General features: G+C 32.8%; 1 protein-coding gene across 2 annotated transcripts; it reads left to right on the top strand.

The window, feature by feature from the left end:
* Nucleotides 1–941: 941 nt before the first annotated feature.
* On the top strand, nt 942–32,461 carry LOC148620984 (uncharacterized). Of its 2 annotated transcripts, XM_088574940.1 has the most exons (12): nt 944–1,134; nt 1,245–1,378; nt 12,363–12,512; nt 13,180–13,306; nt 17,941–17,999; nt 19,032–19,148; nt 20,401–20,458; nt 21,395–21,499; nt 22,705–22,891; nt 28,166–28,357; nt 30,225–30,373; nt 31,034–32,461. In XM_088574940.1, exons 2-12 carry the CDS (start codon nt 1,343–1,345, stop codon nt 31,081–31,083), a joined length of 1,230 nt encoding a protein of 409 aa, XP_088431066.1. In that variant the 5' UTR covers nt 944–1,134; nt 1,245–1,342; the 3' UTR covers nt 31,084–32,461. The 2 variants fall into 2 exon arrangements, with proteins under 2 accessions (XP_088431065.1, XP_088431066.1); XM_088574939.1 differs by lacking the exon at nt 1,245–1,378 and having other exon boundaries at nt 942–1,134.
* Nucleotides 32,462–61,611: the final 29,150 nt, after the last annotated feature.

Here is a 61,611-nt window from a genome sequence, read left to right as displayed (position 1 = left end):
TTTGGAGTTGCATTTCATCTGCATACCATGTGAGTAGAACCACTCGGGCCAATCATGCCTGAAGAAGACCCTCTCCAGCCAGACTAACCTTAACAAGAAGCTGAGCCTCCTCAACCAGAACGAATGCAGGTCGACGACCCATTAAATGCCACTTTGGTGTTAACTACAGAGTGGCATATGACCCTGAGCTACCGCAGGACACGTGAGTGAACTTTGAGATATTATATAAGTTTAACTCAGCAGATTTTTAAATAATTAAATAATAAATTCACTACGTGTGTGAATTGTTTTGATGATAATGTGTATCTCAATTATAGATAAATAAGAGACAAAATGATTAATATATGTTCATTTCTTTTGTAATTTTTTAAATATGTATCTCTCCTGTTTTCAGAATGCCAACAAGAACTCAATATTATGGACCTACAGCGTACGTTTGAAGAAAATTAGGTGCCACGTTTCAGTAAGTCAACGTGATGACAACTTTATACCTGGTATCCAGAACCACATCCATCCTGCAGATCTAGGTTTAAGACTGCCCATCAAAGCGGAGGTTTCAGCAAAGGTAATTTAGGTTCAAGTAATTTGTGCGTAAACAATATTATTCCAGCAAATTAACTTGTTATTCATTTTTCCAGAAGAAGCCAAAATTTAGAAAATTCTACAGTTTGTTTTATTTCTATATAAAAAATGGGTAGAGCTACATCCTCATCATTTGTAGCGAAACCATTTTGGTACGAATCGGGTTGGAACGATCGAAATAACCCTGATTCTCAAGTTAGTGTCTTAGTGCTCGAAATCAAGGAAGTGGTCAAACCGACAAACCCCTTTAAAAATAATCTATCAGTTGCAGTATCACGTGAATACGATATGATAAACTGTATAAAATCGCTATTCGACTTGTAGGTCTTTGTAGTTTTTTGATGGACCTAATTGTGTATGGGCCGAAGTTGTCTTGTATTTGACAACAAAATGGCAACGCTACATACGATGGTAAATAAAAACGATTCTGTTTGTTTACGAAAGATAAATAAACCCGTGATTAGTACCGACATTATGGGCAACAGAAATGTAGAAGTTCGTGCTGTTGGTGCTTGGGTGCAACCTGCAAATACTCGACCTTCAGAAGCCGTGGTAAGTCTATTTTTTACCGACCAAGGCCAAAACAGTTCTAAAGCACTAATCATATTTATGTTTATCTTTTACTTTTATATCGAAATCTGATATTTTCTTTTTTGCTTTAGCGAAAGAGTGGTATTTTGGACATTAATTAAAGAGAGCGTGAAAGTTTCAAATAGAAACTTGAAACTTCAAAGATAAACGCCAAAAAACAGGTTAAGTCATGTCAAGACTGTGGACCTTACATGTAGATCTCCATGTATGTATTACCTACAAATGTATACTTGTAAACAAGTTTTTTTTGAAAACTCCTTTGATATTTGATATTTGAATGTGTTTTCGATCAGCATGTGAAATCAACCACAAATAGAAATCAAATTACACATGTACTGAATCAATTTATGTATTAATGTTTAAATTTTTATGCCCCAAATGATCGTCAAATTGTAAAAATATGGGATAAAAGGAAAATACAGGGATCAAATCCAAATGTATCTAAAACATGCTTATTGTTGTTAATGGTAGATATTGAAAATACATCGCAGCAGTGTGCCAGTTTGATGTCAATTTACATTGAATATCTAGATGAATGAACACAAAACTTTCTGACATACTGTGTAATTTAACTACAAACTACTTGTTGGTTTTTCTCAGTTCAATTTATCAACCTCGAGGTCAAAACTGTCTGTCAAATCATTCCAACTTCAGCCACAATAATTCTAATGAATCATGTTGTAAGATACATGTACATGTCCCTCTAAGCTAGTTACATTCTTCAGTTGATAAGCTACATACATGTAGCTTAAGTGCTACAATTATCGCTTAGACACCTACATGTACACTTCTTTAAACATTCACGTTTCCCATTTCAGCATTCGTGCAGTGTTTATCATGTGTTTACGCATCGTTTTGCTTTCGTTTAAATGCATGATAGAAGCATTCATTTAAAGCATGCTGGGATCGTTTGTTTAAACACACGATATGAGCGTTTGTTGAAACACATGATAGAAGTGTGCATTTTTTTTTTGTATATTGATTATTTCCTTGATTCAACTGTTATTTTCTGCATTTACCTGTATTAAGCCAATCATTCAATATGTTATATGGGCTTCTAATGTCATGAGGCAGTAACTGTAATGAATATACATGGTACAGTGGGTGATATATCACAGTGATTTAGCTAGTGCTCGCCATTTTCGCCATTGACGAATGATTATTCGAAAGTGGTGAATTTTTCTCGTGCACGATTCGTCATTTGATATTTCGCTCCCCCCCCCAAAAATATCGGTAAAAAAGCCTCTAATGTTCCCATGACCCCATAATTGACAACTTTATTCCCAAGACAATTAGGGTTTTACAATAAACAATCATGACCAATGTTTTGATTGCATCACCTTTGATCACACCTTGCTTGATCACCTGGTTGAGGCTAATTATCCCGACAAACAAATTAAAAGTAATGATTTGTTTGTTGAGCGCTGTGACACGTTCTCAAAGTGTCATTGTATGTATTTAAAATGGAAAGATGTTTGGATTTTTCAATCACAGTTCGAATCGCAACTATGTTCGCATTACGAACTATTTTAGTTCGTCGTCACATGACAACGTACCTAAAGGTCAAAAGTCTAAAAATAAGTCGACTGCTACAAAGAGTCGCAGTGATCGACTATTAAAGTCAAAATTTAAACCAGAGTGGTCAAAGATATTTCCATGCATATACTACAAAGATGGGGCGATGTACTGCCGTGACTGCCAAGATGCTGGACTTACCAATACATTTTCTATCAGAAGCAACGCATTCCTAAAAGATAATATACAGAAGCACATCAACACTGCTGATCATAAACGGGCAGTCCAGACCAAATCCATGAAGCCAGAATTTGAGCAAGGAGTGACTTTTAAGTGATTTTAAGAGGGCTTTCACTTTGTGGTGCATGGCTAAGGACACGAGGTTTATGCATTACTGATCAAGTAAACAGTGCTTTACATTCTTAGACACATGCCAACAATAGTAGCTGTTGTATACAATTTTTAGATTTTTACACACATGATATGTATGACACAGTAACAAAGTATTTTTTTGCATTTTTTATTCATGAATAGTTGCTAATGTAGAAATTGTATGTTGTTATTATTTTTTATTAATATGAATTATCTGTTATTTATATATCAGTGCTGAAATAGAAATAAACATGTTACTATTTATAATATAGTTGTTATAAGTATATGTATATACATGTATGCTGATAAATTTGCGACGTGAAAAGAAAAAACAGTATTGAGATTTAGTTATACGCAAAATGACTAATGGGTTGAAAATCCTGGCTAAATCCCTGTATCAGTATGATTTTGGGTGTTAATGTATATTTACATGTATGCTACCTTTTTGTGAAAAGTTTGGCAAAAAATGAGTGGCAATAATAGCCGAAAAGGGAGTGAAATCCCTGCCGCGAACCTCTTTCTTTATATCATGTTTTTTATCTGAGCCACTGTGCCCTTTTTGTAAATATAAAGATCCCTTGGGGCCTGCATGAATTACAATGTACATATGTACCTGTACCATACATGTGTACATGTATCTGAAAACAGCTCTTCCAATTGATACTTAGCATTTCTCTTTATTTTTCATTTCTTTGATTGATGGCTATTTATAATCTTGCTGTGTTTTCATTTCTAGCTAAACATCAAATGATTTATTATGTGTGACATCTAAGAATAAAGCATTTGTAGTCAACTTGAATATATCAATATATTAAATATAATATATTGAATGATTGGCTTGATACAGGTAAATGCATAGTAATAAACAGGTACTGATAAGAAGTTTGAGGTCCACTATTTTTGCTTGGATCGTTGATTAATCAGCATAATTAGTTTGCATCGAATTAAATGTGATTTATTAGAAATGCCTAAATGTTGAGTTACATGAAATGTAACTACATTGTATCTGCATTTGAACCTTAATGGGGTACATATGTATGCCAATGGGACTGTTTTACTCCGGAAGTGAAAGATAATTGCAGATGCTAACAGGCTTCACAGATCTGAAGGCTCTGGGGACTGCTATATCAATTCTGATCTTCAATCTAAATTGATAAAAAAAAAAACGTGCATATACAAAATGTACATATACAAATGTATCAGTTCATGCTGAATTACTTCTGCTAATTAGTGTTAGTTTGAAAACATCAAAGTGCAGCAGAGTTCCTTTATATCCAAGGCAGAGAAAATTTTAGAATAAAACATGTAAAAAGTTTATTTTTATCCTCCCTACATATATGTGTTTTTATCTCTATTTACAATGTACATGTACTTATTCCTCATTTTTTTGTAAAGTTTGTGATCGCTTAATATGATTTTAATGGACTTAGGTAATGCCCAGAGGTACATTTGTACATGTAAATGGTGGCATAAAATCATGTGACCATTCTGACCAGTGAACTATGTTCAACAAGGATCTAAAGGAGTAGGATTTAGATGAACACATGTATTTAATTTGTTTTTGCTATTATATATCTAAGTTCAATTTTCGATTTTCATCAGATTTTTTACTTAAGTTTAATACTCAAGTTTAAAATAAAAATCGCTTTATCCTCATCTCAATTCCTAACAATTTGACAAACATTATTAGTGTTGTGCAATCGGTTGAAAACACCAACCGATTATCTATTACTATTGGTTGGCCTCAATCAACCGATTATCTCTCTCTATCGGTTAAATTGTTAGTCATAATAGAAAACTAGGTTTGTACACATTTGCTGGCTGTTATTGTGTATTTCTTTTGTTTAAAGTCACAGTAGTTTTTAAACTGTCTTTCAAATTTCAATAAACCCCCAAAAATATAATTTTAACATGCACATAGAAGTATTTACTTAAAGAAGACTTAAGCAAAATTTGATTAAATCTCAGTTTTAATGCAGAATGCACTTAAAAATAATAAAAAAAATACTGTGTCTTTATAAAGTTTTTTTGCATGCCCTGTTTGGTTGCATGTTACTACTAACTCTGTTACACTTCTTTTATTTGGTTGACTCTAGGTAATGGTGCATTTCTAACTGATGAGTTCTGAATGCACTGCATGGGTCATTAACACAGAGGACGAAACATGTCCAATAGGCCTCTTTATGGCTTGGCCTTTTTTTTTTTATAAAAAAACAAAACAAAACTACGTACTTAAGTCTATAAAGCTAACTGTATGAAACAGATTGTAAAGCTATTGCCTATTGGATATGTCTTAGAGCACTGTTTTACACTTTAAATTTACCAAGTTACCCAAATACACTAAGTAAATACAGAGGTTGATAAAGATCATTGCAAAAAAAATATGAACACCTTGACACTTGTTTTGACTTCTGGAGAAAGTCACCTGATTCATCAGTGGCACTTCGCCCAACAGTTGGCAAGATCAAAATTTAATTCGCAGGTGCACTATGGAATTATGTAATAAAGATTCCCTGAAAGTTTCATTAAATTCCATTCAGTGGTTTAGGAGTAATTGCGGATGGCATACTGGTATCCCCTATCACAATGAATGGCAAAGTCCATGTTTTGGTATGGGTAACCCCAACTATTAGTGAGATCAAAATCTAAAATAGGAAGTGAACAACAGCATTATAAAATAAAGATTCTCTAAAAGTTTCATCAAATTCCATTCAGTAGTTTAGGAGGAGTTGTGGATGGCATACTGTTACTCCCTATCACAATGAATGGCAATGTCCATGTTTTGCCATTGGAAACCCCAAAAATTGGTCAGATGAAATTCTAAAATAGGAGGTGCCCAATGACATCATGGGGATTCTCTGAAAGTTTCATCAAATTCAATTCAGTAGGTTAGGAGGAGTTGTGGATACAAATGTAGGTCAAACAGACAAACGGACGACACAATGAACACTTAAAATTTGAGTGAACAAGCCAGAAGAATAGTCAGTTCCTGGTTGTTGTAACACCACTTATGCAGTATTGCAGTTGGTAGTCAATAGTCAATACATGTTTGCAAGTAATACATAATACTGTTAATATGTTTAATAACAACCCTCATAAATGTCATTTTCTCTTTAGCATGACAATAAACAAAATAAAATTAATTAACATAAACATATAGAATGACTAGAATGTTATCACTTTTCTGCAAAATTTCCTTTCACTTCCAATATCTCTCCATGTTTTTCCTCAGAAAAATTAGCATGTCTGCATTTGATGAGTGCATTCTTGCTCTCTTTTTGCTTACAACCTGCCCAGCTAAGCTAAATACCCTTTCACTAGATACAGATGAGGCCGGTATGCAAAGATATTTTTTCTAAATCTGGATCAGTTTCCATCGAAACTTCAATATCGTTATTATCTTTCTCATTTTCATCCACGTTGTTGTTGTCGTCAGCCATGTTTTTACTAATTTTAAACGCGGTTACGGATAGGGAGTGGAACTAACGGAAATCCGGAAATTTGTGACGGCAATCGATTGAGCAACTTTCCAATCGATTATCGACATCGCTGACCTAAACCAACTGATTTGCGACTTAAACCGATCATCAGAACACCACTAAACATTATTGTACAAAAATACAGAAAATTCAGGAAAAAAAATACATACATGTATGTACATGTATAAAATAAATTTTTGTACATGTAGCATAAACCAATTTAAAGACAACTTACATGTACATGTATCATAAATAATGTAAATACATTGTATCTTGATATTTACAGGACAACACACATTTTGTACATGCACTGTACATCAAAAATATTGATGGGCGGAATCACAATCACAGTAGAAATTTTAGTATCATAATTTACCAAAAACCAATTATAACAGAGATAAGAAAAAAGATGCTATTTGGTGTAAATGTTTCTTGAACACAAATACATTTTCTGCAAGTTTCATGGAAATATTTCAATGAATTTCTGAACAATACCATGTATACAGGTTTTCATCTTTAGAGTGACAGGGGCTATCTTCATAAAAACACAATTTCAAGTACTTTTTATTAACAAACTGTTATTTCTGAATTTCAAATTAAACTAACATTGATTTTCAAAAATGATGTATTATCTATGAAATATGTAAAATCATTTTTGATCTGTCAAAAAACATGGCCACTGTTACTAAGTAGAACATAGGGGTCAGACCAAAGTTTTTTGCATATTTTGTTTATCAAAATTCTGATAGAGTTAAAGTGTTCAATATGGTGAGATCTATCTGTTGTAAAATTTTCATGTAAATCTGTTGAGCCATGTTGGAATTATTGACTTTTTACGATGTGTCTTTGTTTTTTTTAATGTTGACACTACATATGTAAATAATGTTTAAAAATTCTCCTCAAATACTACTGGACCAAATTCAGTGAAAATTGATTTGGTCGTGTCTTAAGTTTTTCTGTCATTAGAAATTTTTATCTAAGAAAAAAACATGGCCTCTTTTACAAAGAATAGAATGTTACTTATCAAGTCAGATGAGGGATTCAGGCTCTTTAGAGCTTCTTGTTTATTTGAAATAAATATACCATATTTTTTAATTGAGAAATTTGGAATACTTTTAAAATCATAGCAAACCTTGAATTTGTAGTTCAAATTATTAGTTTTGCAGAGTAACAAATGTCCAAGAAATGACAAGTTGTAAACATTTAATCAAAACAGCACACCCAACTTTTGGACTACCAATTTGTCTTTTTAAGATTATAATTTAGCCATTTTTTGGACAAATTTACCGCCTTATTTTGAAGCTTATTTTAGGCAATCTATACTTGTAAATTTTAAAGCCAACACTCCACAGTTTTGTAGAACTGCTTAATTTAGCCTTGTAAGTTTGGTTTATTTGCTATAACATGAGTAAAACTTATCCAATCTTTTTGAAATTTGAACAAGTTGTTCTTAGGAACATGGTGGAGTGCCCTACAGTTTTTGGAGTTTTTTTACCCCTTCCTTTTTAGCTCACCTGCCCAATGGTCATGTGAGCTATTGCCATCACTTGGCATCCGTCGTCATCATTGTCGTCCGTTGTTAACAATAACACAAAAACTTCTTCTCTGAAACTATTTGACAAATTAGAACCAATCTTGGTATGAATGTTCCTTGGGGTATCCTGCATAGAACTGATGTGGGCATTTTTGATCTGTCGAAAAACATGGCCGCCCTTACTAAAAATAGAACCTAGTGGTTAGACAATAGTTTTTCACATATATCTCCAAAACCATCAGGTTTAGCTAAATTCTGACATAATGGTCATAGTGTTCAGCATGATGAGATCTATCTGTAGTCAAATTTTCATTCTAATCTGTTAAGCCATGTCAGAGTTATGGCCCTTTTCAACGTCTTTTGCCATTTTGAATGTTATTTCTTTCAAAAATCTCCTCCTCTGACACTACTTGACCAATTGAAACCAAACTTGTTATGAATGTTCCTTGGGGTATCCTGCATAGAACTGAAGTGAGGATTATTGATCCGTCAAAAAACATTGATGCTGTTACTTTTTCGCATATTTTATCTTTAAAACCTTTAGGTTTAGCCAAATTCTTTCAATTATTTCTATTGCTGAAATGATCCCTATTGTAAGGCCTAAAAATGTCTCCAGAGATAAAAGTTGTCAGAAAATCCTTGTAAGAGTTATTGCCCTTGAATGGTGAAAAATTACTAAGCGATTCAGGCTTCTGGGAGCCTCTTGCTGAAAATCAATTTTTATGATTCAAATGTCAATCTGTTACATAGTTTATCTTTAACTGTTTTTGGTGTTTAAAGGGGTACAAAATTTGACCATGCTGAAAAAAATCTTTATTATATTTGATCCAATTTTGAAGTGTTTTTATTGGATTCCTTATGAAATTCCCTGCCTGCGTATTTCAGTTACAACAATTTATCTCTTACATTTTCAAGGTATAAGGGGTCAGTTGGAACACAATCCCAAAAAAACTGACTTTTATTTTTTATCCAATATTGAAAATGTTTGGCTCACCTGGCCAAAGGCCAAGTGAGTTTTTGCCATCACTTGGCATCTGTCGTCATCGTGGAAAAATTTTCAAAAATCTTTTCCTCTGAAACTACTTGACGGACAGGTTGAAACCTTGGCATGATTGTTTCTTAGGGTGTTTTGCACAAAATAACCATTGGGATCCATGAAAAAACATGACCACCGTTACTTAAAATAGAACATAGGGGTCTGAAGGCAGTTTTTTTGCCAATAACTCAAAAAACTTTAGCAAATTTCTGAGATGGGTAATATTGTCCAGCACCATTAGATGGACCTGTGCTGAAATTTTCAAAACGAATCGTCAACTGAAGTAGGAGTTACAGCCCCTGGAACAGTTTGTTTGGCATTTTCGCATGTGCAACTTTGAAAATCTTCTTCTCAAAATTCATTACACAGAATTTAGTAAAGGTGTTTGCACATTTGTACTTTAGGGTATCCCACACAAAATGACTGTTTGGATTTTTGATTCATGAAAAAACACGGCTACCATTACTAAAAATAGAACATAGGGGTCTAAAGGCAGTTTTTTGCAAATATCTCAAAAACCATTGCCTTTAGCAAATTTCTGGCATGGGTTATATTGTTCAACATCATGAGACAGACCTTTGCCTTAGAAATTTTCTAAACAATTCTTCAACTGATGTAGGAGTTATGGCCCCTGAAACTTTTTTGTTTTTTGTTTTTTTTTTGATATTTTTCACATGTGCAACTTTGAAAATCTTCTTTTCAAAAACCATTGCACAGAACTGAATGAAAGTTTGCATATTTATTTTTTAGGCTATCCCACACAAAATGACTGTTGGGATTTTTGATTCATTAAAAACATGGTCACTGTTACTCAAAAGAGGACATAGGGGTCACTGTTACTAAAAATAGGACGTAGGGTTCAGAAAGCAGTTTTATAGCTCACCTGGCCAAAGGCCAGGTGAGCTATTGCCATCACTTGGCATCTGTCGTCGTCTGTCGTCATTAACAATTTTTCAGAACTCTTCTTCTCTGAAACTACTTGACCAATTGGAACCAAACTTGGTATGAATGTTCCTTGGGGTATCCTGCATAGAACTGATTTGATCCATCGAAAAACATGGCCGCTGTTACTAAAAATAGAACATAGGGGTCAGACAGTAGTTTTTTGCATGTATCTCCAAAAGGTTTAGCCAAATTCTGACTCGGTTGTTCAGCATGATGAGATCTATCTGCGGTCAAATTTTCATTTTAATTTTAAGGTCTCACTAACCACTTCTAACGTTTCCATTATTTTACATGTTAAAAAAGTAATTTTCACAGTTTCACTGTGGATTCCCAGGACAAATGACATCTTAAAGTTGCATACCATTGTGAAGCTTGGAAAATAAGGCTTCCAAAATTATTATGCTAATGGTATGATGATTGTAGAAATTCTTCACAAAATTTACTTAATAAATAATACTGAAAATCCACATTTTTACCTTTTCTGCTAACTGACAGCATGGAGGCAAATTACTCACACATGTAAACAAGATTCATACACTTTTGTAGTTAATTACATATATGATTTTAAAGTACACATTTTAAGCTTTATTTTGACTACTTTCAACCATAATACACACAAATAATACACTTACAATACATATGTCTAGGTTCAGTGTGTTTTTGGTACTACATAGGGGGGTGGCCATTTGACCTGGAAGTGGTTAGTGAGACCTAAGCCATGTTTGGAGTTATTGCCCTTTTTCAATGTTTTTTTGCTATTTTGAATGTTATTTCTTTAAAAAATCTTCTCCTCTGACACCACCTGACCAATTGGAACCAAACTTGGTATGAATGTTTCTTGGGGTATCGTGCATAGAACTGGAGTGAGGATTTTTGATCCGTTATAAAGCATGGCCGCTGCTACTAAAAATAGAACATTGGGGTCAGACAGCAGATTTTTGCATATATCTCCAAAACGGTTAGATTTAACCAAAATCAAGAGATCTATCTGTGGTCAAATTTTTGTGAAAATTTGTTGACCCATGTTGGAGTTACTGGCCTATTTGGGCATATCTTTGCTGTTTTTGATGTTATTACTTTAAAAAATTTGCTCCTCAGAAACTATTCTGCAAAAATCAACGAAAGTTGGCATTTTTGTTTTATAGGGTATCCTTAACGAAATGACCGATTTTTGATTGCTGAAAAAACATGGCTGCCGTTTCTAAAAATAGAACAATGGGGTCAGACAGCAGATTTTTGCATACATCTCCAAATCTGTTAGGTTTAGCCAATAGCTTTCAATTGCTGAAATGGTCCTTATTATAAGGCTTACAGGTGTGTCCAATGAATCAAATGACGTCAAAATTGTCTGACAACTCCTTGTTAGAGTTATTGCCCTTAAAGGGCAAACAATTAACCAGGTGAGCGATTCAGGCTTCTGGGAGCCTCTTGTTGCAAATAACTCAAAAAACCATTGCCTTTAGCAATTTCTGGCTGGGTGATATTTTTTAGCATTATAAGACAGACGTATGCCAAATTTTTCAAAACCATTCATTGACTGATGTAGGAGTTATGGTCCCTGAAACAGTTTTCCCACATATACAACTTTGATAACCTTCTTCTCTAAAAACCATTTAAGATCATTTAATGAATTTAAAGTAAGCATATTAGTTCTTTAGAGTATTGTGTTCAAAATGACTGTTGTGATTTTTAATCTGTGAATATATACATGTATTGCTGCCTATACTAAAAAATGGAATATACATTATGTAGGGGTTGGAAGACAGGTTTTTGATAATAATTCAAAAATTGTTGCCTTTAGCAAAATTCTGGTTCAGGTCATGGTAGTGCAATTAAAAGCATTTCCTACATTTGACAATTCAGTTGATTTTAACTTAGCCTGTCTCATTCCTCAAGTTTTTCAAATAATAAATAAATAAAATAATGAATTTAATGGTTAACCAGGTGAGCGATTCATGCTCTCTTCAGCCACTAGTTAAGTAGCAGTCTTCATAAAAATCAGACAGGAGGTGATACATGCATGTCAAAAACTCACTGAATTCAGTTTAAACTTATGTTCAGAAACAGTTGCAAACCACAATGAGATCAGGTGAGCGATTCAGGCTCTCTGGAGCCTCTGGTTTATTTTTCAGTTTTGCAGTTGCAAAGAGTACAAATATTCCTTACTGTGAACTGATATTGTACAAATATTGTTCAGAAATTGAGATTAATTATTATAGGAGTGCTGTCAGAAAAAGTTGGTAATTTTCTTTTCACTGTGGTGATGAAATGTATTTGAGTCCACACATATTTTGGTTTTTAATTTCAGCAAGCTGCTAATGAAGAACAGGAACGCTTACTTAAGATGCAAGAAGAAAAAAGTGCCAGATTGAAACAATTTAGAGAAGATGTTAGGCATAGAGTTAACATGCTTGAAAAAGCTAGAAAGAAACAACAACAAGCAACAACTATTAATGCAGTAAGATTGTTTATAGAAATGATTAAATACATGTACAAATGTACATGTAATACAATTATGAGATATGAACACCAATTGTGAGAGCTAAAAAAGGACCGGAAAATGATATCAAATTCAATGATAACATAACCCTGAGAAATTTAGGATTATTATCAAGCCTGAACGAAAATCATTTTGATTCATATTGAGAAATGCATATGCTCACACTCTTTTGTGAGAAAGATTTGTTAATGTGAAGGGGTATAAATCAGTATTGGACAAGAAAGTCATCTTTTGATTTTGGGGTCAGTAAGTCACCGGTTACTAAGGATAGGAATCCTCTGAGTTTTTTTTTTTTTTGTCTTAAAGTTTACTACAGTTATGGTTCTCTCACAGTAACTAGATTTTAAATCTATAACAGGTAAACCATTCAAAATGAAAATTATGCTTTCTATTCCAAGACAGCTTGTAACTCCTTATTTTAACACATGGTTTCATCCAACATTTGGACTCTTTAGAATGTCACTGGATGTGTGCAACTGAGTGTGTTAATCTTGACAATAGCATTGTTTTAGTACAGCAACTAGTGCTTGCAATTGAGTGAAGAATCAGGCAAGAACTGTGAATTTTCATGATTGTACACCTACATCATGCATGTGTATAATTATCACTCTGAATATTATTGTAGGTCCAGCATGAACACAATGTTATCAGACAAAGTGCTTTCAGTGAAGGTGTCGCACCAAGAAAAGATAACTGCCTTGTTAGGAAGGAAACCTCATCACTGGAAATTAGACCGAAATCATCTTCTGCAGGTTACCTTTCATTATATTTATACCCCCACAATGTTTGGAGGGTATATAGGAATCACTATCACTGTCTGTCCCTCAGTCTTTTCATCTGTTCACATATCTTTTAAGTACATATCCTCCTAAACTGCTAAATGAATTGATAAAATTTTGGGCAACATACTTGTCTGTACAATGTATGTAGATGTGCATTTTATATATTTTATTATCAAGTGTGGACACAGACTGGCATTGTCCAACGGGCAAGTATGGACGCAGACTGGTATTGTCTGAAAAGCAAATTTGAACATACAATGTACATACGATTTGTCTTGAATGTGTTTGCATTGTCTAGAAAACTTCTCCATTTATTGATATCAATAATTGAATTATGCACATGTTGACAAGTATCCATTAAGATGTGTTACCTACCATCTAAATAGGGAATAAATTCCACTATGGATTGCCATAAGAAAAGTCATATACATACATTGTATTACAATGCTTCTTCCTTGAAGGTGTACTTGCATAGATGTGTTGAACTTGCTATGTCATGTTAAGGATTGGCCATTTCACTTTATACAGGTTAGCTTGATAAAATTACGGACTCTGTTTGTTTGTGGGGTTTCACGTCCGAGCAGCAATATTTCAGCTATATTCAGACAATGAACATGAAATGGATGATAAAATGAACATGAAATGAAAAAAAAGGATGGGACACAAGGATAATAGGGTCGACAAATTTTGATTGCCACTGGAAAAAGGGGGGATGGGTAAGGTCGGGCAATTTAGCCTCCTGTGGCGGAGCGCAAAGGTTCCTACTCCTATCGAATACCACAGCAGGGTCCTTTAACGTGCGAGGAATGTGGCATGTTTCCCAACACGGTGCACCACTATGGTTTGCGATCAGGTTTTCCGTATTATAGCCTGACAACCCCAGCATGTAACATGCCAGGGGTACCCCATTCAACCACCTGGGGCACACATCCCAGTTGCTCTGTGGGCAGAGCACCTAGCCCCCGGCTAGGTTTCTGAGCACTATTTAGTCGCCTTATACGACAAGCTTAGCGCTGCTGCAGGCCTATTCTTTTAACACCCGGACCTGCACAGGGTTATGGACTCTCAGTTTTTTTAGATTAACAAAAACCTACAGTGTGGTATCTGTCAGTTACATAGATGGCCTTTATTTTAAAATGGTAGTAGCCATAAACTCAAAATCAAATAAGAGCATTTCTTTAGTAGTTGGTAAAATCATATCAAAATTTCATAACAATTGACCAAGCATAACTATAAAGTCATCGCACAAAAACCATGTGAATATGGACGATGATACAGATGCCATTGACGGTGACGCCACTGTCAGCACCATAACAATATACATTGTTTTGCGGTGACACTATTATATAGGCTAATTTGGGGTTTGGGAATGCTACATTTTCAATTACCTAAAAAACCTGTCAATTACTCTTCGTTAGGACCAACTTGGCAGCATGTGGTTTTCTAAGAATTTACATCTATAAGGTCTTTTACATGAGTCCTAGTTAAACAGTTCTCTAGCAAAAGAGAATAAAACTGCATAATGGAAAAAAAATGCCCACTTACAGTCATGTACTCAACAGATAACATTCGAAATTCTCATGAAACCAAATTACAATACTAGTATATGAAGGACATTAAGGCTAAATCCATCGATACTGGCTCACAGTTAACACTTTAAAATCAATATTTCTAAATCTTTTATCAAACAATTTTAATCATTTTCTAAATAGTTATATACATTTGTAGCTGAAAAATGTTTCCTTGGACAAAAACTGTATACTATAGTACTTGTTGTGCAGCTGTATAAAATATATCCAAAAGGCACTGCCAGTATTGTTTGGTTTCAGAACCAACTTAACATGTACATGTACAATGTATGTACATTCAGCATTTCAAAACACTGTCATTGACTTTTCTTTAGAATCTCTTATTTCATTAAATCCTGTAAATCTCCACAATTTAATAAAACTTAGTTATTTTTATGTGTGTAGTATTCATGTCTTGATACTAAACAAAACGTTTAACCCTTTGAACAGAAAAGCGATTCATCCATATTTGTCTATCTGCAAATATAAGAAAAGAAAAAGAGTTGACATTAATTTTTAATACTTAACAAAATAATCAAAAAATGTTGTTTTTTTAACATACATGTAGTTGTATATCAATGCCTGCTTTTGTTGACTGAGTGCATCTACATCTATAATCATATACAGTAAATCTAACTGTGCAATTCAAAATCAATGTCTATGGAATATTCTAAGGAAAACATCATCTGACATCACTATGGCTATAAAACATTTTTAAAGAACATTGCATATGCAGTGTATTTTATCTTGCATGCACATGTGTACATGTGCATAATAAAATGAGCTCAGACCACCGCTATCAAAACAAAAAAATATCTCAAACGCCAAATCCCAAAAGAGATTTGGCCATGGACTAAATGTAAAATTATTACAATGTATTTGTTTAGTCTGCATATTTGGTTTTCATTGTAGTCTGAGTTTGGTGTCACTATAATGACTTATTTCATTTCAAAAGTTTTAAATAAAAATAAAGTCCTACCTACCGACCCTACAAAATTCAGAATGGTGGTCAGAAACATAACTCTATTTTTTTTGGCCTCAGAGATTTCTCATCAATTGACTGGCATGCACAAATAAGTTGACTTACCTATCTGTCTTGCATGCACTTGAAACTGTTGATTTTATCCCGAAAAGTATTTTGCTGGGTCAAAGATTCAGCAAATGCTGTAGGCTATACGATATAAGCATGCAAATCTCAAATTGGATCACTAGGTCACGGATCGACATTAAATCACCTGGTAATGCATTTAATGAATTGAATGAATGAACATGGTCACATGACTGCTATAATTGCCCTGAACACACCATGACCCACATTTATGGGTATGACTATGCTGGGGGACTGTGTAAATGCTTCAATGCTTTATACCATCCGTGAGAGACCCCAAATGATAGCCAAAGGCATTAAGAAACCCCTCAGTTGGTCATGAATAACAAATACCACATATGAGTGCAAACCGGGTCCAACAGTATTGAGTATATATGGTAGCGCGAAAACAAAAATTAAACCAAGTATAGGAATAGTCAGCTGATGGTCAGCATCTCTCATATCATGCAAATGATTGGCTGAAACTGTGTTATGAAAGATTTCTGGGGATTTTAGTGGTTTATATCAACAAAGACAGTCGAATTACATGTATCAGCTCAGTTATCTGCTAGAAGTAACGATGTCCTACCTTTATAATACACAAAATGAAGGGTGTAATGGACATACGGAAACTGCTAGCATTTTCAACTTTATTGTTATAGTGTTATTAAACTACTTGGAAAGGGAGATAATTCAACTTAAAATTGTACATTTTAAGACTCCTCTTTAATGTAACAATTACAACAAAAAAAATTGCAGTAGTATAGAGGAATCATGCTGTCATTGTCAGTGTAGTCACTCTTAGACAATTCATATCCATGCAAGAGCTTGTCTTATAATAGAATTGATCTCTTTTGAATTGGGCCACATGATGCAAAATGAAAGCTGTGGTTGATCCTTAGGTTTGTGACTGGAACCATTTAAGAACATGGGGCAACTTTGATTCTAGTCAAATTCTAATCCTTTTTCAAATATATACTGTGAAAGTATTATTGTTCAGTAGGTACCAAGCAGAAAGCAACATTTACAATTTTTTTTGCTGTCAGATAATGGTATATGGTGCTGTCATTCATGTTGTTGTCAATGCCTGTCATCATTATCCATGTTGTTGTCAATGCCTGTCATCGTCATCGCCTGTAGACACTTGGTTTTTGTGCGATAACTTGAACTTTAGTTTGTTGATCTTTAAATTTTTATTGCAAAGTTCCAAACCACGAAAGGAAGTTGCTATTAATTTTGGTGGTTATTGCTCCTGCCATTTTCGAATTAGGGGCCAATGGCCAAGCATGCATTTCATAGAATTTAACCATAAGCATGTACATGTAATTCAAGTAAAAGCGTAGGAAAGTCTATGATATTGTCCTACAATATTCTATACCACAATAGCCAGACTGGTTTTGATCATTTTGGGGGGTGTTGTGACTTGAGCTAAGTAAAAATGGGGCCACAAAGGAGCCAGAAACAAGTACAGTATTTTCTTCTTATTTCTGGATAACTTAAATTGAAGCAAATGGATGGCACTGAAATGGTACCACAAGATGACATACCCGCAGTGGAAGGTTGGGAAGATTTTGGAGGTGTTGACTGGAACCATTTAGGAATAAAGGGCCAAAAGAGGGACCACTTTGATTCTGATCAAATTCTTAAAAGTATAAAATTGTAGTCACAATATAGCTGTATTAAGTTTGAATGGTGTGTTAAGATAATGTTTGTAATGTCTGATCTCCTCACTTCCTGCTTAAAAAGAATGGTTGGTTGAGAGGTCTAAAAGACAAAATTCAGGTAAGTAACCTAAACATCATAAGTATTTGATTCCAACTTTGCTGATATTAGAGGAACTTGTCAAAACATGTGTACAGCATACATGTAAATACTGACATTTTCAATATTTATGATGTACATTGTAGTTAAGTTTTGAACCCAGTGTAATATAATTTGATTTATTTCAGGTATTAAGACTGGTGGTGATATAACAGACTTCAGAGCCTTTTGTGATCAAACTAATGAGGTAAGACTGTTATATTGTTCAATGTTCTTCAAAAACTTTTAACTTCTTTAATTACATTGTACTTGATATTGTTTTAAGAGTGTAATAGAAAATTATACTATACAGAGATATTAATTGAAAATTTATACCTTTGTTTTTATACCCAAAGTTTGAGGGGTATTTAGTGATAGGGGTGTTCTTTCATCTATCTTCCCGTTCCATCTTCATACTTCCTTCCATTGCACAGGGGGCCCATTTCTTATTCATTTTACTGTATGGAATTGATTGAAACTTTCACAGAATCTTTATTTAATGTATCCATTGGTGCACCGCCTATTTTAGAATTTCATCCATATAAATTTGGGGGTTTCACATAGCAAAACATGGACTAAATCCTTTTTTTTTATTTTGGCAAATGGGGGAGACCCATCTCCAATCATTACTCCACCTATACTACTGAATGAAATTGAATGAAACTTCCGCAGAATCTTTATTACATGTATCCATTGTGCACCTAATAGAATTTGATCCAAAAAAAATTGGGGGTTTCACAATAGCAATACATGGACTTTGTCATTTGTTAATGGGGGGACCTATCTCTTATCCTTTACTCCTCCTGTATACTACTGAATGGAATTTAATGAAACTTTCACAGAATTTTTATTACATGTTCCCATTGTGCACCTCATTGTGCACTACCTATGTGAATTTGAATTTTGATCAGAATCAATTTAAGGGTTTCACATATCAAAACATGTGTTATTTGTGTCACGTGCCATGGTTGATGAACTTAGACTTTGAGCTTTGATGTGTTGTGTACTATGATTGGTGACTTCTAACCTAAAACTTTAACCTTAAGGCCAAATTAGTTATTTTTGTGTACAAATTTGTGTCCAGGCTATAACTTTGTTGTATTTGGTGTAGGCTTTTGATATTTGGCATTAGGGTAGACTTGCTCAAGACAATTTCTTGTGTACCATGTTTGGTGAATTTTGATCTTGATTTCTGTAACAAGAGTGACTTACTGTTAAATCTTGTTTACTTTTGTTTAAGGTCCACAAACTGACAAATCAAGCTAGGAGACAGTTAGCCAAGAAGCAGATTGTTGCAGATACATTTGTTTCTGATGACCTGCCAGGTGGTGTGTGGAAAGTTTCCAGAACAAGAGATGTATAATCTCCATCTAATTGTTTTATTCTGTTTATTTCCTGTGTGAAAGTAGGGGTTTCATTCAAGCCTGATGCGTGTATCTACACTAATTTGTGAAATATTTTCTATTAATAGGATATTATTTGAACCTTAAAAAATCTTCTAGCCTTATGAAGTTCCAAATTTATTTAAAGAATTATAAAAGAATTTGGTATTTTTTTTTGAAATCTTTTAAGCATAATACATTTTGGTGTAAAGACATATGTTGAAACATCTGCTTTGAGTCAAGGTAGACCTAATATTTCTATTTTACAGATTTTCCTAGTTTGTTCTCAAAGATGATCTTTAATGAACTTAAGAATTTTAATGAAAAAAAAAATAGGTCACTGAACTTCATTTCAAGGTAACTGTGATAAAGGCAATTTTTTTACAAATTTTATATGGATTCTGTAGAGAATTTTCACAATTTCGCAAGCTATTAAAAAACTGGTAGATAAAATTTCTTATGAGTTTATGTAAAGGTCACTTAACTGACATTCATTTGCATTTCAAAAAGACAGTTGGGGTCACCACTCTTTTTCTTGTAATATAAAAAAAAAACCCTAAAATTCCAATTACATTTCTATATAACACTAATGAGGCAAACTTCCTATCAACTGGTTATTTTGTTACCAGATCAAATAAAAAATCACAAATTGTGACATTGGCAAAGCCCAAAGAGCCAACCCTTTTAAAAATATGGGGGTAAATTGGTGGTGTCATTAAAGATTCATGGGAAAACTTTGTTGTTGATCCAGTTTTGATGATTCAGATGTCAATGTGTTGCTTTTGAAATTATGTTTTAAATTATTATTCAATATTTTCCCCCATTACTTAAAAATGTAGATTTTCAAATGAATGTTTTAACTCTGGCTGCTGCTGAAAAGTATTAATTATTTTTTTTGTTTGCTCAACATAAATTTCCAGGCACCCCCTGAAGAAGAAAATGGTCTGTGCCTTATTTTGAGCTGCTTCTTGTAACTATTAGAAATCATCCATAAAATTATTACGTAGGTTTTCTGATCATTACAGGAGTAGCTAACATGAATACATGAAAAAAATATTCTGTTACGTTTGACATTAATTACATTCTATGTCTTTGGTCATGTATCAACCTAAGAGACTTATAAAGTTCTATTTATGTGTATATATCATGTCAATATACCCTTGAAATATAAGGGATTTTATGATGTCACAAACAGTATCATAGGATATATTTTTTTTTCTTTTTAAGCACCCTGCTTCAAGAAGTACACTTGATTCTGATGTATTCAATATTGAAGATCTACATGGTAAAATTATCTGTTCATTTTATTATGTTACTTAGTCACATTCTGTATCATGCATGGAATCCTATTTAATAATACATGTTATTTGTCATATAACTATTGGTGATGATTTAAGTATTGTATAACGAGAATAGGTATGGTGTATATGTCAGGCCACCCATTGGTCTTCAATGAATGATGAGGAAATGCTCATACAGTGACAGGGCAGGCTGCAGCCGGCCCCAAAACATCATTATACACAGTTGTAGCGAAAGAGTTGCCTCTTTAAAATCACAAAATTTGAAAATCAAAATTCAATATATTGAAAATAATACATTGTATTAAGCTCAAATTTTATACATTTCATTTTTATTATAGAAAGAAATGCAAATTGAATTGGAAAAAAATTCTCTGAAAATTTAACTTATGATGTAAATTCAGATTTTCAGAAAGTGAAAGATTTTTATTATTATATACTTTGGTTACATGTATTATGTAAATGTGATATCTGGTTACATGTATTGTGTAAATGTGATATCCTGAATTACAATGAATAGTGCTTATGAAAATTAGTTTTGACAGTCATTTTCAAAATGGCTGCTGTTTAGTTTTGTTTTTGTTTTGTTTTCCTTTTTTTTTTATTGACCAATAACCATGTCCAATACCATTTGTCAAAAAGAATAATGTGCTCAACATTATCTACCACACTGGGTAGGGTATATAGGGTGGCATCTTCGTCTTTTATAATTGACTGTATTCCATAAAAAAATTTCACATCATATGATCTATCTGTATTTGTATCCAGAAAATATGCAATCCAAATTACTGTTGTTTTCTAAGAATGGAAAATGCAGTGGGGCCTTTCTGATTTCGCCAGTATTCTAGCTTTATTTACAAAAGAAAGAATTATCAAGGACATGCTTTTTATAGTTAGGTTTTGTTTTGCTTTAAATATTGCAGAGGGAGAAAAAGAAAATGTAGAAACCCAAATTGTGAAGATAGTACATTTTGATAAAGAACTGAGCCAAAAAGAAACAAGAGAAGAAAGAATCAACAGAAAAAATGGTATATAAATGTACATCTGGCAGGGAGTAAAATTGTTAAGCACAATGAGATGACCCTATGCAGAGACTTTCAGAAAGATCCCCTGATGGATGTATGAGTTATGGGTCTGGAAATTAATTTTTCCTAGAATATTTTACATTTCCAACCTTGAAAATCTTCTCCTCTAAAACTGCTGGATGAATGGTAACCAATTTTTGCATAAATGTTCCTTAGGACATCTCTGATATTCTATGTATGGGAGTTATTGATCTGGCAAAAAACAGGCTGCCATAACTGAAATAGACCATTTGGGTCAAATTGCAGAATTTTGCAAATAACTGAAATGGATTGAAACCAAAATATTTAAAGAAATATTTGTAAGAATATCCCAAATTGGTGTATGGAGATTTTTGATCTGTTGAAAAACATGACCACTGTTGGCTACCAATGAAAATAAATATGTTTCCATGTAATATTGGATGTATTTTGTTCTTTAGTTTTTTTATACTTTAATGGGTGTATACATGTAGCTTACATGTTATGTGGTTTGTGTAACACAAAGTATATATATTCATATCCTGTCTCTTAAGAAGAGGGCATTTGATGCCTGAAAGTCCATTGATTATGACACTTTCTGCCAGTTATTACAGGACATGTATGAAAGAGATAGTTTGATTAAGTCTTTTTATACTGTGGTCATGTCTGTTTGTTCTTTTTTTTTGTTTCTTGGATCTTGAAAACAAGTTTAGTCACAGTTTTCTCAGTTTCTGAAGGGCAGAATGTTTCATATTTGGTTCACAGATTTGAGTTGTATGTTGTCTTTAATGTTAGATTTCAACCAATTTTTGTAGATTTTAGGCTTCTTAATTCTGTCTGATCCTTATAGTTTGAAAGGCACTACAAGAATACAAACTCCTTACCTGTATTTTATAGGAAATAAATTTTGTAAGATTTATCTTAGCTTCTTCTTTACAAAATACTGATTGAGGGATATACAAATATAGTAATACAAAGGTTTGACACGATTTATAAAATGTCTATTTTTTTTTTCTTCATTTTGCTAGAATCTAATCCAGTTTGATGAACACAAAAATAATTGGATGATGAAGTGGGATATCCTTAATATGATATCACTAGTATGCTTGTATTGTAAATGTCTATATTATAAAAACTAATGCCTCCTCTACTTATATATCCAGCAAACATCAGATACATTACTTTTTTAGCATCCACTTGCAAAGGGACTCAGTTGTTAAGACCTGTTCCAAATATTTATACTGGTGTTCAAACAGAAGAAGAAAAACAAAGACAGAAGATTGAACATGCCACTTATAGAAGGTTGTTTATGGATATAGAAAGAGAACAAGTCAAAGAAAATATAAGACGTCAGGAGCATAGGAAAAAAATCATGAAGTAAGATCATTACTATTTGCTCCCCTTACCGCCACCACTACCAGTCCCCAGCACCACAAAAATTAAAGAATGCTTAAGTTTGGGAATATACTTTATTTCCATAGCAACCAATCAAAGCCGTTGATGTTGATGATGTCACAAACAGTTGAGAATTTTCCCAGACTTTTTCAATTTTTCAAATTTTTTGGCACTTGGTCCAGGTATTTAGCAGATAATGTAGTGTGTTTTACTCAACTTTGAAGATACATGGTATGTGCACATAAACATACAGTAGCATTACTGGGATTTCGTATTTTAAGAAAGAAATACTATGCCCTATTCTGATATTATAATTATGATCAAAAGACCACTGAATTGAATTTGGTATACTTATGTTATGTGTAAATTAGATTTTTGTTGTTGTTTTTGGATTAGTCTATCAAACTTTTCTGTTGACAGAAAGCATTAACATCAATCATCCTGAAGACTTCAAACATCATGAGTGACAAAAATACCATATGAATAACATATTTGTATTTCATAAAAAGAATGCTGGGTCAGAATGGACAAAATCGTTATTATTTCAGGTTGTCAATTAACCTTTTTATGCATACATGAAAAAAAAATTTTTAAAACGTTTTGTCCACCATTACAAGCAATAGAAGTCCTTTATAGAATAAATACAGCAGCTGAACCCATCCGTGAAACTATAATTGTGATCCGTCTCTGATCAGTTTTTGATCAGTCATTGATCCATCAATCCAGTCCAATAAACCGGTGATTGCATTACCTTACAACCGAACAGTGAAGATATTTTACAGATTTCCGTTGTTTAGTTTATCAATTTTTACACATATTTACTAAATAAAATACATTTAGATTTAAGCATCAATTAATAACTTTTATTTTATATTTGTCTTATTTTTATCAACATTCAATTTGTGGATTTAATGTCTTAGATTTAAGATAAATTTTATATTGTATTATATTGAAATCGTTCCAATAGAAATTCAAAAATTTACAGGAACTGATCATCTGTCATTTTACACAACAAAACTGTGTTCAGATTGGTCACAGGTTATCAGTTATTGATCTGTCAAATAGTTACATGTACCGGTTCAGTGTACTATAGGATAGTAGTACAGTATGCTTTGAGAAAATCAAGGAAATAAATTAAAATCTATGATCTCTGAACACTACTGTCTACCTTTGTAAAATTGAAGGTAATACTGAAGGTATTTCTCTGTAGTCCCTTTAGAATGATACATAAGAAGTTTGTATTGCTTTGCCAATTGATATTGTTACATTATCACAATATTATCAAATTTGTTTTGGTATGCTTATGTCCAAGTTTGCAAGTAGCAACCTTGTCAAATGGACCATTCGTCTTTTAAATGTATGATTTTCCAAAAGTCATAAAAGTAGAATGTACGACAAAAATGCTGATACGAGTCTATATATAGGTAATGAGGAACTTTCTAGCACTTGAAGTGTCCTGAAGTTTGAGTAAGGTAAAATTTAAAGGAGCGTTCAATACCATTTTCAATTTAATTAGTCCATGGTTGTTATTGAAGCCTATAGTGTTTTAAGGGAGAATTGCTTGTATTTTTAATCTTATTTTTTATGTAAACAATATTTTAGCTAAATCAATGTTACACTCAATCTTGTGCAACACTGGGACCTCTTAAAGACACCCATTTTACTTTACTTCACAGCTACAGTTGGTTTCAAATGAATGAAATCATGAAAAACCTTTATGTGTGGCTTCTTGTACATTATGATTGAACATGTGATTGACTTATTTCACATTATTTTCACACAAAGTAGTTAATGCGTCCAGGTAGTACTATTTAGTTACAAGTATTTCTCCTTACAGTTAGTATGTTGTTGCCTATATAAACAAACATAGCATGCATCTTTACTAATTTTGAGTGGTGCAGTATCAAAACTTAAAAGATATGTAATGGTACTCGATGTAATCCAAAAAACATAAACTGTAACTGCAGGTAACAAAACGGAAGATACAGATATTGAAAGTTGTATTGCATGCATCATGAAATATGTCTGATATGTTTTATTTTAGGCTTAGATATAACATAATTAAACTTCTAAGATGTTTGTATAGAAAGCTATGATCTATTGACAATATCTATAATTTGTAAGTACATGTATGCCCTTAACATACTTGAAGGTCACAATATCTACTATGCAGCTGACTAATTGTTTTGTTCTCTGGCACATATATTTTACTTTTATTAAAACTTTATTAAATATAATTAAAAGAGTAACCTGGACCATTTTGTAATCATTAAATTTTAAGTCAGAAAAAATGTTGCTTTTTATAAATTTGATATCATGAATTTTTACCTTTTGATAAAGTAAGATGAATCATGGAGTGTATTCTGTATTTGAAAGATGAGATAGAAACTGCAATATGCAAGTTCAACAAAGTCACGTGTTGTTCATGGACTTAAATAAAAATTAAGTTCTTTGAGACCAGGCTGGCGTTGCTCTTGATTATGTATAGTCCATTAATCAATCAAATCTAGACCTCTGTAGCATTGATCATTCTTTGCTAACCATAACAGCAGTGTATAGAGTGACACACAAGAAAAAAATTGTGGTCTTATTATACTTTTAATTGGTGTTTGCAAATTGTACAGGTACTATAGTTTCTGTTGCTAATACAGAAGCGCTGTCCACAGCTGCTCTATAGCTAAGCTAGTCAAGAAATATTTTCATGTAAAAGAGTACTTGTCCTTCTTAAAGTGACTGACAGTTGTATTCTGCCACTGGATGTAGGAAAAAATGAAAGTAAAATTAAGCAAAGTTTTTATGTGATTGCATGTAGACTCATATCTTATCTGTAGAATTTCAAGATGGTCGCATGTTTACAGTATCAACAAAAAAATCTACATGATTCAAAACATTTCAGCAAAACACAAAAAAAGCACCTCCTTGTAGTGGCCAACACATTTTCGCGTTGCTGTTGGCACTCGGCAATCATTTCTAACCATCGCAATTCAGCATGATCTTAAACGCACTATGGCTTTCTACCATTGTGGTTCTGAGTTTACATATTTTCTCTTGCTCTTACAACTTTAAAATTTAAGACTAGTTTTTTCTTTATTTTTATTACCTTCTCTGACAAGGCAGCAAGCCTCCTCTATTTCAACTGTAGTTATGCCCCTTTCCATACAATAACAAACATTTGCAGTTGTATAATAGTATATATAGCACTGCTATCATTGGCTTTGTCCATGTCATTGTCTGTAGATACCTGGTTTTCCTGCTGTAGCATGAATAATATTTCAGTAATCTTTATAAAAAATTTTTTATATGGTTCAAAACTACAAAAGGAAGGTGGGTATCAATTTTGGAGTTATATCCCAAGCTGTTTTGTAATTAGGGGCCAAATACATGCATTTCATAGAATTTTACTTTATAACTCCAGTAATAGCATATGGGTATCTATGATATTGCTCCACAATATTCTGTACAACAAAGGCCAGGCTGGGATTGATTTTTGGGGGTTAAGACTTGAACGGGCTAGAAACAAGCAGTTTCCTGATGTACAAACAATAACTTAACTAAAGATCTCCTTTAAATTGTACTCCAAGGTGCCATATCTCAAAAGGAGACCGGTACAGATTTTTTGGGTTGTGCCTTCAGCCAATTAAAAATAAGGGACCTTTGTTACAAAGAGGTCAGGAACAAGCTGTTTTCTGATTTATGGAGGATTACTTTAGTAAAAGGGGATAGATCTCTTTGAAATTCCACCACAAAGTATCATACCCAAAAGGAATGTAGGGATTGCTTTTTGACGCGTCACTGAGGAAATGCAAATGCCGAGCGTCTGTCCTTTTATCAGTATTGTCCACACTTTTTTTTCGTTTTTTGTAATGCTCCTACCAAATAACTTTGTTCTTGGCATGTAGCCTTGTTATGAAGAGTTACAGATTAAGTTTGACTTTGGTTACAGTTGAATGATTTTTACAGGAGTTATGGCCCTTGGACATAGAAAATTATTTCAGTAAATTCAGTTTTCCACGCCTTCTTTTTGTAGTGCATTTATCAATTGATTTTATATTTTGTATGTAGTCTTATTATGAGAAGTTACAAATTAAGTTTGACTTTGGTTACAATTGAATGATTTTTATGGGAGTTACAGCCCTTGGATTCAAAATTTCTGTGATTTACAATTTTCCGTTCCTTTTTTTTTTGTAATGCTTTTACCAATTGATTTTATCTTTTGTATATAGCTTACTACCAGAAGTTACAGACTAAGTTCGACTTTAGTTATGGTTGAATGATTTTTACAGAATTTAAGGCCCTTGGACTTAAAAACTTTCAGTGAATTAATTAATTAATAATAGTTTTCCACACTTTGTTTTTTTTCATGGGGAACATTAGAATTGTGTTCTTTTATTGATGTTGTGACTGAAACCATTTAGGTATTAGAGACAAAATATGACTTAATTCTTATACAGTGTCAAATGTCTTATCACAAGTCAAGTTTGAATGGTTTGCCCATACTTGTCCCAACTGTTCAGGGTTCAACCCCTGCAGTTGTATCAAGCTGGAGCATAGTTTGACATTTTACAAGAAAAAATGCCAGTAAATGTTCCACTGATACTTTTCTATGTGAGCATACCAAAATAGTGTATATACATGTTGCAAGTGTTTGCTCTAATTTGCCCCTTAAAACAAAAATTACATGTACCAGCCTTTGACTTAGAAAATGTCATAAAATTCTTCACATCCCCTACAAAGTTTAGGGGTATAATTTGGGAATCATGTGTCTTATCTGTCTTCCACTCCCCAGTCTACATATCTTGTTAGTCTTAGAAACAGTTAGTTTATGAACAGTTTGGCAATATTCATCTTGGAGAAAGTCTATATTGATGAAAATTGTTGTCATGATCTCGTACATGAAATTTACATTGATTTATCTTGGGGTTAGTATATATAAGATTGTTGTAAAGCATTTAGGTTATGTAGCTACAAGTCATCACTACAGAAGTTGTTTGCTCGTCATCATGAACTCATGGATTGTTATAGTGTATCTATCTGCACCATGAAAACTGATTTGTTCAAAGTGTCATAGTTTTCCTCTCCTCTTTCATCTACCCTGGACTTGACTTTTTATGAGCAACTGGACATGTGTTTCTAGAAGAGCAGATGATGCTTACTCTACTGGTGCACCTGGTCCATGCTCTCATTCTTTAGTGGAGTCGGGGTTGCTCATTTACTTTTGTTACTTGATTACTCGTTTACCATTCTTGTTTTTTTTAGACTTAAGAAAGATAAAGAAGAAGAAAGAAAACAACAGGAAAATGTTGCAAAGGAGTTGATTGAACCAAGAGACCCCCTAACAGGAGAGTCGTCATTAGAGGTTTTGTCAAGAGAAATTGAAAAGCATAAATTTGTGAGACAGAGAGTTCAGGAAAACGAAAAGAAAATAAGAAAACAAAGAGAAATGGAAAGGTAATTACTAAATAACAAGTCTAACTTTAGTTAACTGTTGTTGTCCTTTTCTCATTTATTTGTACCCTTAAGCTGTCAGTGCTGGAAGTATGATTCACAGTTACACGTTGTATCCTAATGCTGTTTGCTATTACAAATATTGTATCTTATATTCTCAATTGCTGTGCTCTCCCGAATTTAAAGTATTTCATTCTTAATTAATATGCATGACGACTACCCATACCATTACTACATATGTTGTATATTCAATATCCAAATTCATTAATATTTTGTGACATTCAACCATATCCATTTCCCAACCTTCAACCATAGCCATATTCTACCTTCAACCAAAGCCATATTCTAACATTATTTTTTTCTTGCGATACAACACATTTATTCTTTAAATACATCCAACAGCAATATATTCAATAAGATTATATATATACTGTTACAAATATTGTAATATTGTATCCTTATGCTTCCAATACTTTGCTGTTACAAATATTGTAATATTGCATCCTTATGCTTCCAATACTTTGCTGTTACAAATATTGTAATATTGCATCCTTATACTTCCAATACTTTGCTGTTACAAATAATCGCATCCGAATGTTTGCCAGTACAGGGAGTTTGATCTTACTCCTATTGTATCTTAATGCTGCTAGTACATTATTTATCAATTTGTGGAACATTTTTATATGGAAAACTTGCCACATAAACAGTTTATTTGGTTTTTGCCATCACTTGGCATCCATCGTTGTTGTCTGTCATCCTTGGTGTATCCTGCATAGAACTGTAGTGAGGATTTTTGATTTGTCAAAAAACATGGCCACCATGAAAATAAAACATTGGGGTCAGACACTTGTTTTTTTGCATATATCTCCAAAACCGTTAGGTTTAGCCAAATTCCGACTTGCCTTAAAGTCTCCAGCATGATGAGGTCTATCTGTGGTCTAATTTTTGTTTTAATCTGTTAAGCCATGTTGGAGTTCTTGCCCTTTTTCAACATTTTTTTGCTATATTTAATGTTATTTCTTTCCAAAATCTTCTTTGACACTACTTGACCAATTTGAACCAAACTTGGTGTGAATGTTCCTTGGTATATCCTGCATAGAACTGATGTGAGAATTTTTGATCAGTCAAAAAACATGGCCGCCGTTACTAAAAATAGAACATAGGTGTCAGACTAGTTTTTTGCATGAATCTCCAAAACTGTTAGACCTACAAAAGTCTTGGGGGATCAAGGTTGTCAGACAACTCATTGTTAAATTTATTGTCCTTGAAAGGCAAAATTTAACCAGGTGAGCGATTCAGGCTCCTGGGAGCCTCTTGTTTATCCTTCCTGCATAGGGAAATGAATCTGATGATTAATTCTTGAGGTGAAAGAAAATTTTGGCTGTTTACACTGCTTTATGTAAAGCTGATTATTTAATATGAATATAAAATATTTCTTCTTCAGTACAAAAATAAAAAATGGAGTAATTTTGTAAATGAAATCGTACCGTAACATTTTCAGTCAAATCTAGCTGTACTTGGTAAATTACTGTAAACAAAAATAATCCAGATTGAGGTTTTTACGTGTTAACACATGGTATACTAAACTTCTTAAATTTTGTTCTTCAAGAAATGAAGGTAACAGAATTAGTGTTTATAGTTGGTCATTAATAAATATGTTTTGGAATAGACATAGTCACTTTATTTTGGTTTAAGGCAATGTCACATGAACTGCTTATATAGTAAAATACCAGTGTTCTATAAGGTAGATTCTATTATCTAGATGTATTCTGATAAGTGTATTTTATAAGTTAAACTTCAATTTTATCCTCTTGACCTTTTATGCATTAAAATAATTCAAGCATACTGTAATGAGAAATTATTTTGATAGGTTTGTAGAAGCATTAAAGCATCAGTTGAAAGTGAAGGTTGGAAATAAAGGAAAACAACTACCAGCATTATGTTGTTGTGGTGAAACACTGTGGGAGACCAATCCAGATACTTGTGCAAATAACTGTGTATTTTACAGAAATCATAGAGGTATATATACTGAAAACAATATCTCTAGAATATTCATTTTTATTATATAAGTAATTAAGATGCTTTTCTTATACCCTTGGCAAACAAGCTTTGAGGGTATGTGGAAATCACATATCTTTTCAGTGGAACTCAATTGATGAATAGAAATGGGCATCATATATAGATGTGCATCTTATACCTGCAAAGGGACAAAGTCTAAATAAATGGTTTTACATGTTTAAACTTTACAAATACAACTCTTCCTTAATGGTTCCACAGTTATAGGAGCTTTATACATCATATGTAGATGTGAAGGAAGACAATTATTGGGTGATACCTGCAAAAGAAATAATCCAGATTGAATGTTTTACATGTTAAAACCTTGTTAACTAAACATCTTCTTCATTGCATCATGTATTTTCTTGAATTTAAATAGGAAGGTAAGGCATCATATGTAAAAGGAGATTATCCAATTTTAGGTTGAATATAATGTAGATTCGCTTGAAGTAAGGGTATTCTCTTTGGAAGCTTGCTTACAGTATTTTTATAATTATACATAATAACCATGCAATGGTTATGTTACACTACAGAACAGTATAAAATGTGTTTATAATGTTTTCTCAGAAAATAATGTCTCACTTGAATAATCACATAAACAAAACTTTATTTCTTTCATTTTAGCTTATGCAAAAGCACTCCAGTCGCTGCTTGCTTCATCAGATATTGACTAGCTAAGTTGAATCATTACTTCTGTACATCACCAGTTGACATTTTATTTAATACATTACAATATGTTGAGTGAGTTAGTTATAGTATCTATAAGTTTTGTTACATACAATAATTTGTAGTGATATTTTGTCAGTGAGTGTTTACTCTCTTTGTTTAAATATTTGATAACACAGACTTTATTAAATAGTACATATTGTTATATGAACTTTACTTAACAAAAATTTAGATTTTTAATTATATTTCTCAAATTTTGCTTCAATTTTCATACTGCTTGACTGGTGTGGAAAAAAATGTTCTCATCACTAGTGACTTGTTTGTTCTCTGAGTTTGATTGGCTTAGAAATCGATTGTCTTCGTCTCCATCTTGAATCGCCTCGATTGCCATTGTAGTTATATTTCAGTTAAATAAGATAATTTTTGTGTTTTCTTACCTTAAATAAGAATTATGAAGGGACTCGGGAAGATTTGAAGTGAAAAAACCTTTGAAATCGTATGGATTCTGTTGTTTGGAATGTTTGTGTGACGTCACCACGTTTTCTTCGAATCAGAATCATAATGTTTTGCATGCTTTTCATATTTGGGTATTTTTGACGTTTTTAGGGCATTAGAGAAACAGAATCTATACTCGAAGCTCGTTGATTAATTTTAAACTACTGACTTATTTATTGTGCTCTCTCTATATAATACAACAAAATACAGGTTTTTGCTTATGTCAGTTCATGTTATTAGATCCATTTATATGAAGAAAAAATTCCAGCTTGCACGTCATTACTATGAATAGATTAAATTATTAAAAAAACACCTGATTATTGGCATATTTAAAAAGGAGAAAATTTATATATATGGCATATGTGTAAAATTTTACAATGAATGTCATGCTATTGAAACATTGAAGCTTCTGATGAAATATATAGATGGTTGTAGCTTATGGCTTTTATTTTTACGTATAATAAGCACCAGTAAGTCATTTAATTTCTAAGAAATTATTGAGATTTGCAAGAAAAGTAGTTAATTGTGTTTTCATTTTGAATCATTTAATGATGTAACAGAATGTAAACTTTTATTTTTGGAATCATTTTCGCAAGCTGAAAAAAATTACTGTACATGTAGATTTTAACCGATTTGTTTACTATGTTTTATGTATCTCTTTAAACTCTGGTACATTTTACAAACATTTAGACCAATATTGGCAAAAAATACTGAACCATCAGCAGTGGGATTGATAAATTGAAATATGCACAATATCATACTTTTGAAATGTCAAACCCTATGAATTTGTCACTAAGAGTCACATTTAGGATCATTTTATTATAACTGTAATATGTGTATAGTATTTACATTTTTTGTCAGGAATAAATTTACTATTTTTTATTTAAATAACTTGCATTTCTTTGTTTGTTGCCCGTGTATATAGACAAGTGAAAATATTGGTTTACATATATTCATGATATTGAATCTCCTGGTCTCTCCATTGTCTGTATTGGTGTATTAAATCTCTTCATTCTCTTGGTCTCTCAATTTTCTGCATTGTATTCAATTACCTGGACACCTATTTTATGTATTGGTTTATTTAATCATCTTGACATTTATTTTATGTATTGATGTGTTGAACTACCAGGTCTCACTTTTTTCTCATCTTTTGTTAAGATTTAATCTGTCAGTGGCTGTGTAATCATCAGTAAACCCCCAACACCCAATGTTTGGGGTACATTTATATAGGAATCCTGTGTCAGTCCATGTAACTTGTAAGCCATACATGTGTACCTGTTAGCCTTTGGAACAGTTAATGTGCTATATCGCCCCAGTGTTGCTGTCTCGTGAGGGAGATTTTTTTCAAAGACCTCCCACAAATCTTATATTTTTATGTGGAAGATTCAAAATTTATCATTGAAATAGTTGTGTCCCTCCTACTATTAATGTGGGCAGGTTAAGATGTATGGTAGGCACAGATTTTGATGGAACTTGATATGAATGTTTGGTATCATATGACGATATGCATGGTACATTTTATTAAGAACAAAAGTCTTGTACGTGCAACTTTTCTTCACCTGTTTAATATGGAATTGGATTAAAAAATATATTTATAATGATTTGGTATATATGTAGATGTGCATGCAGGAAGATAATTATAGTACTTGCAAGGGGAGATAATTAAAGCTGCTTTAGCTGTCATTTTCGTAATTTTTTGTTTCTATTGAAATATTCCTTGAAAATTATTTCTACTAAATTGTACTTCTCCTATATAATTTCATTTGCAATCTACAAATAAAATGCATAAAATACATGCAATAGGTGTCGATACATATATTGTCTTGCAAGACAAAAAGTCGTCCTAGATAAAGGTCTCACTAACCACTTCCGGGTCAAATGGCCACCCCACCTATGTAGTACCAAAAACACACTGAACCTAGACATATGCATTGTAAGTGCATTATTTGTGTGTATAATGATTAAAAGTAGTCAAAATAAAGCTGAGAATGTGTACTTTAAAATCATATGTGTAATTAACTACAAAAGTGTATGAATTTTGTTTACATGTGTGAGTAATTTGCCTCCATGCTGTCAGTTAGCAGAACAGGTAAAAATATGGATTTTCAGTATTATTTATTCAAGTAAATTTTGTGAAGAATTTCTACAATCATCGTACCATTAGCATAATGATTTTGGAAGCCTTATTTTACAAGCTTCGCAACGGTATGCAACTTTAAGATGTCATTTGTCCTGGGAATTCACAGTGAGACTTTGAAAATTACTTTTTTAACATGTAAAGTAATGGAAACGTTAGAAGTGGTTAGTGAGACCATAAATTAAATTATGGCATATTTCAGAGAAATGCATAATTTGAGGAAAATTGCCTTTCCTGGTCATTATTTCCATTTTCCCATAAAATCAGTACAGTGATATTGGTAATCTGTCTATATTTTAAGAGGTGCATTGTGCAAGGTATTTTAAAAAACAACATAGCAACAAGATTTTTATCAGTAACAGTGACTCATAACTTGACGTCATCCATGAAATACATAACGTCACTGCTTGGGATATTCAAAGTATTCAAATAGTTACACAGCACAGACTGAATCACACAGTAATGAAATAGGTATGATATAAATTGTTGAGATCTGTTCTTTTTTCATAATTAGAAATGATATTTACTATTACAACTTCTTGAATTATCATAGGCATCAATTTGGTTTGACAAGTTAGTTAAAGTTGTAATTTTTCAGTAATTCAGGGAAAACATCACTGAGGGGCATGATATAAAAATGACCATTTCTTTGTAGTCCTATGTCTGATTTTGATAGTTTTGGTCTTACTAGACTCACAATACCACAAGCTTTCATAAAATGTAAAAAAGAAAAACATAAAAACTCATAAAATGTTTTTAAGGTCTCACTAACCACTTCCGGGTCAAATGGCCACCCCACCTATGTAGTACCAAAAACACACTGAACCTAGACATATGCATTGTAAGTGCATTATTCATGTGTATTATGATTAAAAGTAGTCAAACTAAAGCTGAGAATGTGTACTTTAAAATCATATATGTAATTAACTACAAAAGTGTATGAATATTGTTTACATGTGTGAGTAATTTGCCTCCATGCTGTCAGTTAGCAGAACAGGTAAAAATATGGATTTTCAGTATTATTTATTCAAGTAAATTTTGTGAAGAATTTCTACAATCATCGTACCATTAGCATAATGATTTTGGAAGCCTTATTTTACAAGCTTCGCAATGGTATGCAACTTTAAGATGTCATTTGTCCTGGGAATTCACAGTGAGACTTTGAAAATTACTTTTTTAACATGTAAAGTAATGGAAACATTAGAAGTGGTTAGTGAGACCAAAAGGACGAGATCACAATTAATTCCCTTTGACGAATATAGTTCCTTCCTGATTTTTTTTCTTTGCTGTCATAAACTTTATTGCTTAGTATTTACTGCAGAAAGGTAGGGCAAGGATCAAATTTACAAGGGTTTTTTTTTCATTTTGTAATTTTATGTGGAAGTTGTGATTTGGTCCTATGAAGGAGGTCAAAATTTAGGACATTTGGCAGTGGTCACTTTTTATGTATACGGGGTCTCCGAAGCAGTTGCTTAAAATAAAAAAAATGATGGTGAATTTTTCTGGCACTCTTTTAGAAATCTTTTATACATGTTTCCATATTGGTGAAGTGTTAATGAGTTTGAAGCGGTGAATTTTTTTATATGTTAAGATTGGTCTGTTGAAATGCACTATGAAATTAATTGTGTCCTCGTAGTACTACCTAAAATTCGTATTACATGTAACATCCGGTGACCTTAATCCGCGCATGTGCTGTAAGGTTCGATTATGAAAAAAAATTCGATTGCAAAGTGGTTAATTCGACAAGCAAGACCCGTTTCTTTGACGGACTCAAGCCGTAAAAGAAAAGAGTTCGAATGTAACGCAAGGATCCTTTTGTAATTTACGTATTATAGTGATATTTTTATTTGAAAACTAATTAAAAAAATTGCCGAAATGACATGAAAACAAGACATGTGCTTACCTGTGTATCCGTTGTATAATTGCTATTTTTAACCAAGGTGAACGTATTTTTAACCCAGGTGAATGTCCAGATGCAGTCTTCGAAAGTAATGGAGAAAAATAATTAGATTTGAGCTATCGATCTTCTTTGATTAAAAAAAACGTGGTTTGCACAATATTCTGTAGGTATTGTCGACATTTATTGCTTCAATTGCATTACTATAAATTTATTTCATTGAATCGGCAAAATTAAGTAGAATCAAAACTGAACAAATTTGGCAGTTGAGGCAGCTTTAAACTTAGAAGATTCTCATGATGGTATTACTAGTAGAAGTGAAGTTATTACAGTATTTGTACTTACTTTGCACCAAACTGATGTTCATGGAGTTGGACTTATTTATTTAGTGTGAATATTTGTTATTTCCTTTCATAAAAGTTTGCCTGGTCTAGCAACATCTTTTTTATTAATGCTATTTTGCAGTCATATTACAATAAATTAATTTGAGATAAATACTGTAATCTGATTGGTTAAAATAATTTTGTTATATCTCAATGGATAAATAAATATTGACAAGCCATTATTCAGTTAAATTCAGAGCTACTTTTCTCATGTTTAAAGATGAAAATATGTTTCAAATTAATTTATAAGAATTGGCTATGATAAATTAAAAAATAACAATTTTTTATCATAGCCAATTCTTAAATGTAAATTGTCATCATCTTAAGTTTTATATTCATGGAAACTTTATTCATTAAGGGATTTATAAATTTTTACCGGCCGTGGGGGGGGGGGGTCATTTGTGTCCATGAAACTATGAAAGGGGGGTCTTTTTTATGTAGAAAATGAAAAAAAGGGGGAGAAAATATTACAAAAAACGGGTGTCAGTTTTTTTTAGTGTAGTTGTGTTACACGGTCAGGCCAACGGGCAAGGTACTTAGTAAAGGAGTTTTAGTACAAATGATGGTAAAACTAAAACGATAGATGAAAGTAATGAGGAAAACAGAGACACAAAGAAGGTGAGGATAATATCGATGCAAGGGTGTTCAGTCGCCTAAGTCTCCCGCTTCCGGTGGGAACTTCCCAATATTTTATTAAAATTTCAACAACTTACGTGTCCATGTCAAAGCGGGAGATTAATCCGTCTTTGCGTAAAATTCTCCAATCTGACATGAATTTTCAGCTTAAAATTGTGATCTTTGTCAAAACATGTCATGAAAACAAAATTCGGCAAATGACATTGATGATGATAATGTTGAAGAAGAAGCGGAGAACCGTTCAGACTTTATATGTGCTGCAATAAATAAATGATATTTAAACGAGAATAGTATGTTTCGTGTGAAGAATATGTGGTGTCTTTTTTTAAGCACTAAGGGAGGGGGCACTTTTTCTTAATCACCTTTAGAAGAGCGATACATAATTTTTTCTGTGTTCATTGGTCGGAGGTAAGCAGTCCCCGTCCCAGGGCCGGTAAAGATTTGCAATGTTTTTAGCATTTCGACATTAGTATGTTTGTATGAATGTACACGTGTAATTAAAATACTTGAAAGGGTTCGACAATAGCCAATGCAAATTTTATAAATCGGATATTGCCATAGAATTAATGTTGAGAATATTTTGATTTGCATTTTTACAAAACAATTAAAACATGGCAGAAACGACTTTTATCAGGGAGTGTATATTTTTACAGAACTTTGCTGTTGTTATTTGGCTGAAGCTAATTTTCTCATTTTTTTTTTGTTGAAACGGGACTGACTTTGCGACGTACCACTTTAAAAAAAAGATGGCAACATATATTTTTTATCCTTGAAAATAAGGTCCTGTTGATCCTTTACAATGTGTACTATTCAAAACAATATATCTGTAAGCCAATGCTCACTAGTGATTTTCCCACTTTCAATCACGATACGAGGAAAAACAAAACAAAGTTATCGGTAAACAGTAATTTGTTGTAACAGTTGATTATGGTTCCGAAAATGGATCCCACCATATGGCATTACTTAAAGAAAGATTGGCCCCGTGCAGGTCCGGGTGTTAAAAGAATAGGCCTGCAGCAGCGCTAAGCTTGTCGTATAAGGCGACTAAATAGTGCTCAGAAACCTAGCCGGGGGCTAGGCGCTCTGCCCACAGAGCAACTGAGATGTGTGCCCCAGGTGGTGGAATGGGGTACCCCTGGCGTGTTGCATGCTGGGGTTGTCAGGCTATAATACGGAAAACCTGACCGCAAACCATAGTGGTGCACCGTGTTGAGAAAGATGCCACGTTCCTCGCACGTTAAAGAACCCTGCTGTGGTATTCGATAGGAGTAGGAACCTTTGCGCTCCGCCACAGGAGGCTAAATTGCCCGACCTTACCCATCCCCCCTTTTTCCAGTGGCAATCAAAATTTGTCGACCCTATTATCCTTGTGACCCATCCTTTTTTTTTTTCATTTCATGTTCATTTTATCATCCATTTCATGTTCATTGTCTGAATATAGCTGAAATATTGCTGCTCGGACGATAAACCCCAACAAACAAACAAACAAACAATAAAGGAAGATTGTTTTAAAATTTCAAGGCGCTGTGATGAGTGGTTGATCAGAAAGTTGTGACGAAAAAAATTGTTAGGCACGGACGCACGGACAAGAGTAAAACTATACTCCTCTCCAGACCGAGGGTATAATTAGGTCTTTTTAGACAGGCGAGAAAGTTTACTTTTTAAAAGGTTCATAATTTGATTTTTTGTTGTTGTGTTTTTATGGAAACTATTGGATATATCAAAATGAATTTAATATAATTTTAATGGAAGAGAGAAATCTACTGAATTGCAATGGCATTTTTTGATAAATATGTGCTATGAATCATGACAAAATGATGATGAAATGAATGCATCATGTCTAAAGAAAGAAATACCAAAAACAATACTCCAGTTAGCTGATAATAATTGCTTTTTGAATAACTACCAATAAAAAGATAAAAGAAACTTTAAAATGATATAGACGTTGTTGCATGATAATGAGTTTAAAATATTTAATTAACAGTTTGTTGGACATTTTCACTTATTTTCCCTCGGGCAATTGAGCAAGAGAACATACCCTACCTATTTTTTTTTTGGTTGTCTTTTGTTTTAGACTTTTCGATAATATATTTTGCATACAGGTAGATCAGCTCAAGACGATGTGTCACTTATCATGTTTGATGATGCATGACCTTGAACATTGATTTCAAGGTCAAATTGATTATTCTGCATAACAGATTCGTGTCAGGGCTGTTACTTTGTTGTCTTTTTGAGTAGGCTTTTGATATTTGGCATGATGTTAGATCTGCTCAAGAAGATTGTCGCATACCATATGTGATGATGTTTGACTTTGAACATTGACCTTATCTCTTATTAATGATTTTCAGTGTAGAATTGTGTGCGGACAGTAACCTTGTTTTAGAACAGGTATAATTTTGATCCTCCAAAAGGTTCATATTTCACTTTTTAGGCTACTCGTGATTCCCCAAAGAGCAAAAAGTTTATATTTCACTTTTTAGGCCACAGCAGGAACCTTTGAGATGGTTTCAATATCTCAATGTAACCTTGTACTATACATTATACAGACTTAATTAGGAGTGACCAGTACTAGTCCCAGTAATATGAAGTTATTATAAAAATGATGAACTTGAAGAGACATTTGTTGTAATAAAAATGTATGTTAAGTAGGCAAGAACACGATTTACATGTAGGAATACTATTTCAGGTATACAGTATTACCCAATGCAAACTAATTCGTTATTAGGTTGTAATTTTTAAGCACAGGTACTTGACACAGATGATTCTAACCACCTCCTTCTTACCTTGACAACCAATATTTCTGTCGTTGATCTTGTAAAATAAAAATCGTATTTTTGATATTTACTGGTCCCATTTATTGATTAAATAAAAAAAACATGCACAATAACTCATAAAATCGACCCCAGCACTGCCTATAGGGTCTGTGAGTATAATTCTTTTCGTTTAAACCATATTATAGTGAATCTTGAGGTTTCCTGACTTTAAAGATCTAACGCTATACTTGTGTACCATATTTAGTCGTGTTTCTTAGGTCTCTTTCAATGTGTGATAACCTACAAGGTCAGTGCCTTGACGTATAAGTGTGTAGGTGTAAAAGTTGAAATCATATCTTCTGTTAGTTTGATTTTAAATGTGTTATTTTAAACGGAACCCCGTAGCAGTGAAAGTAAAGAAACATATTTAGATACTCCTTCGCTTATACATGTTTAAAGAATCGGGTTTCAATTAAATGACAAAAAGGAAATCTTGCCTTTAAACATTCAAAGTTATTCATAGAAAATTGAACCAATCCTTTAAACTTAAGACGTATAATGGTTTGCACCTGATGACATTATGATCCCTGATTGGTCGTTCTCCTGCAGTTGGTTTATTTTCAGCCATCCCCATGTAAAAACTAAACAAACAGATAACAGCAAATATAACACCATAGTCTTATCATAATGAATAACACAATGAAATTTTTATAGTAATAATTCTAGTAATGTTATTGAGGTTACGAAACAAAAACAAAAACAAAAAAAAAACACCATAGAAATATATTTGGACTATAAGATAATTACTCCGAACATAAAATATTTATATGACTACTTATTTAAATATTGCATTAGGCCTTCATGTAATAATAACTTATCTTCTTAATCAGAACGACAATTCTATCTTACATTTACAAGATATTACAAAATATGTATAATTAATTAATTTATGCAAAATCCTTACAAATAAAACTCATTCAGACGAACTTTATTTGTGTATCCTTATATTTGATCAATTAAATAAAATACTCTATCTTAACTTTTTTTTTTATTTTTTGAGGTTATTATTTTTTTATTTTTTCATTAATTGCCAAAGCTAGTCACACTGGTTCCTCGGGAAATACATTATGGTTCCGTAGTAGCCTTGTTGAATATAATTTGACTTCAATACTTGTGTATTTCGGGTAAATTAGTCTAACATAATTGTTACACGAGAGGACAAAATCTGCAACAGACTAAAAACAAATTATAACCAACATAGAAATATGACGGCAAATGTTACTTCGTGTCCACAGATACCATTAACATATACATGTATATTCGAAATTGTGTTCAAGGTAACCAGGTTTGAGAACTAAATACAAGAAAATACACACTTATTCATTTCTATCATTAGACAGTTGTAATAAGAACAGAATATTTAGATTTAAACAATAAAGTTATTTGACTACTTTCATGTGAAAGTAGTGCACTCTGTAATATTTACACTTATGTAAATCGATGGTAAAGGAATTTAAACTATTGATCAAACTTTACGACAAACGCAAATTCCGTATTGTCAACATTCCTTTTATCTGTGGCAACATACATATACCTTCAACACCTGGGTAAGGAGTTTTCATATCACAGCTTATACGTTATGCCAGAGCTTCCCGTAACTACGTAGACTTTTTGTATCGCGTACAATTAGGCTTCTAGAATGTTGCTACATGATTGATGTCATCACTAAGGAAGTTTTGTGGTCGTCACCATGAACTCGTGGATCCATCTGCACCATGAAAACTGCTTTGTTCAACGCATCATAATTATCTTTTCATCTTTCGTCTACCCTGGACTTGATATGTTATAAGCAGCTCTGCGGGATTTTCTAGAAAAGCAGAGGACGTTTATCCTACCGATGCACCTGCTCCATGGTCCCAGTTTTTATTGGAGTCTGAGTTGCTCTTTTACTTTTGTTACTTTGTATGTTTTATTTTGGTTATTTTATGTTCTTTGTTGTGTGCGTCTGTTTTCGATGTCTGATCTTTGTCCCAGGATTACATTCTTTTAATTTCCGAGAATCTTGGTTCCTTTGATTACTCTTTAGCAGATTTTTGTCATAAAAGATTTAAAATGAGGAAAACTTTGTGTTAAACCACAATATGTGTTTTAATTTGTGTATCAGTCCTTATTCTTCATTAATATTTATTTGTTATTTTTACTTATATCAGCTTAATGGTAGCCTGATGCTTGGTAACAATAAGATATTCTAATATATTACATATGGTGTAGCATTATTCTGTTTTTATTGGTTATCATCATTACGTGATTCAAGGATACATACGCTATATACTGCTAAATATACATCAAGTCAGATATTAGTCATTCCGATTTAAACTTTAGATTTCAACATTGTCGTTCAAAAGTGGCTGTAAAAAGACGAACGTCGAAATATATTAGTTCCATTTGAATTCACATTTGATCAAAACAGAAAATATCCAAAATATGTTATGTTTTTTTTATTTTTTTTATATATATAATAAAACATGTTACGTATTATCCTTATTTTGTAGCAATCTTGCAAAATACAAAACTAAAGGCCATTCCCATATATAATACACTATTCACATAATTATGTGATATAGAAATTAAAGATTTTCACTCAGTCAATACATGATATATGGACCTGTTAGATTATATTGACCTCGGACTTAGTCCTCGGAATAGGTTCTTATATCACGTATTGACTTCGTTAAAAGTCCATAATTGATAAATATTCTAAAAGTCTTTGACAAGTATTGCACGCAATTCAAATATCTATAAAAAATGTTGAACCTTAATATGCTAAATTAATTTTATAGAAAGATCCTCGATTTCATGCTATTGGAAGATTTAAAGTGATTTTGTACAAATTGAAGAAAGACAAAAAATGCATGCATTTTGTTTAAGCCGGATTAGTCCCTTGACTCTATGACTGCGATATAGAGAAATCAGTCACTTGTTTTCCTAACTGCAAAGTGTTCTGAGGAATTAGTCAATTCTAAAACCAAATCATAAGACAATCAGACAAATTCTGAAGTTCTTTGATATCCCAACCAGACATATCCTGAAGTTCCTCGATACCTGTTTGGAACCGTTTCGAAAATATGGTTTCGACGGAAGCTATACATCTCCATTTTCACCTCATTCAGAAAGGAACCAGAAGACTACTAGGTCGTTATTTTGGGTTGACCATTTTCTGCAGTAACTTAACTCCGGTCGTTTTCTCGGCATATCGATATAGATATCTTCCCGTGTGTTATGTCATAATCACATGTCGAGATGGGAGATACTAATTGAAACAAACTGGCAAAAACCACGATAGGGAAAAACGGGAAAAAAATAAATAAGCTATCATATTTCCGGCTTAGTACATGAATTTCCACGTAGAACAGTATTAATATTATATATAATATATAAGTTAAGGTAGAAAAACTCTTAGCATTACAATTTACTGAGATGTAGGTATTTCGTTATGAAGTCACGAGTGCAATTCAATATTGTTATGTATCAGTATATCAAAAAAAAAACTCTGTATTATCGGAGTGGTGATAACCAAGACTTTATATTTCCCAAAATATCATTGATTGTGCAAGAGAAACAGAACCAATACCTGGCTTACAGTCAGCACACACTAATCGTAGAATGTTTTCCATAGAAAGTAATCTCGTATTTCCATATACTTCAGTTCATTGAATGGAAGTGCCTGTCATTTCAAATCCAAATAAATGAAAATTTCCTTCATTTCATATTTTCACATTAGACAAATATTTCATAACAACATGAATGTAGAGTAAATTGATACAGGTTTTACATAAAGAGAGAAAAAAATATAGGCAATAAAACATACAAATAATACTAATTACTATTTTCATATATGCCATGGTGCATTTTTAGCCGAGATCGCATCTCCGTCACATGAACTGTTTGTCTTCGCCGGAAAACCTTGCGCGCAAAAAAAATGCAGAGAGTATGCCAAATGTTAGATGGTGTAAAGTAAGAAAAATGAAAAACTGGGTGAAAACGTGAAAAAGAAATTACATAAAGTAATTTAACGTCGTTGCTAACTTGAATTCATGCATCGCTTTTCAAGTATTCTCATAACTTTATGGTGTACAAAGTAGCATTCTAATGAATAAAAAGAAATTGTTAGAACATTTTTTTTACATGTATAATATTCGATTTCTTACTATTTGTCGTCTAAACGTCTGGTTTGACGATCTTGACTAAGAGCCGTTTAATTTTTGCTTATAATATATACATTATTTTGATGTTGTGGATCAGTTGTTAATATCTACTGTGGACCCCTTAAACAACTCAATATATCTACAGGTATATTTATAACATGTACATGTTGTATTCCAAACATATTTCGTAGAATTAATTGCAGCAGTTAAAAAAATAACAAAATCTTGTACATAAAAGATATCAATTTGAATAGACATATATATGGGAATTTAAAATTAAAATCATCCACCCCTTCCAGTCGGAATAGAAAGAGGGAATGTTAAACGCAACCATGCTCATGAAGAAATTTGTAGCAATGCATAGTGGTTCGTATTAAAGCGTTTACCTTGACACCAGGATACTAGATGATATTTCACATTGATTTCCTTTTGATTAAAGAGAAATTGGCTAGTACACAAATAGCAAAGTATAATCCGAGTCATGTGTTATATTTCCGTGTAGGCAACAATAAAGAGCTTGTTCCCATTACCCCTACCTAAGACGACCTGACCTATCTATAAACGCTCGTAAATAGACGTGATTATTGCGAAAACACAGCTAGCAATTCCAAGTTTAGTCTTATTTATTGCTTAATAGATTAATAGACACTAAATAAAACGTTACAGCTTACAGCGAAGGATTAATAGTAACCTCCGGTTAGAGCCATGTGCTTTATTCACAGGCATCTAGAGACCAAAAACGGAAGAAAACCTGTCAATCATATTTTATTGAATTGATATAAAACAGGTAATCAGTCACAACAATGGAGCAATAATAACTCCCACTACCCATTACACTCTCGTACATCACCGCTTTCCATTTATTTCTTCAATCAGATTCAATGAGTCCCTGTTGCTATCCATACAGTGTCTCGCCCTTGCAGCGCGTTTCCAACTAACTTTGAAAATAACTTCGGGATTAAACGTAAAAATATACTTAATAGAGAGTAGTACTTGATAATGTGTAAGTAAAGAATGAAACTGCAAATACGCTTTTTATCAAAATATATTTGAAAGATTCTTTGTTACAAATTACATGTAAGTTTATGATCAGCACACGAAGAAAATACGTGAATACACTGTACCTGCATGAATACTTCTATTTGTATTTTTGTATTAAAAGTCTTTTCAAATATATGCAATTTGGTACAGAATGTCTGCTTGTAAGTTTTCTATTCAATACCATAACTATGCATGTACGAATATGTCCTATTATTTTTGTCTGGAAGAATTGTGAAAACGAACTATAAAGACTGGGAGCAATCCCACAAGGAGAATACCCTCCTTTCAAATGAATAAATACACAACACTTCAGCTCAATTAACTCCCTATGGAGTCTTCTGACAGTAACTATATTTTTTCATGCACATCGACAAGTTATGCCAATACTTCCTATAAGATATAATCAAATTCCCTTAAGCTGTTTAGGAGGAGTTGTGCTTACAAGGTTTTAACATGTTAAACACCAAAGTCAGATTATGTCTATTTGGAGTCCTCGGAGAGTAATTATATTTCTTCATGGGCATCTGCACATAATACCCAACCTTATTATCAAAATCCCTTGAGTTGTTTAGGAGACGTTGTGCTGACGAGGTTTTCACATTTAAAACTCTGAAATTGGATTATCTCCCTTTCTAGTAATCTCCGAATTCATGAGTATCTACAAATGGTGCCTAACATTCCTTCTAAATTTCATCTAAATCCATTGAAGGTAAGGAAGAGTTGTGCTGACAAGATATGCAGACGAACGGACGGACAGACTGAAGGGGTGACTCCTATAACCCCTTCTTCTTTGCGGGGGTATAATATTAAATAAATGATCTTTTTGTTATTTTCCTAGTATAAGGATAAGTTTACGCGTTTGTTTCAAGAAATATATAATTTTACAGCTACAATCACTTGTTTAAAGTTAATGATGCAGTATGGAAAAGTCGATTTCGTATGTTAAGTTACATTTACAAGAAATTAAAATTGAAAAGCGCATGGAGATATTAAACGGGGAGCTGTATTGTGAGGACTTTTTAAATTAACTTGATATCAATATTATAATTATTCTGTTTGGGGAAACTTTAATATTCAAAACCTCGATCTTGTGCGAAAATAGTCAGTGTCAACCTACCGCGGTTATAAAACTCGATTTAGAGCAGCTAACAAAGTAACGATATAACTGTTTAGAATATAGATCGCTGTGATTTATCGATTTCATACTGGAAAAAATTCGGTAATTTCTCCCGGCAAAATATCAGCCCGCCGATCACAAAATTGAAAATGTATTTTGAAAAAAAGCATGTCTGACTTCAAATATAAAACTGAGTACTTAAATACAGAGACTGATAAGGAAGACATACTATATACAATTTCAAATTTGTATAAATAATAGTAACGAACAATTGTAACATGGCAATATCTTTCATGACTAATCATTTTAGCAACGTCATGGATAATCATTACATCAATGTATCGATATGCCAAATAACCATTCTTAAATTGTAAATAAAAATGATATGCTAGTATCATATGGAATAATAACAAAATTGCCGATTTAATAAAATCCAGGCAAACATCGGAAATAAAGTCGGTATAACAAATGGCGATATCAGGGTAAAATATGGAAAGTTCGAAACCAACGCAATGGTCCTGACTTGGGACATGCATGTATTTCTGAAAGGAATGGTAGGTTAAACCAGGTTTCATAGCATGACATATACAGCTCGATCCCACATACAATATATATAATACAGCGGACCGAATAAAAACCTTAATATACACATGTACAAGACGCAAACAAATAAAGCAGAAGCAGTATGAACTCGCACAAAAAAACGGGAGTGACATCTGGTGCCCCGGAAGGGTAAGCATATTCTACCACCAGGACAAAAGGACACCTTGTCATGACATACACATATCAATTAATATGTAATCGGCGTATAATTGAAATTGAATGAATGAATTTGGAAAATGTATGAGAAAATTGGAATTAACATCTTGATGACCGTTGGAAAATATGCATGTTAATATATGAATTCCAGATAGATACAATGTAGCTGCAACACTGAAGCAACAAGATATAAAAGAATGTTATTCCATACACTGTAAGCCAACTTATCGTCGGGAACAGCAAATATTGCGGGTATAAATCGACACCGTCATTAAATTAAACATATTGTACAGAGTGATAGACGTGTAAAAAAATAGCGGATTCGAATTTAGTTATAATTAAGTTGTACATCATGTAATGCGAAATAAGTAACTTCGAAAATAAGTTTGTTTGCAGTATTTGTATCCATAACCGAAGAAAATCCGATGGATTTAATGGTATATAATCTTCTTTAAAAAATCATAACACAAATAAGGCTACTAAAAACATATGCAAGGATATCAAGCAATCGACAATCAAGATCACTGAAAATTACTGTAGATCATTATCGCCAAACTACCACCCTAAGATAATGTAATGTCAGGTTGATTGTTGTGAATATTATGGTTGTTATCATAATAAAAGATGTGAAAAAGGCAATCTCAGTAAACAGTTGAACAACACAGTCATCCAAAAACCAAATTGAATGAAATTCATAAAATATATAGATAGAAATATCAGGAATACTAACTAGAGGTTGTAAAGACCCTCAGTCGCTCATATGGCTTAATGAGCCACACTCAATATTGTTAAAAGCCGATTTAGTTTTTCTTTAATAAACGTTTCTATACACGTGTTTCAAGGAGTAACCTCTCATCATCAGCATTAAAATCAAATATGTATGAAGATCATAATTAAGATATAAGTCGTATACAAGAAGCAATGCAAGAATTTTGGAATACAAGATTTACAAAATAGCAAAAAAAAATAAATTCCAAAAAGGGCAACAACTCAAACATGAGTAAATAGATTTTCACAAAAATTTGACCACAAAGAAATCTCACCCTGTCAAACACTCTTAGCCATGTCGGAATTTTACATGGGCAAAAATCACCATACCAGTTTAAGGCAAAATACTTTAAGGAACATGCATACCAAGTTTGGTTCTAATTGGTTCAAGAGTTTCAGAGGAGAAGACTTTTGTTAACAACGACGGACGCCAGGTGGGCTAAAAAGAGATAGTACTTAACAGATTAACAGGAAATATTCGATCTACTCATTAAATTGTAAAAACAACATCCCTAATCCGCTAGGGGCATTTATCCTACCTTAAGAGTAATTCAGGATCTGAGTATGAACATCTAGTCCCCTGACGTCACTTTATTTTCATTGATCGCCTTTAGATTGTCAAGCGGTCAACATTCATTCTATTGACTGCCTGTTTACCATGCTTGCGATGCTTACGATATCGATGGTACCGAGGAAGAATAACATTAGTTGATATTACTTATCAATTGCACTGCTATCGACATTAGAATTGAAACTGACTGATCCAGCGAAGCGCATGGTATAAGACGTTGGGTCAATACCTAAAGCTACATTGAATCTAATATAATTTTTATCTGCCATAGGGTTGCCTCGGGCTAATTTGTGGCACATTGTGAAATTAAGTCTATTGAATGTATGTACCTACGGGAAAAAACATCCGATTATTGATAGATATTATCATTCTTTTCTATGGGGGTAGGTTCTTCTAGATCTTGCAATTATTGAACTTTCATCGTAGAGTTGACTCTAGAACTATGCAATGAGAAATAACCGATTATCATATTTTATACTAAACATATATATATATATATATATATATATATATAAATAAACGAAATTGAGAAATTTGTCCATTTATACTATGGGCTGCACCACAAAGTATGTCACTAGACAGAAAAGGCGTTTAAATGACTTTACTGTCATGAGATATCTCGAGGTTCAACATTGTACTTTGAATACCCACTTTAGCTTTATCGAAGTACCTTTTTCAACCCTGACTATATCAGCTATACTTTTAAAAGCATAACATTCTATGTCCACGAAGTGAATGAAATTGTTTTAATTACTACATTTTGGAACAAACTATACATAGTAATACGCATGCCAAGCTACCTTTTGAAAATTTAATCTTCAATCTCTCTCTCTCTCTCTCTCTCTCTCGCTCTCTCTCTCTCTCTCTCTCTCACACACACACACACACACACACATAAACACACACACGCTAACACACATTCCACAGTTACTTCTTTTTGTTTTGGGCGTTATCTTAATGTGGTTTAGTTTAAAATTGTTTAATTAAACATGTATACTTTTACTCAAACACTCAAATGCGTCATGGAAATAATTCTGCAACCGGTTTGTCCATTTATTGTTAAAAGAATAAGTGAATAAGTGTAGGATAAAAGACAGTATAAGAGTTTGAAGATCTTTGGTAAATTTAGTATGGGATAATACTGGTTTACGTCATTTTCATTTCCGTGTACATGATTTACATCATTTAACAAATTAACTACAGCATGGGAAATGTTATGTCAATCTATTACTCATCATAAACAATAAGAAAGTGTCCATCAACTTAAAAATAATAAAAAAGTACTTTTAAATTGTTGGGCAATTCATACTTGAAACATCTGTTTCTTTTCTTTTTTTGTTATAATCCGAATAGATTTACTTATACTCGCAATCCTACAAATTGAAGCTTTAAAGATATATATTTTTATATCATTCTTTGCATTTTAAGTTTCATTTCGCATCAGTGCTTGCTCACAGAAATAATTAACAACAGGAATGAACATCTCAATAACATTTCGTTTAAAAATGAAATAAAACAGAGTCGAATTCGTGATACTGAAGTTCTTACAAACTAATATGTAACCAAAATATAACGCAATGTTATATTTAACAGATTGAAAATTTCTTTAACAAACAACAACCATCAGTAAATCAACAGAGTTTCGTAAGCGGCACTGTTTTTTTATATGATGGTTTCTCAAGGTAAAACATACAAAGAATTCTTCTATCTAATAATGAAATGTTTAGAATTGATGTTACCTCGACACAAGGAAAATATCTTTCCTTGTCATCTGAACTTGAATCTTTCAACACTTCGTGACTTTCAAGGTTTTTAAACCTTGGTTAATTATACATATCCATATCTAAGAAATGTGTATTCTAAAACTGGCCATGAGAAATGTCTTAGAATATCTTACAAGTTATGACAAAATAGATGGTTCTAGAAAAAAGGAAACTGGTAACGTGAAACAAACAGAAATAACATTCTGAATAGGACTTTTCAATCAGCAATAGTTCCACAAGCATACACAACTTCATATTTAGCGAATACATTCATTGTTACATAGGTATCATATGTGGAAATATAAAGTGATGCAAATATGTTCGTAAAAACAAAACATTTCACAATTCTCAGCAGTTTTTGTTGTATGACGTGAAATTGTTGCGCAAAATATTATTTTCTCAAATATTTACATAATTTACTATGTTATGAACAATTTTCATGTCATTACAACAAGTTGATTATTTTAAGCAATATTCATACCTTAATGGCCCTACACCCTTCATATATGGAAATAAATTTGACCATAATTTATTAAAATTTGATCTTAAGAAAGGGATTTCAACTGCTCTTAATTTTTTGTGTACTCTGGAAATTAATGTTTGAAGTGTAAAACATCATTACATTTCGTAGTAAACCATCTCATACACATCGCCAGAGTACAAACTATTTTACCGGAAGTGAACTAAAACAATACACTATGTTAACGTATACAAAACATCCGATGAATTAATCGTTACGAAGTAAAAAACAAACATTTAAGATCAATTACACTTTATAATGAAATATAATCGTATTTTGACTATCACTACACAAATATTAAATATATCAACATTATCGGGTTGATAAACATATGCATATCTTATTTTGCACCTTATTTAACACTGAAAAGCGTACGATATACATATAGTAAATAGTAAACAATTGTATGACATGTATGAGCGAAGTTATAATAGCAATGTAAAATAAAAAAAAGTCTAATAAAATGAATTGAAAAATATCATGCAACACACAAAGCCAACAAACGAAGAAAATGTTTGGGAATTGTGCGAAGCAAAGGCATACGATAAAAATGTCCATGTAGCATTGCTTAAATTGCAACATTTACGAAATGAAAAAAAAGTAAATTTAACATACTATAAGAGAGAAAAAAATATTCCGAATACCGACTAATATTTATGAATCTCATTTTTACTTCACTGATAATGATGATGATTACTATAATGAGAAACTGAAGTAACAACTATTTGATTATTTTAAAACATTCATAAAACAAATACAGAAAATACAAAGTTTATGGAATAGAAACACGACACGTGCAATATAAGGATAAACAGTTAATAAAGAAACCAAATAACAAGGATTCAACGAAAAGTGCTTGTACATTTTTGCATTATTGACTGATAATTTTAGAGTTTTTATGTGTGATACTATCTATTTAACTTTGTTCTCACCTCACCCATGATCTTCGGCCATTTTTCTCATGTCCTCTGCCATTTGTCGTTTTTGACATCACTTGTAGCTCAGACAGGGCCGTTCTCCCCTAGATGGTACTTGGTCTCTCTTGCTTTCTCCTCTTCTTAGATGGTGTTAAACGCAGATCTACTCTTGGCAATTTGTCATTTGCTATTCAGAACATATTGCCTAATATTCTTGTCTTAAATAGGTATAATTTGAAATATTTTTAACAACGTTCACATTTCAAAAATGGCTTTACGATAACAATAATACAATCTATGTTTAATTACTTATATATTTGTTGCCACATACGAAACATACGCAACTAGTTAATTCATCATGCTTCAATGTAGTACAGAAAACACATTGAAGCAAAACATTGCATTGTAAGTGCAAAATTGGTGTGTATGTTGACCACAATTAGTTACAATAAAGATGAGAATGTGTACTTTCGAAATTATGTTTCATACAGTTTGAGCAAATTATGAATTTTGTTTGCATGTACAAATTATTTGCCTTCATGCTGATAGTTGACAGAAAAGGGGAAAATGCAGATTTTCAGAACCATTTTTCAAGTCTATTTCTACGATAACTGCTACAATAACATATGGTATTAGAATCCATTATTTTCCACCAAGCTTTGCACCTTTCAGTTATCAAATGTCATGAGAATTGATAAAGAAACTTTGAAAATGTATGCCTTAACATGTGGAAAAGTTATCAAGGGAACCAAAATTCAAACGGAAAACAAAAGTGCATATTTCAAAGATAAAGATTAGACAGGGAAAACGACACTTAAAACAAAGAACACGAAATAACAAAAAATTACACGTACAAAAGGTCACAAGCAACCAGCATTCCACTAAAAAGTGGGAGCCTGGACCAGATGCACTGGTAGGGTAAGAGTTCTACTTTTCTAAAAAAAAAAAATACTAAAAAAAATCAAGTCCGGAGTAGACAAAAGAGGAAAGGAAAACTCTGACACGGTTCTTATGGTGCACATGGACAACGATCAATGCAATCATATTGACGACCATAAAACTTTTGTAGTGATGACTTTTGTCATGAAGCAGTATGGCCCTATTCCAGATGCCTCGTGGTAAAATGTCTAGCGCGGTACAAAAAGTCTGAGTAGTATCAGCCAGCTCTGGCATAAAGTATGAGAGTGCTGAAGACATGTTGCAATATATTTAAGGGAAGTTGACCATACAGAACGAGAAGTCATCGCGTTTGTAGTCATGAGTTATCTCTTTCCATCGACCTCTAAATGTAGGTCAAGATATGAGGCTGACTTCATAGTATATGTAGTGTCTTTTATCTTCAAGTTCTTTGGAGCGATGTATAAAATCGCCGAAACTGGAATTGTACTACGCAGACTTTTTGTATCGCGCTAGACTTCTTACAATTAGTCTTCTGGAAGCGGATTATGTTGCTACAAAATTGAAATCATTACTACGTCTGTAGTAATTACTTCAATCATGTAGCAACATAATTCTGGTCGTCACCATAAACTCATGGATCGTTACGATACATCTATCTGCAGCAAGAAAACTGATTTGTTCAACATGTCATGGTTTTCTTTCCTCTTTCGTCTACCCCGGACTTGACTTTTTATGAGCAACTTGACGGGTGTTTCTAGAAAAGCAGAGGACGCTTACCCTACCGGTGCACCTGGTCCGTGCTCCCAGTTTTTAGTTGAGTCCGAGTTGCTCATTTACTTACAGTTTGTATGTATTATTTTAGTTACTTTATGTTCTTTGTTCCGATTGTCTGTTTTCCGTGTCTGGTCTTTGTCCCTGGATTACATTCGTTTGATTAATGCTAGAATCTCGCTTCTCTTGATTACTCTTTAAAGACATTACGTCATATGTATTGCGCAAACAAAGATAGAAGGATCTTGCTAAACGATGTTCCTTTTGGGGGATTAGATTAGCTATAATAAAGCCGGTCTCATAGGAAGAAGGAATGGGTCAGCGAGTAGCGGAGCACAATTCATTAAAATGGAATGTTATCTTTGATCCTAACGTTTATAATTTATAAGTTGTTGCATATAATGTTACAATTGCTAATCATTAATACACATGTACTTCATATATCTTATTTTAGATATAATATGATACGATAAAATTTCTAAAGAATGTATTTTATATTTTGTAACAATATGCAATTCCAAGAACTAGAAAACACCTTTATTCATCAGACATTTACTGCTTTTTGTGGTCAAATACAGAAGTAAAATATAAAATCTTATTTATTATATTTAAATTAATGTAAAAACATATTTTTAAATAACAATAATGCTAGATCGACATTTTTCTTATATGTAAATGTGTACGATCTTTGCATTAAAGAAATAAAATTCTAATTGGCATATGCAATCAACGATCTTTTCACGTTATGTCTACACTCCTCGCAATAACTGGTAGATGTTGGGTACATGTAGATACCAAATATATGTGAAAGTAAATTTTACGCTAATTTTTTATTCATACATTCTTTGTTAAAAAGGGTTTCACTTGTATAGAAAATTTCTTTTAACCTGATAATGATTGTTTTGTTCTGCGTTGAAGACACAATTTGTAGACCGAGGTAATAAAACTAATGAATTTCTCTCAATATTCACAGATGAAAAATGTATTACATTTTCACGATCTTATTGAGACAGGAACAAATGAAACATCTACGCCAAACATTGCTCAGAAAAACATGTTCAGTTATGGAAGCAGTACTTTAAGACTACTTATTAGTTTTCCTAAACAATTGTATGGAGATCTTTTTTAGTTCTATTTCTTATTTGGGGTCATAAATAGGTAATAGTATTAAGATTTGTAACAATGAGTCTTTGTTAAAGTGGCTATCTAATTACCAGTGGCGAGATGGTGACAATAGTTAATGAGGGGGTCATGTAATAAAAGCAGTCGATGGCAAGTTTGTCTATTGTAGAAATGGATACTACATATGGGGTATGTTAACTTTTTTATGCTTTTCGTGCATATAAAAATAATGCGGCTATTAGGAGGTTTTTTCATGCTATTTTAATTAAGCAATAAGCATTATCATGGACGGTGGTTAATTTATAGCCTGGCGCAATATACGACATTCTTATTTTAGAATTAATAGAACGTTTTATTGTATAGCACTCATACGCAATATTAAAATAAGATTATATTGATATACTTTATGTCTTCACCGCGGTTTTAGAATTAAAAAGTAATGCTGTTGCCTTCTTTGTTCATTAACGTTGTCGACGTGATTAAAATTTAGCATTAAACATCTACTTTATCATCGTTTTTTTTTTCGTTTAATGAACCATTGGTCTTATTTAATAATAATGATGATTATTACTAGATATAAGTGTTAACACAGAGTTGCAGTTGTTTCCCAGCTCCCCGATAAAAACAGGACAATTTTAAATTAAGTAGTACGTCCCCCTGATTTCTTGCATTTTTTATCACTTGGTATTTTTGTTTTATAGAGTATTTTAAACAAAATGACCGTTTGGATTTTTGATCGGTTAAAAAACACAACCGGCGTTACTAAAAATAAAACAGAGGGGTCAGACAGCAGACTTTTTAATATATCTCTAAATCCGTTCCGTTAGGTTTAACCATGATGAGATCTATCTAAGGTCAAATTTTGATGAAAATCTGTTGACCCAAATTGGAGTTATTGTCCTTTTTGGACGTTTTTTTGGTGTCTTTTGATGTTATTACTTTAAAAAATCTTCTCAGAAACTACTATACAGAATTGAATGAAAATTGGTATTTTTGCTTTTTAGAGTATCTTTAACAAAAAAACTTAAAACGCCGTTTGGATTTTTGATCGGGTTAAAAACATGACCGCCGTTACTAGAAATAGAACATAGGGGGCAGACAGTAGTTTTTTGTTTTTGTTTTTTTTTTTTTTTTTTTGCATAAATCTCCAAACCGTTAGGTTTCACCAATGTTTTTCAATTGCTGAAATGATCCATTTTATAAAGCCAACAAAAATCTCCAAGGGGTCAAAGTTGTCAGACGATTCCATGTAAGAGTTATTGCCCTACAGAGTTGAAAAATGACTTTTTTCAGTTTTCAGCCAATATCTTGAAAACTATGATAGATAGAATGAAACTTTCAATTGATGAAATGATCCTTATGATAAGTCCTCCCAAAGACTTTAGGAGTCAAAACTGTCGGACAACTCCTTGTTATTGCCCTTGAAAGGCTAAAATTTAACCAGGTGAGCGATTCAGGCTCCTGGGAGCCTCTTATTTTAATTTTTAACCGGTGGCCATCGTTGAATAGCCACTAATTTTGTATATGGCGAATAAATAGTCTGTGTAGTGAAACATATTTAAACCTAGCATGAACTTCGTTCGATTTAGTGGAATAACATTGACTTACTGGTGAAGAATTAAAGCTGTACCATTTTTGTTTATTTTTTAAGTCGCTAATATTGTTATCAACTTCTTGCATTCGTAATTTCAGTACTTTATCTTCGCATATGATTTGCATAACTATATATTTATACTCCACGTAATGCTGCAGATCTCTGCCGTGTTTACCGCCATAGCGTCATAGTTCTAGCTTCATACAAGATAAAAAATGTACCTCTTAAGTATCATACACGTGTGTTCTACGTGTGTTTCTTGCTTGTATAAGAACAGGAAGTTTACATGAAATGATCAGTTAGCTTTGAACGTCACTCAGTTTCCGATTCAGGCATTGGGGCTCTATAAAAGACTATATTAGTTATATACACTGGCACGTCCCTTTAGTCATGTATATTCAGTTGCCAGTTGCTTAGTCTGGTTTCTTAAACTGACTGAATCCCTGGCGAATAACATAAGCGACCCAAACATATCATACACATGTCTATGAGTGTATTTTTTTTTTTTTTTTTTTTTTTGCTTACATTAGAATGGGAAGTTAACATGAAAAGATAAAATGATCGGTTAGCATTGAATTAATGTTATATTACCCAGTTTCCGATTCAACAGCAGGCGTTAGCGAGTTGTTTAATTTTACGAATACGTACGCAATCATATCAAGGGAATCGAGATTTTAGCGGAAGTCACTCTATTTTAGAGCATATCGCATTCGTACCATTTCGGATGTTGAAAGTAAGCTAAAATCTGTGACAGTGAATATTTGACGACCAGCCTTTCCTTTTAAAAAGTTCTTTGAAATGGCGGTCATGCATCTTTGTCATTCGAAAATGAGTGTGCACATCTACATATACTGGTTAATTTTAGTTTTTTAGTTTGATTTAAATCACTTACTACGCGTCCCTTTTTTAGCGAATTTATTGGAGTTTTTTACGTTTAGACCGGTGGTCATGAATTAAATTTTGATTTGGCTAATACAGTAACATATTTGTAAACCTGGTATGAACTTTGTACGATATTTAAATATTTTGACGATATTTTTCAAACGGGGCCATTTTTAAGAGGCGCCCATGTTTGACATTTGAAATTGTTTGTGCACGTCCACATATGGTGGTTAATTTTTGTGACAAGTTTGATTTAAATCATTTAGCCGTTTTAAAGGCGATCCGCTGACAAAACGGAAGCTAGACGAAAGAAGAAACCGAGTAAAAACAATATGTTTAGTAACTTCGTCATGAAAAATGATAACAATAGTGGTTTTTGTGTTTGACGATGAAAGGTCTAAAGGTCTAGTAAATTGTAATTTCAAAAGATGCAGGACTATAAATATCACAACGTCCTTCATATTTTAACTTCAGTTGTCAACAAAAGGGTTTACTTTGATAGAAAAAATACTCTGATAATTTTTTGTTAGTTTTATTAAAGCAAATCAAGTACACTTAAACATCGAAAATGTTCTGTGTTAACAACTATATTTTACCCGAAAAATGGTATTCCATCCTTTAAAAAACGCAATGATAATGTGTAATAAGACATTGCAGTGTCAAATGTTTTGTTTTGTTTTTCTGGATTTGCTTCAACATATTTGTTTTTATTTTCTCGAATGTAGAAAATAACTAATCAATATATGTTACGATCTTATATTGATTAAGGTATTTCGGTTGGAGATAAAATGAGTCAGCTTTCTTGTGGTTTTTGTTTTAAAGAATAAGTTAAACTTCGCAAAACGAATAATTATTATGCCAAGTGTAGATACAATCGGCTTGAGGTAGTTCCTAATTTAAGTCATAACAAACAGCAGAATCTGGATGATGGCATTAAAAAAAAAACAGTGTTCGAGGCGTCAACATCTCGTAGTGTGAAACTGAATGCAAAGACAACAAATAATTTATCTTAAAGCTCAAATACAATTATCAAAATATTTGTGACTGTGTTTAAGTTGCTAATATCCAAGTGTTCATATTGAAAATGGATGAAAATACTTTATTAAGCGTCGAATTTAACATAGCAGAGGCGCGTACTTCAAAAAAAAATTGCAGTTATGTTCCAAACATTATCTTGTACATGTTACATTGTGAAGATTTTATAGTACCGTGTTGGTACTTGCGTATGAAAAGTATAGACTGATACTTTCCAGTATAATTTCGGATTCTTAGGGTCATTTTTAGGACCACTAATTTCCGTTGAATGACGACAGATTCAAGTGTATAATTAGGTCTAGTCAAAATTGTCGAAATCCCTGATATAACTAAATGTATCTAAAAAAAGTTGAATATCATTTCAGTATTCGAAATTTAAAAGCTCAACTTTCATTAGAAGCTGATGGTAACGAAAAGGGTTGCGTGTTTGTTCTTGGGTTTTGTTTTGTTTTTTCATGTTATCTCTTATATTTTTACTCGTTCGGTATAAAAAAAAACGCAATGTCTTGGCCGAAAATAGTCAGATTAGTTTCTCTTGACCTGCATTTTAATTCTGTGCACTTTCCACGAATATATTGCCAGTTTAGTGGGCAATAATTTGCGTACTTTTTTTTTAAATTTAAACAATTTACAAGTCGTTAAATGTTTTAAAAAATCTCATTCAAGTACCCAATTATCTTCATTAATATGTATGTGCGAACAACTCATCAATACATGGTGTGCCTGAAAAACTAAACCAAACAAAACTCATTATCTATATCAAATTAAGCTAAAATACGATATATTACATGTAACAAGCATAACATTCTAAAAGGTTACTATACAGGTTTACAAAACCCGTAAATTTTGTCCGGGTCCATGTTGTAGTGATACACAGATACCTATTTTGATGAGCCGTCGCCGGTGTCGTCAAATGCGTATTTTCTGTATATTTATGAAAGTGTGTAATAGTTTCTGTGTTGCACTTACTGTATAACTATGAGCGGGCGCATTTCTCATATCGGCAATAATCAGAAATTTGGATATATCATTAGAAGCACTGAGGCGCTGAATTCAGGCTGACAAGACGGTATATCCACGGTGCATTCTAGGAAGCTTTCTTATTTTTATGGATTTAGTACTGACAAAATGACCGAAAAGATCTGAATAAGCAAACCGAACTGAGTATCGAGTAAGCGTTGTTTCGTATCTGAACAGATGTAACAACTCGGTCTACTACTAGAACTTTGCTCGTTCATCGATAGGGCGACTTTAGTTTAAAATGTTCATTCTCTTACATATTAAACTCTTAAAGCTGCCTCATAATATACTGCAGAAAATTATTTGCCTGAATATACCACTCCAGGGGGAGGGGACAGCTTCTTTTTCGAGCGTAAAATATGGAAATCATCTGGATTATTCTGGACGTTTGTAACAAGATCGTCGTCCGAAATGAAACTTCCGATCGTAGATTACTTGTAGGCCATATTCAGTCACGTGCCAAAATCTGAGCTTTCCGTTCGTTGAAAACTATAGCTGTATAATAAATTCGGATGATATTTTGTTTGACGTTCTCAAGCGCTGATTTAAATTTAATCAGTACTATTCCGTTATGATTATTAATGCTATATGGTTGGGTTTTTTTTAAGGTGTCAAATTTTCAGAATATTATTCGAATTAAATTGTATTATATCTTTCACAGCAAGCCAGAAATAAAATCAATTCAATCGCAAAATGGAACAAGAAAATATTCTGACAGTAGAGCCTTTATGTTTAGAAACCTTTTTTGAGAAATATATTATTTATTTATAACGTAGTCGTTGAATTAATGATGTCGTATCGATAATATTTTAGGTTTGGCATCATAGCATTCCAATTAAGTAGAGTCTAATGCTGTTTTATACCGAGAAGGAAATGACCAAAATAAGGAGGCATTTGCCACATACACAATTTTCGACTATAGTTTGTATTTTTGTTGCTTCTGTGAACCAGGGTAGATCCTTTATGTTTATGAAATTTCATTTGAAGTCAACTTCTTGTCAGCACACACAAAGCATATTCACCAATAACTAGTGTTCGGTGTAAAGGTCTAGCTACAAATTTTAGATCGGACAACAAAGTTGACTTTATACAGCGAAGATAGTTGATTTGTTAACCTATTTCAAGATATCATACAATGTAACAGACAAGATTATTATTCCGTGTTAGAAAGGTAACTGAAATGCTTCAATCTACTTCAACCTCATACAGATTTGCACTTTTAGGGCAGTGTGTTATCATAAGATTTAAGTCATTATTTCAAAACCTCTCCGGTTCTTAGCATGCTCATTGGTTGATATGATCTGCTGGTTACCACGACGTAAGATTTTACAATTAATCACCGTTTTACACTTCCAATATATATTTGTCATTAAATATGGTTAATGATTCTAGAAAAGGTGCACTAGGTGTATATTCCCAGGTTTTGCATGGGTTCTGATCATACGTCCGAAACATTTGTATTTCAAAAACATTTATATTGGTATGTAATGTGACATATTATTTGTGCGTGTGTGTGTGTGTGTGTGCGCGCGCGCACATGGTCCATTCTTCAAGTTTTAGTGGAGTAGGGGTGCTGATTTACTGTTGTTTAAAGGTTTCATAATGAGTAAAAGTTGAATCTCGCAAAATATCAACTCGGGTTATTCAATTTCAAAATTATAATAAAAAAGCGTCGGTGATGTTGTTATGTATGATGTTTTGCGATATTCAACTTTCACGAGTTATTAACCCTTTGCCGCTTGACATTCGACATCTGTCATGGCGGAAATTCTAGTGACCGTCCGTCAATGACGTCGCCAATAGTGTCGGGAGAACAAGTTAGAAACGTCACAACGTCGCTTTTGACTAATCAGGTTTTATAGAAAATGATTCACAATCACACAACAACCAATCGCAACGGCGCATTTTTCAAATCGCTAGTTTATATCACATTGTCCATGGTGTGATATCGCAAATATCTAGCCATCCAAGATATAAATATATAAATAGATAAAACAGCCACATCATAGTGATATTTTTATCTTTCATGTTGTTTGTATTGTATCATTTTTCCTGTTTTTTTCCTGGTCCTTGTCTTTGATTATGTTTGTTACATATATTTGGTTGGTTGTTATTTATTTATTTATTTATTTATTTTATTTTTTTATTTTATTTTTATTTTTGTTTGGCTGTGTTATTGTTGTGTTTGATTTGTTTTTTGTCATATGGGTATGAAAACATAAACTTCATACATATACTTTTTTACAAAAGAAGTCGCGACCTTTCGAGAGATCCATCCCGAAAAAAAATTACCCCTATGTGTTAAACATGTGTTGATTTACTTTATGATATGTATCATTCTATGAATATTTTATAAATTTATGTTGTTAAATTGGATCTCAATAAAAAATGATATACGAACTACATGTTAAATGTCAGTATGTTAGCTTTATAATCCGAAATTAAAAGATAACAAGATGAATAAATATTAAATGTGATAAGATCTACAGTTATTATACGCACAATTATTTTACCTATCAATACCATTTTGATTTAATCAATAATAACTCGAAATGTAACGAACGTCCTTAATTCATATCATTGTTTTTAATTACTGTGCATAAGTTCATTGTTATAGTCACGGAGTCTTGTTGTTGCCATTGTAATTGACATCTGCTGACCTTTCGTGCATAATTTAATAGATAAATTCCAATCATCAAGATATGAATGTAATAAAACAACTGATATAATCTCCATTTGGGTTTGCCTTGTATTGTCATCTTCACGCTAAGTCAAAACAAAATACGCGCATACATTATCATTACATTTAATTTGAATACGTTAAGTTACAGTAATATCAGATCCACTTGTCAAAATGCAATGTCAGCTAATGCGGTAAACACAGGAAGCACTAAGCTAACCTGCGGGAGAGTGAATGGAAGCACAAAGAACTGAAAGCAGCATGGAAGTACAGAGTTTGTTTGTTTGTTTGTCGGGGTTTAACGTCCGAGCAGCAATATTTCAGCTATATTCAGACGATGAACATGAAATTGATGATAGAATGAACATGAAATGATGAAATGAAAAAGGGATGGGACACAAGGACAATGGGGTCGACAAATTTTGATTGCCACTGGAAATAGGGAGAGGTGGGTAGGGTCGGGCAATTTAGCCTCCTGTGGCGGAGCCCTATGGTTCCTACTCCGGGAGAATACCACAGTAGGGTTCTTTAACGTGCGAGGAACGTGGCATCTTTCCCAACATGGTGCAC

Source organism: Perna viridis, chromosome 3, assembly GCF_037379345.1.
Source record: "Perna viridis isolate PV_CMFRI_1.1 ecotype Kerala chromosome 3, ASM3737934v1, whole genome shotgun sequence".
NCBI lineage: Eukaryota > Metazoa > Mollusca > Bivalvia > Mytilida > Mytilidae > Perna > Perna viridis.
The sequence above is the reverse complement of the archived record's forward strand: the minus strand, read 5'-3'. Positions and strand labels throughout refer to the sequence as shown.

What these genes read in the sequence shown, in the direction of transcription:
- LOC148620984 (XM_088574939.1), top strand. Translation starts at nt 973, where the DNA reads ATGGCAACGCTACATACGATGGTAAATAAAAACGATTCTGTTTGTTTA. An exon ending in AAGCAACAACTATTAATGCA is followed by an intron (nt 12,513 to 13,179) that starts GTAAGATTGTTT and finishes ATATTATTGTAG; the next exon opens with GTCCAGCATGAACACAATGT. An exon ending in CAATATTGAAGATCTACATG is followed by an intron (nt 20,459 to 21,394) that starts GTAAAATTATCT and finishes TAAATATTGCAG; the next exon opens with AGGGAGAAAAAGAAAATGTA.